Here is a 72,089-nt window from a genome sequence, read left to right on the forward strand (position 1 = left end):
TACCTTTAATTCAAAGAACTTTGCTGATGAGGAACACTTTGAGTCCAGGAATAATCTCAATGCTTACAGAAAAAAACTGCGTAGGAGAAACTTCATTTTCATACGGTTCTGTTTTTGGGGGGGTTTCTTTCTTTTCTTAGCTATCTAAGACCACCATTGTATTTATAACTGTCAGGTTGTCAGTGGAAACGTTGCCCAAAGTCGGCTAATTACAATGCACTGTGCTCTGATATGATAGGAACTAAAAGTTCATGCTTTAATTCTATTCTTCCGAATTCTCCCCTGATGGAGCACGTCTTAGTCAGCCTGTCTCTTGTGCTCGATTAATTGGTGTAATTTGATTGTCAAATTGTTCTTTTTATATCACGGTGCTGCTGAGTTCTGGATCCTGATTGCGTAGATCTAAGATGTTGATTTTTTTTCTTTTAACAGCAGCTCTGAGAGTAGTGCAGGTTTATATTAAATATGCTATCTCTTCTAACGTTCATTTACAGGGGACGCTTTACATAAACACCAGTGACAGTTGAACTTTTTATCAGAAGGCTGTGAGTTCAAATCCCAGAAGTGTTGCACAAATGTAATAAATGTCATTTGCAGTTGATTAATATATGCTGTAAATTCATTAAAAAAACAAAACTAATCATTCATATGGTCAGATTCTCGTAGGGTCATTTGTTAAGTTTGATATTTTATGAATGATGGCATGGTTGTGTAGTACACCCACAGGGTCGATTCCCACCTCAGGTTTGTGTAGGTGAAGTTCTCATGCTCTTCACATGCTTGGTGGGTTTCCTTTGGGTACACCAGTTTTCTGACATCTTCAGGACAGGCTATTGAGCTCTTTATGGCTACTATAACATAGGTGAGAACTTGTTGTGTGGATGCCCCTCGAAATGTACCATCAAAGTTAAATCTATCATTCATGAACACTCTCGGATATACCGTGATGAAAAAATTTTCAGCTTAACAGTAACTCAGCTTCATCACACCACCTGTTGTTGATTATTTTCCTTTAACTGCATGACACTGTGTTCTTATATGGTTTTGACCTGAAATTAAATGACATAGCGAAAATATTATTAGGACACATGTTTCTTATAGTGTCTTATTCCATGTGTTTGTGTGTGTGTGTGTGTGTGTGTGTGGGTGCTGGCCTGGAGTCTAAATGATTCGGATTTGGCGCACAACACCGGACACCAGATGGCTCTAATTCAGAGGATGAAACAGAAGCAATTGTTTGTTTGTGCATGTGTGTGTGCTATGAGATTGAGAAAGTGAGTGTGAGTGCGTGTGAGATTCTGATTTATGACTTACTCATCTTTGAGTATTTGTGCAATGACAAAACATTTGTTCAACAGCTGATAGGAGAACAAATGGGGCTTTGCATGCGTTGTATACATTTTGCTCATATAGTAACCGTATCCATTGTGTGTGTAGTAGATGTGATTTAACATTTAGCGGGTTAAATGAAGTAGTACTGTTCCTCCACCTAACTACTTGATTTATTGTATATTAAAAAACATGCACACAATAGTTTGATGTATCTGGTATATGTTTGTTTTAGAAGGTGAGATCAATAAAAGAGTGTGCAGTATGAAGCAGGTAATATTTACCTTTATATATATGATGTTATGGTTAGGTTAGAAAATTTCTACTGTACATCTGCAGATGGAACACCTCACCAGTGGATGGGAGATGGCACAGTGATATGGTTAGGACAATCATCTCCATCTCAGGATGGGCGCAACGTCTTTTAATGTTCTTTATTTAGCACTGGGTTCTTTAAATTGTGTCCATGCTATGTGTAAAAAAGTATTTACACACTTACTGATACTGTACTGTATATGATTCTTTCTTAAACGTTTTGCTGCAAAGTTGTGTAGAATGCCTGTCTACGATGTCGTTATAATTTCTCTTCAATGTGACCATTTGGAAATTGTTCGCTAGGATGGAATTTGTTGGATTTGAGTTGAGATTGGAAGCAGACTCTTGGATTTTGATGTAACAGCAGGGTGCTGTCATGACATTCTGTGCAAGAATATCACATGGACAGCACATTTTATATAGATCAGACATAACTTTAAAACCATTAACATTATGATATTGTGGGTTTTAGGTTCCTCTTGTGCTGCTGAGGGACGTCTGGCCCCTTGGGGCATGACTCTATAATACCTCTGGAGTAGTGCTGTGGTATCTGGTCCTTTAGTAGTAGCAGGCCCTTTGTGTGCTTTGGGCCGCAGTGTTTATCCTCTGTGTATTGGGCTTGTTTTGTCCGAGGCATCCCATGGGTGCTTGATTAAATTGAGATCTGGGGAATTCGGAGGCTGGGTCAACAACCTTGGTCTGCGAGTCCCATGTGTGCAGCAGGATGTGGTGCGTTGGAAGTTCTGGTGCCTTTCTATCATAGCTAGCACAGCATTTTTTGTGCTGCATTGGCTTTTCTGTGGGATCAGGCCGGCAAGGTGTTCATTGGTCCCTGAGTCCTGGGAACCCATAAACCTGTCACTAGTTTACTGGTATATAATGAATAATCAATGTTAATTAATTTAACTGGCTGTTGTGTTAGTTTTATGGCCTATCAGTGTATGTCATCGAATTTAACTACAATTGTACTGGGAGCTTTTTTGTACATTTTCTTCTTCCTTGAATCCTGCAATCTGCCCAGCTCTCAGCACTTCTGTCCATGCACACACAGATTTATTTAAAAAGGCTCGACAGCATCCTGGCTTTAAAAAAGGTTTTGTACGGCCCCTTCTGTGAATGTAGGCAGCTCTTTGGGCATGTTTATTGACAAAGCACTCCATAGGCTCAAACAAATTCAAAGGTCTGGTTAGAAAGACTAGACGGGGTCACGTTTTAAGAGAAAGTTCTGAATTATACTGCAACAGGGAGCCAGGATTTGGAAGAAGACAGAGAGAAAAAAAAAACTCACACAAACCCACACACAGAGTACAACAATGGATGTAGGTTTGGAGAAATAGAGAGCCAGACAGAAATACAGCAAGTTAGGGAAAGAGTGATGAACAAACCTCCAGAAGAAGGTGCACAAATGAGTAGAGGGATGGAATGACAAAGAGACCAAAAAAACTACAATGAATGTTATAGCATCGTGTAACAATGGATGGAAGAGAAAAACTGCATTTAAAAAAATAAAAAAAAGATGATCATGCATGACATAAATTTTTTTGTCCATCATCTTTATCATTGCTGCAGGTTCATGGTCAGAGAATTTACAGCAAACATGATCTTTAACACAACATCTGTAGATATTTTTACAAGGACAGTATTTCCTCAAGCCAACTGAAATCATTCCAACTCAGCTGTTTACATGGATGCTGATCTGATATGTTGTATGTTTACATGCTCAAAGGATTTCATCAGAATAATTTTTTTCGCATGTGTAAAGCTCATAGTTCTTCAGTTTTTAGGTTAGGTTAGGTTAGGTTAGGTTAGGTTAGGTTAGGTTAGACTAGGCTTCCCATCCTTTACAATAAATCCCGTCTTCTGCTTTATGACTGGTTACTAAAATTCAGTCTCTCGACTATGATTGGTTAATTGCTTTACTTTGTGTGAAATATGGGCCAATCAATGCTCCTTCCTCAGCCAGAGACCCTGTTGATGTCAGTTTAAAGAGAACATAGGTGGGAGAGGGTTGTTTTGCTCTCATGAAGTTTACAGTAAGTAAGCAAATTGATGTAATTCTTTCGGGCTGCTCCTCTCAAGGGACAACAACTTGGTGCTGATTTTATGTCGGATGACCTTCCTAACATAACCCAACCATTTTAATCTGGGCCTGGCACCACATCCAGTGGCTGGGGTTTGGGGATTGGTTGGGAATTGAACTCTGGCCTTCCATATGGCAGACAAGAAGCCTACTACTGATCCACCAATGCACTTTACTTACCCTACAGTAAGTAGGCAAGTAAATCTTTATTTGTGATTGTCAGAGAAGCAACTCCTAACACATATAGCATGCATAAAAATAAATAAAAATACATTGAAACCTTGGATTGGGAGTATTCCGCAAGATGAGCAAAGATTTTTAATAAAATTTGACTTGCTAAATGAACAAGTCTTGGTTTACGAGTACCAAGTAACATGCATCAAGCATGCGTTTTTTGTTTTGATGCCAAGCATCACATGATCACAACTGAGACAACGTTTTTTCTCTCTCTTGCGCTGCGGAATTGTGGGTAATCGTCTCCCCTGCTATCTCTTACTGGTATAATCAACAGTCTCTTTTGTGTACTGTTGACTATAACACTATGACCACATCACATTTTATTTTGTGTGTGTGGAGTCCTTCGGGTGTTTTTTAATGTGTCTTGCACTGTATGCGTGTGTGTACAGCGTGCATGTAAAGCAAAAGCAAGTCTCATTTGAGAGGTTAAAAATCAATTTTCTCTTTCTGCTCAAGGCTCAGCCTGCTGTTTGTGTCTGTGTACATGCGCGTCATTGGACACCGTGCCACACACACACAGACCACTTCTACTTTCGCCTTCATAAGACACAGACACACACACTTACTCTTTCTCTCTGCTCTACACAAAAACACTGCTCTGTCACAATTCTTTTTAAAGGTAAAGTGCAGGTTAATTTGTTTTATTTTTACTTTAGCAGTGATTCTGTTAGTGTGTCGCTCAATCAAGTGTCAGAGAGATTTCGTTTATTTTCCCAATAAAACAGTGTTTTCGTTCTGTACGCGCGTGTCTGTGAAAAGAGTGGAGGAAGGGTAACAGTAAGACAAAAAGGGGGAAAGGGGAGCTTATCTGTCGGGATTGACTTTTTTTTAAGAAAAAGTTCAGGTTAGTTTGTTTTATTTTTACTAAATATTTTGTGTTATTTATTTTTATGTATTTATTTTTTGGGCTGTGAAACGATTAATTTGAGTTTCTATTATTTCTTATGGCATAATTCGATCTGGTTAACGAGTGTTTTGAAATACGAGCCCACTTCCAGAATGAATTATGCTCGTAATCCAAGGCTCCACTGTATAGTAATAATGACTAGAATAGGAATGGAATAGGAATAGAAGCGGCTAAATATGGATTACGAAGTGAAAATACAGTGTGTACGGAAAGTCACCTCACATTTTTCACTCTGTTATATTGCAGCCATTTGCCAAAATCAAGTTCATTTTTTTCCCTCATTAATGTACACACAGCACCCCATATCAACAAGAAAAACACAGAATTGTTGACATTTTTGGAGATTTTTAAAAAAGAAAAACTGAAATATCACATGGGCCTAAGTATTCAGAACCTTTGCTCAGTATTTAGTAGAAGCGCCCTTTTGATCGAATACAGCCATGGATCCCCAAATCCAAGTTTTTCACACTTGGATTTGGGGATCCTCTGCCATTCCTCCTTGCAGATCCTCCCCAGTTCTGTCAGGTTGGATGATAAACCTGACAGAACTGGTGGATGCTCAATTGAGTTTAAGTCAGGGCTCTGGCTGGGCCATTTAAGAACAGTCACAGAGTTGTTGTGAAGCCACTCCTTCATTATTTTGGCTGTGTGCTTAGGGTCATTGTCTTGTTGGTTTTCCTCAATTGCAACCAGTCATCCTGGCCCTGCAGCTGAAAAACAACCCCCACAGCATGATGCGCCACCACCATGCTTCACTGTTGGGACTGTATTGGACAGGTGATAAGCAGTGCCTGGTTTTCTCCACACATACCGCTTAGAATTAAGGCCAAAAAGTTCTATCTTGGTCTCATCAGACCAGAGAATATTATTTCTTACCATCTTGGAGTCCTTCAGGTGTTTTTTAATGTGTCTTGCACTGAGGAAAGCCTTCCGTCAGCCCACTCTACCATAAAGCCCCGACTGGTGGAGGGCTGCAGTGATGGTTGACTTTCTACTACTTTCTCCCATCTTCCGACTGCATCTCTGGAGCTCAGCCTCAGTGATGTTTGGGTTCTTCTTTACCTCTCTTACCAAGGTTTCTCTCCCCCGATAGCTCAGTTTGGCCGACGGCCAGCTTTAGGAAGGGTTCTGGTCGTCCCAAATGTCTTCCACTTAAGGATTATGGAGGCCACTGTGCTCTTAGGAGCCTTAAGTGCAGCAGAATTTTTCTTGTAACCTTGGCCAGATCTGTGAATTCTCTCTGAGCTCTTTAGGCAGTTCCTTTGACCTCATGATTCTCATTTGCTCTGCCATGCATTGTGAACTGTAAGGTCTTATATAGACAGGTGTGGCTTTCCTAATCAAGTCCAATCAGTATAATCAAACACAGCTGGACTCAAATAAAGTTGTAAAACCATATCAAGGATGATTAGAAAAAATGGACAGCACATTAAATATATGAGTGTCACAGCAAAGGGTCTGAATACTTGTAACCATGTAATATTTTAATATAACCAAATATATACTTTCCGTAGACCTGTGTAAATCTGACACAGAAAGAATATTTTTATTCCAATCAGAACCAGTGGGTACATGGCAAATATTTAGGTGCAGGTGTGGAACATACCCATTACTAGTAGAACATGAGTCCATGTAAATGCACCTAGAACCTACCATAATATTTGCTAGCTAGCAAACAGTTAAGCTACGTTAATAGTTAAGATTCCGGCGAACATGAAATGTTTGAGATTTAGCAGCCAGGATTAGATTTGTTTTTAAAAAGAAATAAATATCACCAAAGTATTAAACTAAAACATTAGATTTCTGTATCAGGATGATTTAGTACAGGCTTAATTCAATATGCTGTAGAAATATCAGTTCCACAAAGAGGAATGTGGCTTTTCATTGACCTGCCACCAATTATGCAATGAATTCAAAACCCTGCCATATTTTACTCGATAAACCTAATGACATTCTTGTAAAAAAGTGGCTTAATTCTAAAACAACATAACCATATGAAGACTAAGACTCATTCCCTAATTGTATTCTCTAATTGGTTGTCGCCCAACTTCCTTGTTAGCGCAATATGCAGATCAGGATTTTTCGCTCCCTGAAGGTTATCTCTCAATTTGCATTCAGATGAGCTGGACGTTCAGGGCCTGCCTGCTTATTATGCGAGCGGTTCGCTATTCCGCACCGACCAAGTGAATCACAACGTCTATAAAGCAATTCACTGGTTCCTACACGGATGACACAATGGTGGTCATTTGCCTGTGCACTGACCATGCAAGACCACTGTTTACATTAGATAAGGTATTAAAGCAGTTCTGGTAGGTGACTCGGAGGCGGTTTGTTGATTGCTGATAAAAAAGGAGGCTTTGTGAAAGAGAGATCAGACAAAGGACATCCTCGTATACTTCTTACACTTCAGCAGTCGCACAATCTTCAGTGAAGGGGCACAGATGTTAGGCAAAGTTGTTTTTTAGTGATTTTTGTTGACGTTCCATTAAAAGGGGGCATGCCATTAAATACCTGCTGCCTCAGAATCACTTTTGTGTCCCAATCAAAACCAGTTCAACGCACACCACGTAGTAACCACCATCTCTGAACCTGTGCAACAAGACACAAACTCTCTGAGAAAGTGTGTGGATGTGTGTGACTGACAGGACGTGGGAGGATAGTAAGCTATTAAAAGGCATATTAAATTAATCCTGTCTATGACCTTTAAGTAGTTGCAAATGAACACAGTGTGTGTGTGAATTTCTTGTACAGTATATAGGACATTTCATATTTTGATGGGTGTTATGTTGAGATATGCATTGGGATGGGATAAAATGGAGTTTCCGCTCATCAGGCCGATGAACTGTGTGCATGTGCGTATGTGTGTGAGATGGAAGAACTGACGGCCACCTGGGGTGCTGGAAAAGGACATATACTCAGGGGTCCTGAGAGAGGAGTACCGACTGTACTAAACATCTCACCTCACAGAGAGAGACAGAGAGAGATAAATATACTGATATGGACACCTGCATATGAAAATGGCCGAAACCCAACAAACCCAACAAAAACCTCCATCAGTTTGCCAAAATATATCAGCTCTAATGTCCAAATAGTGGAATAATGTCCTAGCCTAATGCACATAACCCAAGTAGCTGGATTAGGTGTTGAAAAATGCCTAATGTGTATTTTAATGACTGAAAAATCGAAACCAGCATAAATAATAGTTAATGTTGACAATGTAGATTAGCAACATTAATTACACGACTTTTGTCAGATACACTACATTGCCAAAAGTATTCGCTCGCCTGCCTTCACATGCATATGAACTCAAGTAACATCCAATTTCTAATCCATACTGTTTAATATGATGTTGGCCCACCCTTTGCAGCAATAACAGCATCAACTTTCTTTCAGAACGCATTTATGAGGTCAGACACTGATGTTGCACAAGAAGGAATGGCTCGTAGTCTCCACAATTCATCCCAAAGTTGTTCTATGGGGTTGAGGTCAGGCCTCTGTGCAGGCCAGTCAAGTTCTTCCACACCAAACTTGTCTTTATGACCCTTGCTTTGTTTTGAGCCAACCCCTAACTGTTCCCACAAGTTTGGGATAATAAAAATGTCCTAAATGTTTCGGTATGCTGAAACATTAAAAGTTTCTTTCACTGGAAACAATCACCAGATCCAACATGACTACACAATAGGGCACAAAGCATTAGGCTTGTCCTAAATCGATAGCTCCACAGAATTTAAGAACACTTTTGCAGTACTTGGTATACTTGCTCGAAGTTTAATCTGCAACATAAGTAAAACCAAAATGTGAATTTACATTCAATTAAAATTTAATTGTAAAAAATGTATTGGATAGTTTTAATAATACAGTGGAACCTTAGATTGCAAGCATAATTAGTTCCCGGGAAGCATGCTTCTGTATCAAAACTCTTGTATATCAAAACCATTTTCTCCCATAAGAAATAATGGAAACTGTGGATGATTCGTTCCACAACCCAAAAAAATCAATATAAAAATAGTTAACAAAAAATATAAAGTAAAAATAAAACAAATTAACCCTTAATTAACACTTTACCTTTGAAAAGAATGGTGGCGGCAGTAATTGAGACCAGAGAAAGGAGGAAGGTGGAGAAGGGGGCTGCTGTGTAGGACGACTTTCACACACAACAGTTTACCAATAGATTCTCACTCAACCAAGCATGCGCGCACACACACACAAACACACCCACTAGCTTGCATACAAGAGTACACACACACGTTTACTGAATAGAGACTCACCCCCGCGCTTGTGAGGGTGAGTCTCTATTGGGTAAATTGGTGTATTTCCCACACAAACACAAAATAAAAGATGCTTTACACACACACACACACACACACACACGCGGTCACAGAGTTATAGTAAACAGTACACACGCGCACGGATGTTAGTGGGGACGGTTACCTCCAAGAGAGAATGACCGTTGGCGCAGTTGTGATCACGTGAGGCCCAACGTCAAAACAAAAAGCGCATGCGTGCCACATAATACTCTGTACTCCCATATCAATACTCGCTCGTTTTACTTTCAATCCGAGGTTCCAGTGTACTTAAAATCCTGTGAGAAATCATATCAGGTTAGTCCATATTAGTCCATTTATTGTATAATAGTAAGCTAGCCTTAGCAAATAACATTATAAATACTTATAAAGAACACCATAAAAATCCTGTCAGAGATCCTATTACAGTAGGTCATGATGTCAACATACTGTATCCCTTTCTCTGTGTTAGCCATGGATGCTAGCTAATAATAATTATGAAGAGTAAGTAAAGTTGTTTTAAATTTATTTATTTATTTATTTATTTATTATCTCATTATTAATATCCTAAATTTCTGACAGGTTAGCACATACTAGCTAGCTGACTGGTTTTGCTGGTATTTGAACCAGCTTTAATTAATAAATGTTAGCTTGCTAGCTTGGGTAAGGAACATTATGAAAAGTCAAATATCTAGCAGCAAAACCTAAAACTCCTGTCAGAATTTTAACAGGATTAAAAAGCTGCTAAGTTAGCTCATATGGTGAATATTGTAAAACTTTAGTCAATGTGGTTTTAAAGATCCTGTTAGAAATTCTGTGAGGTTACTGTATATTAGCTTCCTAGCTAGCATTGCATGAAAAACATTTGCAAAGTCATTTAATATGACCTAAAAAAAATTGTCAGGTTAAAGCATGTTAACCAACTGATGTTAGCTTTAATTATAAAGATTATTATTTTTTCAGTTATATTGTTTGTTTAATATATAAGAAAACGAAATGGCTTAAGGAATAATTATTTGCTTGCTAGCTTTAGCTGTGGAGTTTTTGAATATATTCATAATAATAGTATATAAGAATATAACTGAGTGTGCAGGTTGTGTGACATATTTAATTAAATATTAAATATGAATATCCAGTCACATAATCATGGAGTTAGCAATTCATTAACTTTAGCATCTTGGCTGATTATTTCCTGGAATTTTTTTTTTTCATTAATTTTTCAGTTGCGTTAAGCATCCAAGAAACAGACTACAGGCTATAAATAAACCTTAATAATCAAGCCACGTTGTGAAACATTTATGGTCTGTAATTTCTATTTAATTTTGGGAGACGTCATGTTCGTACTTCCTGTTCTGTCTCACAACACGGCACATGGTTTATTAGAACAGAATGAACCCCTGACCTTAACGTTTATAGCTGGGTAGAAATGTATTGCCTGAATGGTTATGAAGACGTGACACACACACACACACCAATAAGAGCTACTTTTTTTATTAGTTTGTGTAATACCAGAACGGACGTCTCAGATCAAACAGCGTCCACTGCGCGTAGGATTTTACTGGATTGAAAAGGAAATCAAACCGCAATGCCTTCTGGGTTAAAGTCTGTTCCCAGTCACACAAAGCTGTTACCTCAATCCTACAGACTTTCCATGATTCATCTGTTAAAGGCTAAATAAAGCTTAGTAAATCTAAATAGAGCTAACGAATGGATTAGGCAAGTCGTTAATAACGAAACAGTGACTGAACCAGGGGAACCGGAGACAGGAAGTTGGTGAAGACATGAGAGTGAGAAAACTCGATCTGTGGTATTTACATCCTGAAAAAAACATCATACAGTGACCTAGACTAACTGTGTGAGAAAGTTTGTGTGTGTGTGTTTCGGGAAGGGGGGGGGGCACAGTGTGACCTCCGTTCCCCATCTTTATAGACTGACGGAGATTCTTTGTACTGCTTATACAAGCTAGCTTTCTATAGAGTCACTATTTGTGTGTTACTGTGTGTGTGTGGGAACATGGGTTTGTTTTTAAGAAAGACAGGAAGTGGAAGATTGTTTTTTCCCCATTAAGAGGCCTATTAGCAAACTCGTGTCTTTGCCCTTAAAGTAACCACATAAACAAGGTGTGTGTGTGGGTGTGTGTGTGTGTGTTTGTGTGTTGATGGATACCCATGGTGCAGAAAAGACCACACGCCCAGGGGTCCTGGAGATATCTCACCTGTTTCACGCTCACAGAGAGAGAGAGAGAGAGACTTCACACACTGATGATCTTATGATGTTTATGGTTTATTTCTGTGTTGCATGTGTTTCGTCTATGTTGGTGGAGGAGAAGGAAATAAGTAATTGAGAGGGGGTGTGAGGTTTGAAAATTTTGTAAAAAAAAAATTGTGCATTGCTTTAAAAAAAAAAAATCTTAAACCACTGCTTGGTCCTCATGATGGTGTGTGTAACTAGGCAGTAACTTAAAGTTTTTCTGTTGAGGTCATGTGACACCTGAGCTGAAGCTTCCTTTGTTTCACTCCTCCACCCAAACACACTGTTTCAGTGTCTACTGTATGTAAATGAGCTGCTGCCGAGCCACATCCCTACAGAGAATAGGCTGGGGGCGGGCTCTTTTTATATGATGTCACATTAGGGGGGGAATTTAATTGGCTTTTATATTGTTAAAAACGATCAAAGCAAGAAAAGCAGGTTATGTTTTTTTTTTTTTGTCTCAGAATTTTTTTAAACACACACACACACACACACACACACACACACACATACACACTGGTAACCGATATAAATGTCTAAAACATGACAAAAAATTATGTTTTTGTGATCTTTAATTATGTGACTTCTAACAATTACCAAATATAACAGGACTTATTTAAGAGTTTCACAGTGACAAATCAATTTTCCTTTTTTTTTCTGGATTTAAATAATTTAACAACCTATTGATTCTTTTTTTCTAGGATTATTATTAGTATTATTATTTTTACATTTTCTCCTAATTCATGGCATGTAGTCTCGATAAACATCTTGTTATTAATTGAATATGAGAATCCCAAATCAAGAAGAAAGGTTGAGAACTCACAAAATCATGTGATGCACCATTTTATTTAAACAAAAAAGAAATTATACATATGTATACAAATATACACACAACGTAAATATGTTCAGTCATTTAACAAGAAGTCTGTGTTTGCAGATATACAGTGTGTAATACAGGCACATACTGTAGCGAGCAGATATTAAGAATATTTTCTCAGGCCAGCTGTGATTAAAAGCCCAACTGTTTTTATCTACAGCACCGCAACAGCAACATGTGCAGAATATTTGTATCTGTATTTTATTATTATTATTATTATTATTATTATTACTGATCAAATCTATGGTCATGTAATTTGAAGTCCTACCCAGCCTGCTATACATGAGGTTATAATGAGCAAGAAAACTGTACTGAAAAGTAACATTCAAAATGAAACCTTAACGTTTATAAAGGCTCGGCTTTAGGAGCGCCAGAGTGGTTCCAAATGGGTTATAACGGTACTCCAGCTCAGTGGTTCCTCTGCGCATTTTAGTGTTTTCTCAGCTCCCAGTACACCTGATTTAGCTCATTTAAAGCCTTTACGTAATAGGAGTGAGTGTGGTACACACAGGCGGTCCTTCAGGGCCAGGGTTGAGAGCAACAGCAATGGATTGTCCTGTTCCTAATGGTTCCTGATGGCGTTTAATAAGGAGAAGAGGTCCTGTTAGAACAGCATTAAGCCGTTCCGATTGAGGTCACTTTGTTGGAATCTGCTCAAGGCTTTTGTAAAGGATGATACTTTCTTTATCATCACGAAGAGGAGGCACTACCCGCTAACTGCTAAAAGAAAAGTCATTTCGGTGTATCATGTGATCACACGACCTCGTCTCGCTACGCTAAGTTTGCTAGAACACAGTGTTTGTGTCAAGTCGCTACCGTTATCAGAAATGCCTGATGTTCTTGAGGCGAGCACAAACTAGAAATGATCTGGAGCACTCAGGACTGGGACGGAGCCAAACGGTGCCAGGCCCAGGCTGTATTACACTCTTCACACACTCTTACACTCGACTGGCATGATAACTGATGACGCTCATTTCACAGTGTTCAAGGTTATCTTGATATGATTTCACAGAGACACTTTTTTTGAAGGAATTATACAATCCTTGCGACGGCGCTTTCAAATCCGTGAAAAAAAAAAAAAAACCTAGCAAAAACAGATTATCATCCAGAACGAAGGACAGGCAGCAGGAAGAGATCCAGAACCGTGATCGCTGGAATCATGGGCAGATTTATTTTGGCTAACAGAACCTTTAACTGTGCTTATTATTGTTTCCATAGCAACAGATTATTCACAGGGACTTGTACTGAAGAAACACAATGTTTGTGCACAAATATATGGTAGGAGTCTCCAGTGTCAGAGATAAACCTGGACTTCCTCAGGACAACAGAGTTTAAGCTTTCCCTGTTTGTTCTATTTATTTTAACAGGGAGGAACAAATTTGGCTGGGGGAACGACTTCACTCAGTCACTAATTCTCTATTGCGCTTCTCCCTGCGCAGGGTCACAGGAAGCCTGAAGCCTGTCCCGGGAGAGACTCTGGGCGGGAAGCGGGGAACACCCTGGATGGATCCATCACAGGATACACACATACCGTCGCATACGACAGTGAATTTGGGGATCCCAGTTAGCCTAATCTGCTTGTACTCTTTAGACTGTGTGAGTAAACCGGAGTGATTAAGCACACAGATGCCAAGGAGGGAAGCGATTTCTCAACCATGGAGGTACGAGCCCACAGTGCTACCAAGGGAACAACCTGTCTACTTAATTCCTTAAGCATAACTATAAACGGATAAAAAGGGGCATATATATTTTTTTCCGTTTGTTAGTTTTTTCTCCCAAATGTGGCAATTAATCACAGCTGGGCGTTTTATTATATTCAGCCGTTCACAATGTGTATTTGTTCGCAATAGCTTGATGGTCATCTGTCATTTTTTCTACATGTGAGACATAAAACATAAAACATCGCACAAAAAAGAGTTTCACAAATAATAGAGGTACCTTTCTGATATATACAGCAACAAAAACTTTTAACACACACACAAAAATACAAAATATTCTGCCATTTTTGACAATCTGACATGTTCTGTTCATTTGGTTGGATGACGGTGTGTGTGTGTGTGTGTGTGTGTGTGTGTGTGACAGGTATGAACATCACTGCAGGCTTTAGGTTTATATACACAGATACAAAACATATGTATACACTTGACAAAAATCATAATGCAGTGAAAAAATGCTCAGAGGACAATCAGGCCGACATTTGATTACAATCCCGAATTAATATCCGGAAACATTTATTTATTTATACAGAGGAATTCAACACAACAAATAGAGAACCAGTAATTGTATGAGACAATAAAAAAAAAAGTTTAAAAAAAAAAAAAATGTTTTTTCACATTTAAAAAAAAAAAGAAAAGAAAATTAAGATAAAATCCATATCAGAGCATCTGTGTGTCTATACATCGAGCGCTGTGACTCCACGTCTTCCCTTTAAGACGGGAAAGGCACTTCATTACGTTTAAACTATATACACTGTAACCTCTCTCTCATGACGGCTCCTTTACATCGCATGGGCGTTCACATCTTCAAGCCCAAAGGGGCGTGGTCTCATGGAGTGTGTTACCCCCCCCCCAAGTGAAGTAGGGGGGCATGGCCTATGTGAATGTGTCAGTCTCTGTGAAGGGGGCGTGGCCTATGTGAGTCTCAGAGGAAGGGGCATGGGCTATGTGAATGTGTCAGTCTCTGTAAAGGAGGCGTGGCCTATGTGAGTGAAGGGGGCATGGCCTATGTAAATGTAGCAGTCTCTGTGAAGGGGGCGTGGCCTATGTGAGTCTCAGTAGGGGGGCATGGCCTATGTGAATGTGTTAGTCTCTGTAAAGGGGGCGTGGCCTATGTGCATCTCAGTGGAGGGGGCATGGCCTATGTGAATGTGTCAGTCTCTGTGAAGGGGCGTGGCCTAGGTGAGTGTACGTCAGTCCCAGTGAAGGGGGCGTGGCCCCAGGGTCTGTCAGTGTTAATTAGGAAGATGTGACTTGTAGCTGTTAGCCTCAGTAAAGGGGGCGTGATCTTTGTAGGCATTTGTCAGTTTTAGTGAAGCGGGTGTGGCGTCAGGGTCTGTTAATGAGAAGGATGTGGCTCTTGAGTGTTTTACATCTCAGTGAAGGGGCGTGGCCTATGTGAACCTCAGTGAAGGGGCGTCAATAAGGAAGATGTCAATAGGAAAGCTTATAAGTGGTTTATGCCTCGGTGAAGGGACGGGGTATTTGTAAGCATGTGTCAGTCCCAGGTCTGTCAGTGTTAATAATAAAGATGTAGCTTATATGTGGTTTACGTCTCAGTGAAGGGGGCGTGGTCAATGTAACCATGTGTCAGATTCAGTGAAGGGGTGTAGCCTCCATGCTCTGTGATTAAAGCTTACATTTTCTCTTCAATAGGCAGGAAACAACAAGTGCATTATAGCATGATACATCACAGTCTGTTTAAACGAGTCTCATAGTAACTCAGCGTCCCTAAATTCACATTTCAGTAAAAAAAAATTATAATAAAATGGAGGGATCACAGAGTCATGGCTTCCGAAAGGCTCTCGGGGCCGAGCGTTCCTCTGGCTACGCCTCAAATCACACACCTTTGTTTTGAACAGTACGTCCAAACAGCAGGCCGAGAGTCAGACTTTGGACAATCCAGCGGCCTGGCAGCTGCACAAATCACTTCAGCTACATTCTGCTAAGCACAGACATAACTATTTATTTTTATTCAGTTTTTTTTTTTTAAGTCTGTTGTTTTCATTCAGTTCAAAAGAGGTTGTTGTGTTGAAAGCATGCAGGGATGATGATGAGGAACACACCATCGATCATTTGGCATAGATCCACAAACCTGTGGTCCAGATCAAGCACGGTGCTGAAAAACAACTAGGTGTTGAAACATTTCCAATATGTCCTGCAGGGGGAAGCGGAGTGCGAGACGAGATGGAGCAGGTGATAGCGGAGAACGGGTATCGGATTTGGAGGCTACTAATTCGGTTGTAGCAGCTGTGTGTGTGTGTGTGTGTGTGAGAGAGAGAGAAAGAAATTGATAAGTTATAGGTTTGTCAGAATTCTGCATCTCTGTTTAATCAGGAGCAGCAGCCCACGTGTCAGATCGCTACGCTGCAGCCTCCCGCCGAGGAACTATTGATTTCCTTGATGAACTTCATAGAAGTTTGTAAAGTCTCACTCTCGCCTCCTACAGAGCGTAAAGACAGCACTGCGCCTACACCTTCCTCCGTGCTCCAGTCAGGACCACATACCCAGAATCCTCTCCTCCTCAGAGGTCACGGCCACAGTCATGCGAAGGACAGGGCGGAGTCTCAGGGGGTGGAGTCGGTGTCTGAGGCCACACCTTCAACAGGAAGTGACGACAGACCGATTTATGGGTGGATGGAAAGACAGAGAGAGACAAAGAGAAAGAGGATAAGAGGAATAATAATAATAATGATAGCAGTGAGACAGATAAAAGCAGAGAAAGGACAGGAGGCGGGGTTTAAAGCGAGGACTGGCCAATCACTTTGGTTTTCACTGGTTGCAGTTTCGAGGGTTGACCCGAGCGTGGCTCCAGTTCCATGTCCTGCGGAGACACAGAGAACACACTCAGTGACAGGACAAGTGGACGCTTTATAGCTTCACCTACATTTAGATGTACAATTATGTGTTTTGCATAAATTATTGCCCCCCCAAAACCATAATCAAGATTTCAACCTTCCTCAGTTCAGCGAGCCAACTTTTAATATCTTAAATTTGTATTCTCCATTCAGATTTTAATTCATTACCTAAAACAGCAGCTCTGACACTTGAGAATCACACAAGCAATGTTACTAATGCAAGGGTTTTAGCATGTTTTTAAACATTGTTTCCATGGTAACATTTTGGACGTGGAAAATAACCCAGAAAATCATGTGCAATCATCATCAAAGTCATGTGGTCCTATAAAAGCAATACGACTTCAGAATGGTAAAAGCAAGTCTGCTTTATCACACCACAACACGGTAGTTGATCATTTTCCCGTGGTTTATTCCCTACATCAGTTACATGTGCACTATTTGGAAATGTGTTAAACATATTATATGGTCTACTTTTACAAGACAATGTTGAATGTGCAGAGATGAGTTTACACTCATAGGACACAGGGACACACACACACACACACACACACACACTAGGCCTGCAGCGGTGTAGCAGGGCAAGAGCAACTCCATTAATGATAATGAGAACAGCTTGGCCTTGTTATTACTGTAAATCTAATTACATGGTCGTACACACACACACACACACACACGTATATAAGGAAAAGCAGAAACCAGACATTTCACCTATGATAGTGCGCACCAGCGAGCAGCAGTTTCACACATCAGCGATAAAATTCCAAATAATTTGCTGTAATAGATTCAGAAATTGGACCCGGCTGGAGATCATTTTCAAGCATTCAGGAAAAATAAGCCGAAATGACTTTATATGGCCTTTAGCAAGATGATCCCTATGATAAACAACTCCATCAACAGCTATTTTGCACGAGTGATCCCTAATGCCCCAAATACCACAAAACCAGAACTTCCAGTTCTCCCCATATGTAAACTATGCTAATTCATCGTATGTCTCCTCACTACCCTGAGCGTCCTCCTGCTGAGAATGACGTGGCAGATTATGCTGATTTATTACTGCTGAGAAGTGTCTTCTGTGTGATTTGACAGATTTCGACTTTGAGAATCTCATAGTTCACCCTAAAGCAAGATTTACTGAAGCAGCTTGAGTTGCGGAAAGGGTTTCACCTAGCAGACTCAACCAGTGTATGAAAAAAAACACTGTAACACAGCCTGTAAAGAAAAATGTCTCTGGTTTTCTAAACATGAACCTCTTTTGAGACTCCAATCACACACTTTTATGTACAGTAGAGGATTTAGCTCTGAAGATTTTATCGAACCAGGTCCTAGCCTTAGGGCTGGAGATGTTTGCTTAGATATACAGTATGAACCAAAAGCCTGCATCCATAGCTTTATTTCCAAATATACGAAATGAATCAAACCAAAGGCCACTCCACTTGGGCTGATCTGTCTGTAGTCTGCATGAAACATCAGTAACATTTAAAAAAATGTTTAGTGTTCTAATATCCAGCGTATTTACACAAGTGATAGTAGTCAATCTGAGCATTTGCCGTAATTTATACTTTAACGCAATTTTCACTTACTGACCCAGACTTTTGGGGGAAACTGTATTAGATTGGCTAGCAAACTGGACTTGTTTATATATATATATAGATATACAAGATATATATATATCTTGTTTTGTCTTTTGAGCACCCTCATAATTGATTTTAATAATGAATCTCTAATCCTTTAATGTTCTTCTTTACTTTTCGGTAGAGCACCAAATCTTAAAATGTATTGTAATGAAAATAATGAAAAACGTTTTGGACATAACCTGAGTAAGCCATCTCTACCATTTGGTTGAGGGTAAAAACATCCAATGTTAACAAAAAACACTTGACGGCACTGTGTCTTTAAATTGTATACCTCATAGCACACCACAAGAAATAAAGTAGATCTATTGCCCCAAAGCCATTTGCTCTGTTGGGCCTCCATACAAAAAGTGGTGAAAACAATTATTACTTGTAAATATATGGATACCTACCATGAAGCGACATCTCAACCATTTGGAAGAGGCCTACAGTATACTGGGGTGCGGTATTGCTAGGCTTTCCCATTTAAATGGGATCTTAATTAACAACCCACCACTGGTAGTTTTAATATTTTGGTGCAAGTCGATTAAATACTATCCAATTTCTAACTGACCTGTTAGTGTTTATCTTGTCAGAGAACGTGGAGACAGTCGCTACACTATGGACAAAGGGAACCTGGGGCTGAAGCAGCATGGGGTTTAAACACAGGACTGTTCAATCATATAGATATTTCTTTACATTCTCTGATGAGGATGGACACAGGGTAGACCTGAGAATACACAGTCAGGTTGAGAAACATGTCATTTTTCCTATATTACTTTCTCTCACCTCACAAAGGTGTAAACTGACTTACACATGGCTCACTAAACACAGGACTTTTTAACTGGCTGTTTAACCTTTTTTTTTATTTGATTTTTTATTCTTATTTTTTTATAAAGTTCAATCCCCTCAAACACAGCGAGATATCTATATTTAAAGGCCAGCACTGCCCTGTCTCCACATTTCACTTTTATAAATCTAATCATGGGGAACCAAGATGCGACCTGTGTCTGACCGAGTCTTCGCATGCAACCTCAAGGGCATCCCAGGCATAAAATGAGGTCTCATATCACCCTGTGATGTCTGCCTGTTAGTAAAAACACAACAGTAAAATGAGTTTATGAAAAATCCAGGGATCGTTGGTTCATGTTACCGTGGTAACCAGACCGTTCATTATTTTTTTGTGCATCTTCAATAAGCTCTTAATTCTGTAAACACACATTTGGGCAAGTGTCTCTAATATTTCTGATTATGAGATTATAGCCAAGCAATTATAAGAATGTTTTTAAATTCTTTTCTAGAAAATGGGAGGGTAATTGGCTATTTCTAGAAAGAATCGCTTAAAGTTAGAAAAATCATCAATCATAGAATAAAACATTTTCATTATGACTGTCTAACAGGAGGTGAAAAAAAAAATCATTACAGCAAAATCAGAGAGACACCCCTCATTTGTTCATATTAAATTCAATTAAAGAAATGAAACCAAATTTTTACTGCGACAGGCTGCAAAGCGCCAATAGATACCATTCAAAAAAGGTTAATTATGTAACAACCTCATCTTCTTATAATAGGAAACCCTAGATAAAAGCACCCCACGTTTATAAAAAAAAAAAACACACACATGTATGAAATCCTATTTTCAACAATAACCATAAAACAAAGTGCAATGAAACAGCACCTTTGCAGGAACGAGAACCTGCAAGACAATTTATTCACACTCATCCGGCATTGCAGATGAGCTCCTTTGTGCCCCTGGCTGATTTGGACGGCTAGTTTATAATGAAGTGTTCATCTGAGCAGAGGACTGTAAATTGACTCTGGGTCAGAAGGTGTTTGATCTGTGATGCTGCAAAGCCTCGACTTTGTTGATTTCCCCATCGTACCCACTGCAGAAACGATCGATGGAAATAAAGAAAATCACTGCATATAAGGTGTCCTCAATAAATTATACATACAACTATATCATCACCCAAAAAAAAAAAAAAGTTTGACGTAAAGCTCTGGTCTGACGATCATCGGGTGGTCTGGGAGTCGGCATAATTGATTCTGTTGAATTTAATTCTGTGAGCACATGTGACATCTGCTTTAACAGAACCAAGATCAACCCTGAGCTTGTGCTAAGCACAGACCAACGTGACAGGAAACATGAATCATATTTCAAATTTCAGGGCAAAGTGAGAACCAACGAGACAGACTACAAGGTTAGTTTATAAGACGCTACGCAGACCTCAGGTACAGAAGTGTAACTCAGTGAGATTTAAGATTTTGACCCCTAATGTACTATATCATGACAATTTCAAATGCTTACTCATACAGAAAGTCTCTTACTTCATTTAATCACTATTTGGCTACTTTAAAAAACAGAATTAAACAATCAGCATCTTGCATTTCTCTGTTGGAACTAGATAGCAGATAGACTTAAAATGACATTTAATAATGTTTGCTGCCAAAGAGCACAAAAAAGTTTTGCTAGCAAAATTAGAGAATATTTTAGAAGTATTATCGACTGTAGTTCACCAGAACAATTCATCCTAGTAAGGTTTAACCTGCATGCATTAATTAATCCATCCATTTATTCATCTATCCAAAAAAAATCCATCTGTCCTTCAAATCATTTCCCAATCGCAGTTCTTACAAGAACAGTATTGTGTCAAGTTCATTTGCAAAAACCATCAAGCACCATGATGAAACTGTCTCTCATGAAGACCCTCCCAGGAAAGCAAGACCAAAACTTAGAAATTCATTTAGAGTTACCAGCTCCAAAAATCAAAAATTACCAAACAGCACCTCAGATTGGAGCCGTTATGAAGCTTTACTACGGTGGCCGTGAAGTGCAAAACAAATTAACAAAACTGAAAACAAAATAACAAAACCCAAAACAAAATAACAAATTTAAAACCAAATTAACAAAACAGAAAACACATTAAAAACCAAATAACAAAACCCAAACTTTTTTTGTTTTGTTGTTTTGTTTTTGGCTTTGTTAATTTGGTTTTGAATTTGTTAATTTGTTTTCCGTTTTGTTAATTTGTATTGCACTTCTCATCCAGTCCGATACAAACCGGAAAAGGTAGGTATAGTTAGCGAATGAAATGCTTACCGCTGATTGGACGAGACATCTGTCCCTCAAGATATACAGGAAGTACTGTAGTAGTACTGCTTCCATCTACTGTATCTATCAATCCATCCATCTTTTCTTCAATCCATTTATCCATTATTCCATTTATCAGTTTATCCATATGTCCATTATTCCATCCATCCATCTATCCATCCAGTAATTCATCTATTTATTTATCCATCTATTCACTCATTCATCAGTCCACCCATGTATCCCCCCCTGATCCATTCTTCCATCTATCTATTCCTCTTTTTATCCATTCTTACAGTATATCCATCCATCCAAGTTGGTCCTCTTTAAAGACCTTGACTCAACCTGAACAACCTTTTAGTTGCCTTTTCTGGAAGGCTGGTTACTTGTGCAGACCGGGCTGTCCCGAGGATGCCTCTGATCTGTCAGTACACCCAGGTACAGCGATAATAAAACAGCAGACAAGAATAATCAGGCTGGTGCCATGGTCCCAAGTCCATTTTTCTCCAGCTGTATGCGTTCCTCAATAACATCTGGATCTAAAGTTCACCATGGACCATGCACGATGAACGACCCGTCCTACACTGACAAACAGCATGCTCTGCTGTTTCTTCCAGATTCTTATAGATAAGGTATGCTCAGCTGTCTAGGTCAATATTTATGCTTTTGACCTTTTCTTTGCATTGATTTTTCCTGTAATGAACTCTAATTTTGAAACATTATTTATGCTTAACCATGAAGAAAGAAAAAACATTACCCTGTAAGTATTGACTGGATAAGGTTGGAGGTAGTGCCTGAGATCCAGGACATTTATTTACTTTTTATTCAAAACTACTTCATACTGTATAGAATTTCAGTGGCATAAAAATTCCTTATTTCCTTTCAACACAAGGCAGAGACCCTGCATAATTTAGAACCCTGCTAGGCTACAATGAATAATTCTAAGGGTTTTTACATATTGTGAAATTCAACAGCTACTTTTACACTTGAATCTTCGTTGTGAATTTTTTTTTTTACATTTCTAGAAGTGTAAATCCATACAAATCCTCCACTGAGTGTAATAGTGCACATGCTAGCACACGGATTAGCATGCTAGGAAACAAGGCTTAAACATGACTTGGCAATAAGTTAATCTGTGGTTAGAGCTGTTTGATTTAATAGGATAAATAAATAAATAAAAATGATGTCATGATTATTTTGCCAAACATTGCACAGGGCACTGGAGGCTCAGTGGTAGGTGTTTCTCCTGCCATGCGGTAGGCCCGGGTTCGATTCCCAGCCAGTGCCCAAACCCCAGCCACTGGATGCAGTGCCGGTCCCAAGCCCGGATAAAATTGGAGGGTTGCGTCAGTAACGGCATCTGACGTAAAAACCTGCGCCAAGCTTGTATGTGCGGACTTAATTAAATGACCCATTTTTTATTAAAAGCTAATTATCTAGGGTAACAACAAACAATCTCATAAAGAGGATGTTTCTATCCATAAACCTCTGTAGTCCAATTAGGGACTATGGAGGCCAATTGTGACCACCGTGGTAGGACCTTCAGTCAACATTCAAACACTACGGGCAATTTGGGAACACCTAATAGATTAGTCTAATTTGCATGTTTTTGGACTGTTGTTGGAAATCAGAGCACCCGGAGGAAATCCAGCAACCACAGGGAGAACATGCAAATTTCATAAATCGAACCCGGACCCTGGAGATCAAAGGCGACTGTGCTAACAACAAAGCCCCGGTGCTGCCAAAAGGATGTTTGCCAATATTTATTTAATTTCTTTGCTGCTGTTACATTCAATTATTTGGTAAAGCTAGATGTAGGACCATACAGTATATTGTCTATGTCTATGTGTGGGTGTATATGTCTTAATTTCTTTAAAAAAAAAAAAAAGATATCCTATGATGTCATGGTAACAAGCTCGCCCCGTCTTTCAGAGCCTAGAGAGCACGGATTGGCCAAGCTTTCTTGGTTGACGAAAACGATAGATGACATTCTAGCACTCTAGTTCTAATGACGGGTGGAAATGACTATGCCTAAAAAAAGTGAAAAAATCACAATATTTTAAATCTAGTTAAAAAAAATAGTGTGTGTGAGTGTGTGTGTATTGTATTTTTTTTATGATTTAATCTTCATTTCATTTCATTCAGCAGAAATGTGTGGTTTCCATTCACGCTTTTAACTATGATGAATAGACCTTGTGTCATGTTCTGCTTTACTCCTATCACAAATAAATCATCACCTTGAATAATCTGTTAAAAAATGACCCAGGTGTGTGTGTGTGTGTGTGTATGTGTGTTTGTGTGTGCGTGGTTAAGCACTCTCTTGCTCATGTATTTCTGTCATTACAAAGACTGAATGTTCTGCTAATGACAGGAATGCGTGACGTTAGTGACCTTGTATGGACGTTTGATGATTTCCGTCCCAGTCAGCAGAACGTGTTCGGGTCTAGGCCTAGGACAGTTTAAGCAGCTGTTATCTGGTGGACATGCTGTACAGGACTGACTGACGGAGGAAATCCGGTATAACACAAGCACACCTCTACCAGAAGTGAGCCAAACATGTGGCCCACATCAGCATACTACACAGGCTTCAACATACATTTAGAAATATTCACTTATATAGATACTCACATAGGGGCAGGAGAAACTATTATCACTAACCAGCATGTTTTTAGGGAGTATCAAAAGCTCCAGAACCCCAATCTTTTGAATAATAAGACAGCAAAACAGCCTGCTATTACACAAGTCCATTGAGTGTGTGTATGTGTGTGTGTGTGTACATGTGCATGTTTGCATGGGAGTGTGGCAATAAAGAGCTATGGAGTGTCTTCTGAGTGCTTGAACATTTATGCAGATTTGGCAGACTTGAGCTGTGAAGCCTCTGGATCTGTCTGCTCTGCTTCAGAAGCTCAAGCATTGCGAAACTGGATTCTGTCTAAAGCTGGTGTTACATTCCAAGACTTTCACCCTTTACCACTTTAAAAACTCCCTGGCTTTTTTTCTGGAGGCTTTTCTATCAGCTCGAGTCGATAGCGAGAACTGTAATTTATCAGTCTTCCATCATAGCTCCTAGATTCAGGCCAGGATGGCTAAAGTCATGGCTAAAAAAAAAACTGGATTTAATGAACAAATGTCGAATCTTTAGTTTAAAAAATAACAAAAATCACCCCTTTTCACTTACGTCATCATATATTTTTATAGTGTAGGTATTAAAAAGGTAGCACGGTGGCTTAGTGGTTAGCACTGTCGCTTTGCACCGCCAGGGTCCAGGTTCGATCTTGACTGTTGCAGTTTAGAAGTTCAACTGAGTTGTTAACGGTCAGGACAAGTGAAATACATAAAAAAGTTCTGGGTACAGACCTAGTCCACATGTACTTTGGATTACGAGTATTTGAGATCAGTTCCCAGGTGATGCTACAGCCATATCCTTTGCCAGAAGCCTAGAGAGCATATTGGTCCTGTTCTCTTGACATACTGGCATCAAGCACATGGGACAAAAACAGGTGGCGATATGAACGTAAATCACTCGCTGTCTAAGCAGTCCGAACCAATATAGGGAAATTTAACCCTTTAAAAAAACACTCTGCCAAAGCACGCCGAAACGCAATGTAAGCGAAAAGAAATCTACGCTCCCTGAGCATGCGATACCAATAGATGGCGATATAAACACAAAAACACAATGTCTATGCACGGTGAACCAACAGGTGGCGATATAACTGCAAAACAAACGCTATTACTAATTCTTTTTACAAATGGCTAAGCACAGCGAACCAACAGGTGGCGATTTAAATGAAAATAAAACAAACACGCCGCCTAAGCAAACAAAGACCTATTTGTCGGAGTGCAAGCCCTTGAGGTTCTACATAAAACCCTTCAACGCATGGTTTATCTTTTGGACTAAAAAACTTTTTTTTTTTAACATTTATAACAATGAAGTGAATTCGGATGTGAGTGACGTGTCGGGTGTTTGTATAATCTGGTGGGAATTTACCAATGATACGATGCATTCAAGGCTTTAACTGGCATACTGTACACATGACCATACACATGAACAACACATGACTAGATGCCCATGCTGGTGTGCATAGTGTAAGAATCCAGATGTGCACTTCTGGAAAGACAAAAAACAGAACAAAAGAAAGGAATGTGGCCAGTTCCTGAGGGAGTTATCATTATAATGGATTATGAAAATGCATGTGGATCAACAAGTATTGACAAATACCACATGTATTCACATCAACACACACACACACACACACACACACACACATGTACACAGAGCCAGCGTGTAAATCTGAAGCAGTCTGATGAAGTCATGTGCTGCATAACCCTCTGCATTCCACAAGTCGATCCACTGGGAAGGCTTTTACTCTTTCACACACACACACACACACACACATGGTAGAGAACAAAAACATCCCCCCAAAAAGCAAATCTTTCTATGTTTGCCTTTTTTCCTTTGGCAGGGACCCACTTCTGTCTCACGCCAATAAGAATGAGAAAGTTTCTCTTCCAGCATCATAAAAGTGAGCTGGAGAGGAAGAAGGAAAGGAAAAAGACACAAGGAAAGGAAAAGACGTGAAAGAAAATTAAACAAAAAAGTAACAAATAGGGGAGCGGAAATTGAAATTAAAGCGGACAGATGCAGGAAGAGCGGGTAAGACATGAGAGAAGCTAAGGATGTGCAGGGGTAGGGAAGGACGTGAGAGGAAAGGAAAGATGAGAGGAGAGACGGAAGACGTGAGAGGGAAGAAAAAGATGTAAGAGAAAAGGAGAGACTTGAAAGAAAGAAAAAGATGAAAGAAAATATAATGTAGGAGGGAGGGGGAAGTCTCAATCATAAGACATGAGGGACAAGACGTGAGAGGAGAGTGAGAATAAAACGTGAGAGAAGAGAGGGGATGAGACGTGAGAGGAGAGAGAGGGGATAAGACGTGAGCGGAGAGCGAGGATAAGATATGAGAGGGGGAAAGAAGAGGGGATAAGACGTGAGAGGAGGAAAAGAGAGAGGGGATAAGACCTGAAAAGAAATGAGAGAGAGGGGATAAAATGTGCGAGGAGGAGAAGGAGGATAAGACGTGAGAGGAACTTGGCGTGTGTTGCAACCCGTGAAGTGATGAATGTGTTTTGGACGAGGGTTCTGCTACATAATTGGGATTTGTTCGTTTGTTATTTATTTTCTGTTCTGGCTCGCAGGCTGGGATTTTATTTTCCCCGTTTCACAGCTCACTGTGAGATTTACTCGACGTGGCTGGTTTTTGGTTTCACTTTAAAAGCCTGCACTTTTGAACCTTATTCACACGAGGCACGCTCACACTCCAAGTCCATCATATGGGGGATGTGTACATGTATGTGCATGTGTGTGTGTGTATTGGGGGGGGATTATTACACAGACCCCACGGGGGGACATTAGGGAAAAGAACTATACCAAGGGGCCCGCTTGATGTAAATCTGCAGTGTGACGAATGCGTTTGGTGATTTACACTGGATCAACACGTGCACACCAAAGATCCATTTGTCTGAAAACTTTTACATACAGCTTTAGAAAAAATGGACGATGTTGTTATTTACTGTATAGCGAGCATTTGCAGTACATTCCCAGCATGCCTAACCGACACACCAGGAAGGTCACGCTGTAACGCAGTATTCGCGACCTTTTAAGGAACTGCGTTTCTCATGAAATATGAACATGACAGCTGTTGTTCATGGACGGTTACACATCTGCCTACATCATTAGCATTAGAGTCAACAAGACAACCCCGACAACCCTGTACAACACACACACAAACAAAACACGCTTATGCTCTCACAGTGATCATTTTTGACACACTTTCTGTTTAGTCACAAGCTTATATATATATATATATATACTACTATTACGTTTGAAGCCATGCTTTCATCAAAAACGACGCCAAACCCCCAACATAGAGCTATGTGGATCTTCTCATGTTCACCTTCATCATGGATACAGTATATACCAGAAAGCTGAGCCTATGTACACATGGTAACAGGTGAATAGATGTATGTGGTGGTTGAGCAGAGCAAATGAGGTTGGATGTATGAAATACTACGTATAAGATGACTAGAACATCCATGATGATTTCAGGATAATTAAGGACAGAGGTTATTATAAAGTAGTGTAGAAGTGTATTTGTTTGCATGATAAGTTACTGAGGTTAAACAGCTTAAAATTAGCTAGCGTGGCAGTTCCTAGCACTATGGCATACACCATGGTGGATATTTCACCATCAGTGACACCCAATTCAGTACCACGTCAAATCATTTTTGTGAATAAAAGCAAAAAATAAATATATTCATACCAGGTGTCTTGTGTACAACATGGCAAAAACCCAAAGCTTGGCTATTAAAAACTTAATTCCTACTGGCAGATGTCGGGTTATGATGGGTAGCACTGGGGCTTTTTACAGTACTGTAGGTTAGCAGAATTTACTTATAGTAGTTAATGTTCTGGAAACGTTATGGTTCATTTTTTTTGAGAATGTTCTGACAACATTATAGCTAATGTTTCAATTGATGTTCTGTAAATGTTTTGATTTATGTTTTAGAGAACATTTAGAGCAAGTTCTGGTTAACATTTTGGTTAATAGTCTGGGAATGCCATGTTAACCTTGTGGGGAATGTTCTGGGAATGTCTTGGTTAATGTTTTGGCAACGTCATGGTTTACGTACCTTGTGAGTTATGTTTTGGCAACATTTTAGTTAATGTTTTAAAGGGAATTTTGGGAAAAAAAATTTGGGGACATTTTGGAACAATTGTTTTTGTTAGAGAATGTTTTGGGAATATTTTGGTTAATGTTTTGCAGACTGCACTGAAAAGGCTTTGGTTAATGTTTACGAGAATGGTCTGGGAATTTTTGGCTAACGTTTCATTTAATGTTTTGGGGACTGTTTAGGGCTGTATTTGGTTAACCTTTTGGAGAATGTTCTGGGAATGTTTCGGTTAATGTAACGTTTGGAGAACAGTTTTGGGAATGTTCTAAAAAAAAAACATTCTGTGACCATTTTATTTTATTCATTATAATATTTTAACAAGGTTTGTGAAATGTTTTAAGAACTATATTTGTAGGTTCAGGAAACATTCTTAGGTAACAGTCTGGGAATATTTAAACAGAGTACCCAAGCAGATCTCGAGGAATGAGATCCCCCTTGACTGGACCTAAAATGGACTTAAGAACCATCTTGAAATTTTGGCATGAACAGATCAAAATGCTTATTTTTAAACAAAACAAATGGATTCCTATGTTTTAAAAAACACAATAGAGAATTACTCATAACTCATGTTTGAGTGAAGAGCTTATCTTCAATGAAGATAATGTTCTTCAAAATAATTTTTTATCTGGAATGTTACACTCACGTTCCAGTTTGGAGTGACACTGGTTAGAATTTTCTAGTGTGAGGTAAATTGTTGTAAGCTATTCCAGAATTTGTAGGAAAAAAAATTGTCAGCTATCGTAACCTACAATTATTAGGAAATTGATTTAACCCAGCACTGGACACATCTAAGACACCCAACACCGACCCTGCCTTCTAATCTCCCATCATGCTGAGTTCAGTGCAACCTAACACTCTTAAACACACAAAAAACCCTCATCCACCAGGTGTAAAGTATCATCTGAAGAAAAGCATTCACTTGCTGACGCAGGTGAGGCTGATTAAGGTTGAGATTAAACTTTCAACCCCAAAGAATCGTCAATTGTCAGCCAAATATGGTTGGGTTAATCACATATGCGTCGGCCAAATTTGGCCTGAATAGTTAGGGGCAATCTCTGGGACATGACTTGCAGAAAGAACGTTGTAGACAAAATGATTACTGTGGTGATTGTCAAGGTCGGATTTCTTTCCGCAATGTCGGTCTGACACGCTAAATAGCCAGCGGAGTAAGGTTATGTCACATGTTAGGAAAAATTATCACAGTTATTATTCTCAATTGATATGACGTATTATTCTCTAATAACTATTCCGTTTTGAAAAGTTAATTGTAAACCGTAATGCCTCCTGGGAAGGTTATGTTTCTCAGACCTGAAGTGACAAAGTTGTTTTGAACCAATAAAGTAATAGGACACTTTGGGTGAGACAAGGACATGTGTACAAGGTTACATTAAAAAGCAGACTGCAATGCAGATTTTATAGAGTGGTGTATCTCCAGGCGAGTTGGTGAGCGCTCGTCTATAACACTCGATCGTTTCATAGCACCCAATGGCGTTTACCCAACAGTAAAACCTCCCTAAAAAACAACTAGCTGGTGGATTGATGGGCTTGGACCATGGGAGGGAAACAAGTTTGTTGTTGTTGTTGTAGATATGTTATATGTTCTAGTTATGTTACCAAAATCACGTTAGATTTATCAGGTTTAGATCATTTAAGAACAATCCTGGAGTGTGGGAAAGCTCCCTGTGAAGACACACGGAAGAATCCCGGCAGGTCACAGACAGTGTGGAGGTGTGTTGGTGTCTGGGACTTATTTGATTTGTTCATTTGTTTATTTTTTTTTCTGCATATGGCCTCCGTGCTTCATGCTACAGTGCTCTTGTGGACTTTCAGTCTATGGCCTTTAGCAATGCAACACCTGCCGCTAAGTATTAACCTCACAGTCCCTCCATCTCGCTAACCTGGGTGAGATAACATCAGAACTGCGCTGCCATGCTTGAAGAATTGCCTTCAGCCTTGCAAATAAACAGAGTAAAGACATAAGGTCAAGTTTATCATTTAAAAATCAGAAGAAGCTAATTATAATCTTAGCTTATAAAACAAATTTATAAGCTAAGATTATAATTTAAGGACCTAACTGTACAGTTTACAGTCTAAACATTTAAGTGGGGATTTTAAATGTTTACAATACAATGGCTGGCGTGTAATTTACATTAGAGGTTTCAAATGTAAACAGTTTAACGCTTAAATAGCCTCAAAATGTTCAATTACTTTATGTTTTAATGTGTCAAGTCTAAATGTGAAAACCGCCACAGAAAGCTTCAGACGATTTACAGGCCTAAATATAAAGGTTACAACATAAACAGTAAACTCACAAAGGTAAATGTTTTAATGTTCAATTTACAAAGTTTTCATCTATCAATTGCATTATAATATTTTTTATAAGTTTTTTTTTTACAAGTTTAAATATGAACTTTCAACAATAAATGTACACTATAAATTTATAGTGTAAGGTTAATACATTATAGATTCACATGTAAACTTTAGATTTAAATAATATTGGGCATTAAAGATTAAAGAGCCATTTTACAGTTAATTTTTTTTTTACATTTACAACATATTTTAAATCAGCTGTTTTTAAATGTCCAGCTGACGCTATTATAAATTAACCTTATTTTTAGTAAGGCATTAAAAATTAAAACATTGTATTTGTACTAAAGGTTTTAATCCCAGTTTTATAGCAGGAAAAAAATCAGGGTTAGATTGTTAAAGTTTAAATGTAAAGTTCATACTGTGAAGGTTTTCGTTACTATTTAAATGATTAGGTTTTTTTTATAACAAAAGGAGTGAAATGTTATTTAAAATGTGGTTCACAGTGTAGAAGTTTATGTTTATGTACGATTTAATGTGAAGTTTATAACATAAGGACTTAAATGAAACTTTGCATAACTTGTTTAATTGTTTTAAAGTTTTTAGCTTAATGTTTGAATGTGTACTTTATGCTAATATTTTTAATGGTAATCTCAGTAATCTAACTGATACTAAACACAATTTAAAATAAAACAATTTAATTTTATACATCAGCTACCATGTGAAAATTAATTAATAACAAGCATTAAGAGTTTTAATTTATTATTTAATTTATTAACACTATAAATTTTACAAAACTAAATACAAATTTACAATGTTATGGTTAAATGTAAAGATGCTGTAAAGTAATAAAATGTTTTCTTTACACCTTATACTTTTCACTATAAAGATTCATATGTACAGATTTTCTTTAAATAAAAGTTTGCATTACAAAGGATTAATGATGTTTGGAGACCAAAACAGTTTTCATTGCAAACTTGACAGCAGGTGCCAACGTCACTGTTTTTTCTATCTAAGTTTGTAAGGAAGTGAAGGTGATAAATAACGTGCGTTCTTCCCTTCGTGTCCCTTTCAAGTTGCCGGGTCAACTGGCAGAAAATTTATGCTCAAGTGCCCTACAAGTCACACTAAACCATCAAAGTTAGAATGAGATTTACCATGCAGCACTGCATCAGATAAGGTGACGGGTCTAAATAAGGGCATGTCACCAGAGTGAGAGGAGAAACACACACACACACACACACACACACACATGCATACACATGCACACAATGGAAACCCCCCCGCCCCACCTTCTAAACCGAAGTACCACCATCTGAAATAACGTAGTGTGTACAGGATTATACTGACACTTTATGCATGCCATTCTAGAACAATGACTGAGAAATACAACTTGGAAAAACAACATGCACGCACACACACATACACACACACATTCTTTAAGTGTGTTGCCTATGTTAATTGGTTTGGTTGACCGTTTTTTGACATTGAGGTCTTTAAATGCTCCAGAATTGTTTTATGTACACAAACCTCACTTCTATTTTGTCCACAAACACACATTAGTATGTACAAACACCCACCCGTACAGCCAATGAACAGACATTGTGAATGAGTGAGGGTTCCTGGCTGCTCTGCACGCAACTACTTGTGCATATCTATATCGGCTAGAATTTCTAATATTGAGGATGTCCTCATTGTTCTACCAACACAGCTCTGATCCATCAAGGTACGGAATCCATGAGAGCTCTGAAGGTGTGCTGTGGTATCTGTGGCACCAAGCCATCATCAGCGGATCCTATAAGTCCTGTAAGTTGTGGGATGGGGCCTCCATGGATTTGACTGAGTCCAACACCCTGATTTCTTTGTTCATGTTCCTCAAAACGTTCCTGAATTCCTGTGGGCGTACGGACTGTCCGGCTAAAAGAGGTCACCGCTCAGATTCTTACGCTTGCCCATTTTTCCAGCTGCCAACACATCAACTTTAAGACCTGACTCACTCCATCCCATCCCTCTAAAACAGGTGCGACTGTAACAAAATGATCAATGTTATTTACTTCATCTGTCCATTGTTTTAAACTCATATACTTTATAAAGATGTCACACACACACACATACAGCTTAGATGCACAAAGTGATGTTTTGCACACACACGCTCGAGCTCGCTTGACGTCAAGCAAGTTAGTGTTCAATGGGCCATTCAGATAAGGCGACAGCTTTAAATAAGGGCATGTCATCCATTTAAAGGACACAAACACACACACACACACACACACACACACACACAGTGCATGTTCAGATATTGTGCCCACGCGTACATTCTGAATTTGCCTAGCTACAGGTGCCTTTCTATCCACACAGGCAGAGTTTCTGATAAGCCAGAGTTCACAAACTCGACACAATGGCTTAAAGTTAGCTAGGTTTCTAGTGAAGACTGGCAGCTGATGTGTTAAAAAATATATTTACCTAGCATTACGTTGCTTGACAGCAAACCTAGCGACTAATTTTGACTTATTAGGCTAACTTAAGTTAATATAAGACGACCTAACTTGCTTGCAAACTTGACTACTTGTTTACGTAACATTCCATAACATTAGCAGAGTAGCTTCCAAAGTAACTGGCAATTACTGTATATTACACAATAGCTCCTGGATTCTGGTCAAATGTCAAATATGTTGATAAAAATGATCATGTACTGTATGTCAAAGAAAAGCATTAACCTACGGCAATTATACAGTTTGTAACCTACCTAGCTTTTACACTCAGTCACCGCTTTGTAAAATTCTCAGAGCTTGTTTGAAAAACTTAATAGCTAGCTTGCTAATAGACACGTAGAGTTTAATTACACAATACAATAATTTAGCTAGCAAAAGTTGGATAGTTAGTTGGAAAACATTAGCCAGCTATTTAGCCGAATAAGATTAGCGAAGATTAGCGGCATAGCATTGTACATTACAGTAGCTTCTGTATCTCCTAGTGCTAAATGATGATGCTGTGTAAATAAAATGATTATTCATGTAATGTTAAGCAAAAAAGGTTAAATAAAAAACAAAGTTGTGATAGTAAAATTATCAACCAGGTGACTGGTGTGTGTGTGTGTGTGTTGTTGACAATTGACAAACCTGGTTCTTCTGCACATGCCCATTGACGTGGTCATTCCTCACTGGCAGGAAGCTATCGATTGCGCTCATCTTATCAGTGCGTGGTGCGCTCGGCTCCCCGTCCTCTACGCCATTCGCCCTGCGTACACACAACACCTTTCGGAAACTCTGCCTGAAGTTATCAGAGAGGAAGCCATAGAGAATCGGGTTGGCACAGCTGTTGGCGTATGTGAGGCTGACTGAGAAGAAGTAGACGCCCATCATCACGCTGTTCTCGGGTAGAATGGATATGAGATTGACGATGTTGACCACATAGAAGGGCAACCAGCAGAGCACGAACGCCACCACGATGACCACCACCATACGCGTCACCTTGCGCTCAGAGCGACGCCGCCTCCCAAATCCTGCCCGCGCTCCCGAAGCCTTTACCCGCACCACGATGAGCACGTAGCATGCACATATCACAAGCAACGGCGCAAAGAAGCCGAGCACAGATGTGTAGAGGATGAACGCCACTGGCCAAAAGTTGCGCGGCTCTGGCCAGCTCATGTTGCAGGAATTGAAATTGTCCTGAACGTCAGAGAAGATCACCACCGGCAGCACCACGATGAAGGATGTGGCCCACATTGCGGTGCTCACCACTTTGGCCACCCGGGGTCGACGCAGCCTGCTGGAACGCAGTGGATGAACAACGGCCAAATATCGGTCGATGCTCATCACAGTAAGGCAGAAGATGCTCGTGAACTGGTTGAGCGAATCTGTTGTCATGACTACGCGGCACAGGAAGGATCCAAATGGCCAGTACGAGAGGACGTTCTGTGTAGTCAGGAATGGCAGGCCCAGGATGTAGAGCTCGTCAGCCACAGCCAGGTTCAGGATGTAGATGTTGGTCACGGTCTTCATCTTGACATACCGCAGGACCACATAGATGGCCAGCGTGTTGCCTACGAGCCCGACGATGAACACGATCAAAGATATGGTCGCCGTTATCACCATGCTGCTGGCGAAAAACGGCAAGGTCTGGTTTGACATGCTGTACGACTGGTTATCCATCGTCCTCGACATTATTGGAGACGAAAGAATACCAGAGTTGAATTCCGATGCGTTAAAGCTCCCCATGAGGGGATCCTCCCCCTGGCTCCATAACCCACCCGGCTCCATGTTGAGAGCGAGACGGAGGAGGGAGGAATAAAGTGAGCAGAGAAACCAGGCGTGACAGTGGTCTCTGGCACTCGAGGGACGCTGTTAGAGGCACTGGCCGCCTTTAGTTCTGTGAAAAGAGAAGAGGAAGAGACATGAGCATGAGACTGAGGCAGAGAAGAATCAGGGAGGGTGACAAAGTGAGTGATGACTGAGTGATTGAGAGTGTGATGTCCAAAACACCCACGGCACAGATTTTACTTGCTTTCGATGCAGCGTTAGTCAGTGCTGTGATTCAGTCGAGGCGGTTCACCAGGCGATCTCTGAAGAGACCCCAGATTGCACTCAAGAACCCGCGCTAGCTATCGCCTCTCCTGGTTATCTCTTTTTAAAGTTGTACGTGAACCTAAGCAGAAAGCTATACATCCTAGATGCTTCTTCCCGCAGGACTGCTAATGTTTCTTTTTTAGTTTTGTGTAATATTTGCTTTGTGCTTAATACCCCGTAACAGCCAGCGATGATTACATTAGCATTGACTGACAAAAACCAGACCAACAACCTTTTTTAATTGTGTGAGCTTGTTTGGGTTTTGTCATAAGAACACATAAAACAGTGATGAGACGTAACCCCGGGAACAACCTTTCTAGCTCTTTTTTTTCTCCTAATTACAGCTTCCAAATTAAGTTCTTTTATTTATAAGGGTAATTTTGGACATACAGTAAAATTAGGCTACGTCCTAAACCCTAAACCAAACACGTCCACACCCTGACGGTCATTAAGCCTTTTATCTCCTCTTAAACTACCCATCAGTCTTTTGTTTGTTTGTTTGTTTTGTTTGTTTGTTTAAACAACTACTGTACTAAGGGTTTCTACGAAACAGACTCCTCCTTGCTTAAACCTACAGTAATTAGCCCTAAAGCTCTGGCCGAAAGCTGCAGCTGATAGTGAGGGTTATTCCAAAAATTCATAGCTTACATAATTCCGCTGAAGATCTGGTTTTACCGCACTAGCTGACAAAGCGCATGTGAGCGTGTTTGTGTGAGACTGTGTGTGTTGGGTGAATTGACACCGTGAGATTTACTCCACAGGAACTGCGGTCTTTGGGTGTGTGCGTGGAGGGGGGGGGGGGTATGCTGTGCTATACAATACATCTGGTCTATATAACACACAAAAATGTGCACAGGGTAACAGAGAGTGTTGTTTACAACCCAATGTGGCTGATCCCAGGACAGCAAACACACACACGCACAGTTAATGTAACACTTAAAATGATGACTTCACACATATTCTGCTGAGGCCAACTGGACACAGTTCAACACCACAGCTTTTAACACAACACCGTGCGAGTTATTTCCATGCTATTGGTGTTAATCACCATGATTTAAAACAAATAAATAAATAAACACTTCTACATTGTAGGTGTTTATTTTGGTCAAGGTTTACAATGTAGGGGTTAATGTGGCACGGTGAGAAAAACAGCATATGTCTACGTTTTAGGAGTTAATACACCACACTAAGATGATAATTGTACATTGCAGGCATTAACCCTTGTACGGTGTTCGTGTTTTTGTTACTCGTGTTGCTCTGCTTGGACACACAGCATTATTGGGTTTTAAAATCTCTACAGCCACATACTGTACAACAATGTAGTTAAACATATTCAACAGATGTTATTCAACAGATGTTTACTATATCTTAATTACGATAAATATTGATTTATCTTTGTTTTATCATATTTATCAATAAATTAATCAATTAATCGATTAATCAAAATAGATTATAATCCAAAGATTCAGGTGCAAAGAAAAGTATGTTTATCTTGACAAATATAAATGAAAAAGTTTATATATATATATATATATATGTTTATTTCTTTGAACTTATTTTGAAATTAAGCACGTCCATGCAAGTCGAGACCCTGCGAATAGATCCAATATTCCAGTATCCATACCAGTCTACACAACACATCGATCCAAGCCTGTTCGTGCCAACCTGTACAACAGACGAGAGTCAGAGGTTTACCAAGTGTGTATGTGTTTGTGTGTATAACCAGAAGGATATAGTATACATGCCTCAAGTGCAAAAAAACAAATGCAACACCGTCAAACCGAGCACACAATCCAGACTAGGATTGAGGAACGACGTGTCCCTGGATCAAACGCTCTTCTTCTTTTTCTGCTTATCATTGAAGCTGATCGTTGAATTTGTATTTCTTGCACTTGAGGCATGCATACTATGCTGTTCTGGCTGCTGACTGGTAGCACACACACACACACACATGCACATACGCACAACACCTACAATTTTAACACCTAAACCTCATTGACAATCTATTCATTTATATGTTCTTTACATAAACTGGCCCAAGACCAATGAGTCTGAGGTTAATAAAACAATCACTTTTTTTTTTCCTTTACAGTGAACAGGGTTAATGCAAAGCCATAATGACACCAGAGACACTTTTACACGCAAAGTTTTAATTCTACTGGACTTTTTACTGCAATCTTTAATCCAACCCTCTATCTACTGTAGGAATCTGGTAGTCCAGGAACCGGGGAGCCCAGTGGTGATTACTTATTTCTATTTGTACGATCTTTGGAGGTAGGACCTCATGCACTCATTCACACATTCTATGCCTGATCCGCACGGTTTTTGTTTGAGGATATCCACAAAGCACGGGGAGAAACATGCAAACTCCATGATGCACACAGACGGGAATCGAACCATCGACCCTGGAAGTGCGAGGCAACAGTGCTGACCACTAACCACCGTGCCACCTATTAGTGAGATGTTAGCGAGATGCCGTGACACAAACTTGTACAGCACATAAGGGCTTTAAGAGCTACTTGTAAAATACTAGGAGTTCAGTCCGGTCAATGAAACTGTAGTTAATTCTACAATGCAACACTGGGATACACTCACACATGATCTGACTGTGGAAAAAGATCTCTGTCTGGTGATGCATGGTGTTAGTGTTAATGCAGCTCCAGAATCTATTCCTTAAACCTTATTATTATTACTTTTATATTATTATGATTATTATTTTTGATATTATTATTGTTATTATTAATAATAATCATAATATTGTTGTTATTGTGGTGGTGTTTATTATAACAATTATTATTATTAATGTTGTTGTTTCCGTGCTTATTATAATTATTCTTATTATTATTATATATTATTCTCCTTATGAAATTTACGCGCGCACACACACAGAGAGAGAGAGAGAGTAAGAGAGTAAAATCTAAACGATTTACCCGCACGCTCTCGCGCTGTCTGCCCATTCCACGCGCGCCGCGTCCGCGGCGGATTCCGGTGCAGCGACTCATCCGGGCGCGAGCCAGCCAGCGCGCGCGCGCCGAAAGCGTCACACCGCGCGCATAATCCGAAGGAATCAAACACTCTGTACCGGGATTCTTCTACCCTGGTCTTCTTCCTCTCCTTTGATCTGCTGACCGTTGAAGTGGCTCGCGGTGTCCGGAGTGAGCGCGCGCGGGCTGTGGCATGTGTGCGCGCAGGAGATCGTGTTCAAGTTTACTGGCGGTGAGCGCGCGCGCGTGCGTATGTGTGTGTATGTATATGTGTGTGCGTGTGCGAAGAAAAAAAAGGGAGTGCACTAAACTCTGTACCGAGGTCCTTAATAGAGTGCGCACGCACCTACTCACACACACACACACACACACACACACAGAGAGAGGGTGAGGTGCGTGACGTTGATAAACTACCCGCATCAAGCATATGCTTTTTTACAGAGAGAAGCACACAGTGTGCCTAACTAGTTAAGGAAGAGGTAATGATGATACACTATACTGTACTGTCTAAAAGTTTGTGCAGAATCACACACTCGACCCCTGTACCCCATGTACAGGGTCGCACTGAGGCATGGACCCTGTCCTGGGGGGAGAAGACTAGGGTGCCATTGGACAGGGTTTTAGTCACACACACTTAAACAGGCTTACAGGGGGCTGCAATCCCAGGAGACTTAGGGCACAAGGCGGAGTTGTGTTTGGCAATGTGGTTGGCAATCCATTGCAGGGCACAAACACGCACACACTATGGGCAATTTGTGAACGTCAATTAGCCTTAACTGCATGTTTTTGGACTGTGGGAGGAAAACGGAGTACCCGGAGGAAAGCCACCCAATCATGCGGAGAATATGCAAACTCCATGCGTTCAGACTTGAAGGCCAGGACCACCTTCATGGTAAAGAGGAACTGTCCTTGGTCACCACATGCATACCAAGAAGACTATACTAGCAGGGGCACCAGGATGAGTCAGACAGGTCCAGAGGGCAGACAGGGTCTGGATCACTGCGACAGCTCAGTGCCACCTCTCCACTCTTCTGGCAGGGCTTTCAATGTGATTTTGAAGCGTGACGGGGATGTCGGGATTTTGAGGCGGCTCCAGTTCCAGTTCACCCCACAGGTGTTCAGAGGGGTTGAGCTCAGTCAGGGCTCTGTGCAGGACAATCAGCTTCTTAACACACCACATCTTCGTGGAGTTCTCTTTGTGCACTTTGTCATCCTGGAACAGGGTACAGTGAAATTAGTTCCTTAGGGTACTCCCCAAATTGCCCATGGTGTGTCCTGTGAGGGATTGACCAACATAGTACATTAGGTCTTTAAGTACAGAAACAACAGAAACAGTCAGTTGTTATTTTAAGACGTGAAGGTCAGCTGTTTGTTGAAGATATTTGCGAAATAATTCTTTTGGGGGATGAGTAAGATGTAAGATGAGTAATGGAACACATCAAGATGCTTTTTGGAATTTTTGTCCTGTCTGTCTGTCTGTTTGTTTGTGCATGCATCACTTAAAAACTACTGCACGAACTTTAATGGCGTTTTCACAGGTGCATTTGGCTGATCTTATATCTGTATATATTTTTATACACGCTTATGAGTGTGCACATATATAGTTAAAACTTTCTAACACAACACACAGTGACAAAAATCAGTATGGAATTGACTCTGGCACTTGTCCCGCTGCATATGGTCGTGGTCTGGATGAAAAGATTGTACAAGAAATTTGTACAATTGTACATTCTTGGGCTCAAGTTCAAGTTCAAGTTCAAGTAGGCTTTATTGTCATTACAACCATATACAGTTAGTACACAGTGAAACGAAACAACGTTCCTCCAGGACCAAGGTGCTACATGCAACATAAACTTACAACATAAATTAACAGAGACACTAAACTAGCTAACCAAGAGGCCTAGTTAACTGGCTAGCAGAGACAGGACAGAGAGATCTAACATAAATTACAACATAAATTAACAAAAACTAACTAGCTAAGTAACATTTTTTCAGACAACATAAAGTGCACGTGCAAATGTGCAAACAAGAGCAAATACATGGAGTGTATTTGCTCGTACATGGAGTTTGTTTTAACTCAGTCTTGCTTGCACCCCTAACCCTAACCCTTAAGATTTAGTCTTTTCTCAATACTCACACACATACCAACCATGCACCTGGCGTATTTGGTTCACCAAAGAACATCTTAAGTTGCAAAGCATGTGAACAATCTCCTCTAACACATAAATGATTCTAAACACAAAAGGACGTAGAAGAAGGACATCAGAGTAACAATAAGCAAACAAGGTGGAAGCAAAACAAATGGAGTAATTTTATGCGTGTTGAATATTCGTGTATGTTTGTGTGTGTTCAGTAGTCAAGCATACAGAGGAAGCCCAGACTTTCACCTCAGGCTAAAGGAATATAAAGAGCACATGTGGAAGCTGTCCAGCTGGTGTTTGGGATGTCGCAATTCTGCCCTAATTCTACACAAAGCTCGCAGAACATCTTGGTTTCATCTGGTCCATAAAGAGACACCGGGGCTAGTGATTGATTCCTCATGTGGCGATTCAGATCAGCTTGACACACACACACACACACACACACACACGCCACTGTCATGTGATTACACTAAACCCTGACATCCAAGAGTTATTTATTATTATCCATTTAACATTGTGTGCAATTACTTTAATGACAGTAATATATAGTATTTTAGCCCAAAAGATAAAAATTGCATCATGTTTATCCTTCCTTTGTCCCATCGGTGAATCAGCTTCAACCTGCTGATCCAAACTGCTTTGTGCTGCTTATGTGCCGCTGTCAATGTTCTTTTTTTTTTTTTCTACCGATTTTACATATTATGTTGTTTTTTTTCCAGCAGGGTCATGATGGGCATGCCCCCATTTCCAAAGTACCATTAACATCACCGTTTTACTCTGAAAATAGTCCGTAATTACTACCTGACGTTTTTTATTCTCCTAGTCATTTTCAAAATTGCACTACATTAAGGACCAAGATAAAAAATAAAAAAAACCACACATAAAGCTCTGGGGGTGTATATTACTCCTACGCCATGCTTTGCTTTATACATTGATGAAAAATATGATTTATAAACGATACCCCAAGGTCTACATTTTGCTCAATTTCATTTTGTTTAAGAAAAAAAAAAATCGTTTTATCATTTCTAAAGTAAGGGCTTACGCACAGCGGGTGAATTGTCTATTCCGAGCTTAACGTTAACATGAAGACGTGAAAACATCTGCGTCTTCATTTTCAGGATAAAAGATTTTCAGGATCCAGATTTATCAATAACTTGACAAGCTGCATTGCTTTGTCTTGTTAAACTGAAGAGGGAAAGTGGAAAAAAAAAGTGAGGCTGGAAACAGATGGCTCGTTTTACAATGATAAATGTTGAGGACGGATATAAAGTTTGACGCGTCGTTCTTTAATAAAAGGGCAAACAAACTAGCACACTTATGTGGCGTAAAAGGAATTAAGTACTTAGGGATGTGCTGTTTTGGGAAAACAATCAATCACCAGCTCGTAAATTTTCCTGTAACAGCGGGAATTCTGGAGGAGTTTCTCTCTTTTGCGCAAACACAATGCTTACGTTTACTAAATGCTTGAATACTTCTGGGAAACTAACACCTTTTTTAACGAAATATCCTTAAAAATAGTTCTGATTTAGTTTATATGATTTCTATTGGTTTCTCAGCTAGCCTTTAGACATTCATTCCCCTGACATAGGAAGAACATCATGAACTTTCTCCTGGCTGTTTTTACGATAATATTCTTTATGTATGGACAATTCTGGGACAAGCCTTTATTATTTTGCATGTAGTGATTAAACAACAGTTTGAAATGTGCGACTAGAATAAATACAAGCGAGATGACGTACCTTGGGTAATTACTCAATTTCCATGTGCTAACTCACTGTGCTTCTTTTTCCTCCCCTGAGGTGATTATTGCGAGGCTTTGGTGTGACATGCTGGTTATTATTTAATAAAGCGTGGCCCCTGAATTAAAATATCAAGGCCACGCATTTGTCTGTACTGCACATCCACAAAGCACAAAGCGACTAGAGGTAGATATTGTGCCTTAAGAGAAGTCATAAAAGAAGCTCAGCATGGAGATGAATTGTGAATCCAAACCTGACTCTGAAGCCTCTGTTATTCAGGTTGTGTGCACATGTGTTTCCACTTATTTCCTTTAAATAGTTCAGCCAGTCTAAACCCTGGAAACCCAGGTAGGACTGCAGGACTAGTGACCTAATTGGGACATCTTAAGGACTGGAGATATAATCCAAATGTCCTTAAGAATAGAATGCTTTAGGACTAAAGACTTGATAGGGGCATCTTTGGGACTAAAAACCCTAATGAGATATTCAGGGCTAGAGACTTTTTGGGGGGCTATTTTTCAGGACTAGAGATCTTATGGAGACATCTTCAGAACCAAAGACCTAATAGGGACATCTTTAGGACTGATGACCCAATTATGATCTTTTTGAAAATAGAATATCTTCAGGGCTAGAGACTTAATAGGAAAATCTCCAGGGTGGAAAACCTACTAGGGGGACACCTTTAAGACTTCAGACATAATGAGGATGGCTTGAAAATGGACTCTACTGGTGACTTAAGGGCTAGCTTGTATGCTCGCTGGGTGAATTTATTTTCCATCGCTGTAGACCTTTTTTCTGGAAGGTGGTTGATCTGAAGTTAAAGAGAAATGAAGTGGAATCGGGGATCATTCTCGTGGTAAGTAATGTGCGCAGCTCATACCTCAACACTCACTTCACCAGCCTTTGTTAGTTTAAAAGCTGCGATATAAGTGGAATTCTTGACATCATGCTGTTGAGTTAAATGCCAGGCCTACGCTGAAGGCAAAAGGCCAGTCCAGTCCTTGAAAGCACAATATTGCGGGGATCTTATTACCGCAATACTTTTTTCGCACCGTTTCTGTGTGAGTGGAGCTAATGTTGTTCAGATTGGATTCGTTGGAGGACGTTTGTGAGATGATGTAACATAAAATTCCAATATTTCAGAAGGTTTGTGCCTGACAGCTTTCCATAACCAGAATGGAGATGATTGATCAAAAATATTACACTTCAGCCCTAGAAAGAAGATGAAACAAAACAGCACTGGAGTCATGAAAATAGATATTTACCAACCAAACACCCGAACAGAAGCTTCTCGTTAAGCATGACAACATGCTAATTCAAGGGCTTGAGTTACACAATATGAGTGGCCACAATATTAAAACGTCCGTGAGATACTGAGGCTGTGCCAATAAGTGGTGTAACTTGAGTAGCACTGTATATTGTGGAAATATCATATTTAATAAGTGGGCTCCATTTAATTATTTGGTGGGGAAGGTTATTTGTTGGGAAACAGGGCGAACTGAATTAGTGCGGCAGCCACGATGTATGGATTTGAAGCAGTGTTTGTGTGTTATGAGCAACGTTAATATTATGAGAAATGCATCTAGGTAAGTATTTAAGGGAAACAGTAAAGGTGTGTACACTATCAACCACTGGAAAGTCAACCGTAATCATCCAAAACAAGCTACAGAGAAAAGTAGCCGCGTCATGCTTCAGCTGTAGCGTCAGCCCTTGATGTTGGTGGGGGCGGGGGTGGTTTTTTCGGACACTATGTTCTTGTGTATAGTACTGGTTATTTCGTACATGGTGGTGCTGGTGGTGTTTGTATTGTATTTTCTCATAAAATAAGCTGATATCCCAGGCTGCGTGTGTGTGTGTGTGTGTGTGTGTGTGTGTGTGTGCTCAGGTGGACTTGTTAACAAAGAACCTGAAATTGAAAGTTTAAGGACTGTGCAGAGGTTTTAGTCCTGGATAAAGATGATGTCTAAAGACGTCTGTTGGTGGTCTCTCCTTTTTTCCCGTTGTTTTGTTTTCCTCGAAATAAAACCCAATGTCTGGTTAGAATAAAATACTGTAGACCACACGGTGTATATTGTGTTGACGCCTGTTGCTGTGAAATCCTTAAATTATTTGTGGTGTAAACAGTCGCGAGTAGAAATGTCTGAACCAGATGGATGGACTCCAAGGGAGTAAGGGGTAACTGCAAGTGCTTGTTAGTTAAGCCTTTTATTATAAAAGACACCGTGAAAGAAGTCCACAATGTGAAGCGGAGATAACAACTGGTACTGTAGCACCATGGCTTGTTGGTCAGCACCTTTAACTTGCACATCCAGGGTTGAGGGTTCGAATCTTGATGCGTATTTTGTTCTGTTCTTTGTGGGTTTCCTCCAGGTACTGACATATGGCGTAGACTGATGGGATACTACCCGGTGAGCATTAGAGGTGTGGATAATGTCTGCGGCAGAAGGTTAACTAATAATAAAAAATAAAGGCAAAAACAAAATCCCATAAACAATTTCTTTATATATAATGTTGGACAAAAGAATTGAGATAAAAGTAAGATTTGTTGTTTTAATGTCATTCAGATTGTTTTACGATAATAAGAATAATTTGTTGTTTTATGCAGTGAAATTGCTGTACAAGAATCAGTATTTTGTACGAAGTTCTTTATTCTGCAAAACCTGCTGGATCCAGCTGGGCATAAAGTCGAAAAGACATCTAATGTCACTCGTTTAATCAATGCCTGCTTGATCGCTTTTTGAAGATGACAGTATAGAAATCTGCCACAGAAGTTCACAAGTGACTTGAGAGTTCCCTGACTTTAGGTCGACAGCCCGGCACAAGAAAGTAAAAGTCCTGCCACATGTTTGTTTCAACTATTAACTCAACCAGCTGTTAAAAACGAATTAGTTACGTTAATTATTGTGTTGTGTAATGTAATAATATTGCTTAAATACAGTACTTTAATACTATTGTGATATTGCTTAAATGAGTTTTTAACTAAATAATAAACTTGGGTAGAAGCAATAATGGCAATAAATCAATACATATTTCACTATAATGGACGTTCGCCATTGACGCAAATTTTGCATAAATATTCCGACGCTTTACCGTTTCTTTTAGCTGCTTGTCCACCTCCGAGTGACTTCACGTCTGACTCATTACTCTGAGTGTCCCATCAGATTTTCACACACACACGCACAAACTAGGATTGGGTGTTTCGATTTTTTTTTAGTTTGTTTGTTGCTTGTTTCATTTTTTTTGTAGTTTTCTCAGAATTGCATCACGATGAAACCAAATCCGTTTTGATTTCTCAGAGTCCGTCATTCCACCGACTTTCGGCACATCCCTGGTGTTGTGAGCTGGAACGCGTCCCAGAGCATAACAGAGACACCTCAGGGATTCCCTGAAAACCTGTTACACGGCTTTCTTGTGAACAGACAAATCGAAACATCTGGACTCTATTACACCTGCTTCCTTCGGGCTATCATGTGTGTCATGCCTTACAAACTTTTCAGGCGCAGAATTCATGAATCAAAAGGTAGTTTTGTTATTTTTCTCACTGTTTTAGGAGAAGCGGTTTCCAGATAAAAAAAGAATAAGGAAAGTCTTCGTTATCGGTATGACGGACATGATAACAGGAGCAAACTAAATGTTCCTCCGAAATGTTTAGACTGTTGACAGATAACATTCATGATACTTTATGTCACTCAGTAATACAGTATATGATTTGTAATCAGGTTTAGATAAAAATGTAGAAAACACATGTTTACACTCACTGGTTACTTTATTGAGTACACCTTGCTCGTATTGGGTTGGACCCCCAAATTGCCTTCAGAACCACCTTCATTCTTCATGGATAAGATTCAACAAGGTGCTGGAAACATTCCTTAGATATGTTGGTCCATATTGACATGATCTCATCAAGCAGTCAATGCAGGTTGGTTGGTTGCACATCCAATGACGCAACTCTCCCAATCCCCAGCATCCCAAAGGATCTTGTTTACTGGGTTGAGATCTGGTAACTGTGGTGGTACAGTGATCACATTGTCATGTCCAAGAAACTAGTTTAAGATAACTGTTACATGGAGCGTTAACTGCCGTAACTGGATCTTTTCTCTTTTCGGACCATTCCCTGTAAACTCGAAACACAGTGGTGTGTGAAAATCCCAGTAGGTCAGAAATACTCAAACCAGCCCGCCTGGCGCCAACAACCATGCCACGATCAAAGTCACTTTAATTACTTTTTTCTTTCCGGTTCTGATGCTCGGGTTGAACTTCAGCAGATCGTCTTGACTGTGTCGATTTGCCTAAAATAGAAATTTAGAAAAAACTAAATGGAATTAGTCGCTGTCTTCTGATTGGCTGATTAAATATTAGCGTTAACAAGCAGTTGAACAAGTGTGCCTAATGCAGTGGAAGTTCAAGACTTTAATTACGTTTTTTATGGTAAATATTGAATAATATTTTTTGCACTAACAATCTACAGTAAGACTCTGAAACAGATCACGTGGTTAACATTGTGGCCTCATACCTTCTAGGTGAAGAGACTAAATCTCCCCACTGTGGGGACTTTCATGTTCTCCCAGAGCTTGATGGGTTCCTCCGTGGTGCTCCAGCTTCCTCCCACAGATACACCACGAGTGTATTTGTGTGTGCTTGGGTTTGCAAGAGGTTTGGCTCCTCAATAAGGAATCTTCTCCTCACAGCAATGACCATTGGTGTGATGTCATTGAGAACAAACTTTGGATGCAATGGTGGTAAAGACAGAAGGAAGACTTGCCATGTTTTTTCTAACACCACTGACAGTTTAAACATCACTCCATAAAAATCAGATCTAGTTTGGCTAGAGTTCTCTCTCTCTCTCTCTCTCTCTCTCTCTCTCTCTCTCTTTCTCTCTCTCTTTCTCACCAAACAGCTCAGGACAGTCATCAGACACAGTTGTTTGTGTGTGTGCGTGTGTGTGTGTGTGTGTGTGTGTTAATTTCCAATAGCAACACAATTCAGCTATTGGATTGGATACAGTGTGCTGGAACTAATTATTAATAACTGGAATATTAATTCCCTGGTGGAACCAAATGCGTTTCCTCATGATTTTTTAGCACTGTTCTGGGAGGCATAAAATGTCTGACTTTTTTAATGGGCAAATGTTTTCCAGAGATTGTAAACACTAAAATGTAAGTGTTTTCTTGATAGTGTGTTCACCAAATGTTTGGAAATTTGGGTGGATTTAGAGTGCATAGTGTATATACAGTATATCGCACTTTTAATCCACCCAATTTCCAGGGTGTCCTCTTAACCCAACTTTGCCGAAGGTTATAGGATGATAGACTCTTCTGAGCATAAATCTTCTACACTGATTAACCTATACTGATTTGGAGGAGCCTATCCCAGAAAACTTTGGGCGAATGAGCAAAGGTACACCCTGGGACACCCTGGGACACCCTGGGACACCCTGGAAATTTGGATTAAAAGTGTACAGTATATTCCTGATGTTATTCATTTTCCCATAACCACACGTCCTGGAGCGTATAATTCCCCTTCAGCATTTACATTACACATGGCAGACAGCCTTATACAGAACTTATACATCTATCTCATTATACATCTGAGCAGTTGATGGTGAAGGCCCAACAGTGGCAACATGGTGGTTGAACCTGGGACCTTCTGAAGCATAGTCCAATGCCTTAACCACTGAGCTACCCCTGATCCCCCATAATACTCGTCATCAATCATTCAACTCTTTTATTGCTCAAATGAACTTACGAAGAAAATATTTGGAGATTTCTGGAACCTAAAACAAACAAAAAAATTTAAAGACAATTAAACATGAACGTTATGAGCAACGACAACTTTTTGGAGATGAGTAGCAGTTCTTCTGCCAGATAGAAGATAGAAGACAATCTCAGTGTGTGTGTGTGTGTGTGTGTGTGTGTGTGGTGGGTGGTGGTGGGGGGGGTTGTCCTGGCAGCCAGATTCATATAAAAGTCAGATCAGCGTAGATATGCAGAACACATAAAAGTGGTGAGTGAGAGTTGGCAGATTATCCCTACGTCCTGATTTTTCTTTTCTACTGCTTCGTGCATTTTTTTCCCCTTCCTCTTCCTTATAAATATGGGTTTGTGTCATGATATTGTAAAACAATCACCACATCATGACTGATCCTCGTTCTCCAGGCACAGACATCATTATTTTCACTGTGACAAGCCTGAGTTAATAGAGTGTGTCTGCACAAACACACACACACACACACACAAGCGCACACACACACAGTCTCACAGGAGGAGAGTCTGACAAGCAGAAGGACGTTAATCTCTGTTAGAGCGCTTTGTTTCTTGCAGGCTGGCATGAGAAGCGTTTCAGAACGCTCGGAGGAACCTGGCAGCCGTGATGGGACCGAGGAGACTCATGCAGCTTCGTCCGGATTTTGCATTTAAATTTTTTTTTTCAGTGGAGGGTTTAACAAGTGGAACTAAAACCGTTGTGCTTGTGCGTGTACCTGTAGTCGGTCGGTTTAGAATACACAGAAACATATTGAATTACTGTACACCCATACCTCTTCCCTTTCAAGACAATCACGTTAGAGGTCGGTAAAGCAGAAAGTTTTTGTCTCACTGATTTCTTCTTCTTCTTCTAAATAGAACCCCAATTTACGCGTCTAACAATTCCGATCTGATTTCGTTTAAACCTGCTGAAGTCTAATTAATGCTAATCACTGACCCTGGTGAACCGCTCTCAATACAAAACACTCAACACATGCTGGAGCGAGGGAGCGGACACTGCCCCAGCTACAGGCTCCTCCTGGTGGACAAACCTGGAGTTGGACTTGATTTACGAGCTTACAGACTAGTTATAGGGTTAAGTATAAAAAGAGAAACGCGTCACCGAGGAGAACATCGCTGTCAGGATCTGGGGTTATTATACAGCATCTTAGGATCGTGTTATTACAAGAGAACGATCATGTTATTATTTTTTGTCTTTGTTTAAAAAAGTCTTATTATTAACACATTTTGTTATTACAAGAAAGGAATTTAATTTCATTAGTCAACATCATTAAACTATAATAAAATGATCTTATTATTGTATTTATTATAATAAAAATGTCTTGTTATAATGAGAAAATTTTAGGAAACATTTTCATTTAAAGTATCTTGTTATTACAAGGAAAGTATCTCGTCATTATTATTAAGAAATATATTCATATTCTAAGCAAAGTGTCTTGTTATTACGAGAGAATTTTCTCATTTTTATAAGAAAAGTATTTTATTATTTTAAAAAAAATTGAGATGAAAAGTGTTTCATTATTATAGGAAAGTATCTCATGATGCTTAGAAAATATAATATTAAGCTGCTGTTACAACAAGATGAGTGGTGTTATTACATCTCGTTATGAAAGAAAATAGCAAATATCATCGAACTTTAAGAAAAGTATTTTATTGTTATTTATTTATTTTTTATTATTATTATTATTATTATTATTATTATTATTATTATTATTGTATTCCAAAAAAAAAGCAACTGGTAACAATGAAAAATTTAGATTTATATTATAAAAATATCTTGCTTTTTAGGGATTTCATTATTATAGCTAAAGTATCTCATTTTATCTCATTGTCATTAATATTGGGACAAATATTTCTAATTACAAGAAAAGCAACTGGTTATTATAAGAACAATATATTTTTATTACAAGAAAAGTATTTCATTATCATAAGAAAAGTATCTCATTATGATTAGAAAAATATCCTGTTTTTATAAGAAAAGAATCTCGTTATTTTTTACAAGAAAAGCAACTTGTTATTATTAGAAAAGTATACTGTATTTATATTATAAAAAAAGTGTCTCTTTTTTATTTACAAAAATATCTCATTATTATAAGAAAACATATTATTACAAGAAAAGCAACTTGTTAACTTGTTATTGTGAGATAATTATATCTGTATTATAGAAAAAATATCTCACAGTCTCACACGCTCACAATCATGCTCACACCTGGGTCTGATCACACACACACACACACACAGTAGAAGAGGAACCAGAATGAAATTGCCTTGGTACTGTAGTTTCGCAAATTGGTCATTTTCTGCCAGAAGTCATTTAAAACTCTAATTGTTTTTGATTACTGAGGTTTGGATTTAACTTGTTAATTTTAAGTGTTCAGTCAGACCGGTTAATTAAGTAATAAAGCAATATATATAATAACTTGTTGATTTGGAATTTTTGAAATTGCAGTTCTAATTTGAAGAAAAATAAACACATCCTTGGCTTTGTCTCGTGGACGACACTGTGACGACTGTGGGTCTAACAGACATGTTTTGTTCAGCTGTAGGGGTCTGGACCTGTGTGGAATTTAAATATATATATAGAGGAATGTCAAAAACAAATAAACAAAAAAAATAAAAAATAAATTAAAAAACAGAATATTTAAAAAAAAAACATGTCCAAAATATAAAAACATGCAAGTTTTTGAAATCTGTTGGACTTAACATTTAACAACAACTTGAAGAGAGAGAGAGAGAGAGAGTGTTAGTGAGAAAAAGAGAGAGAGTGAAAGAGAAAAAGAGAGAGAGAACGAGAGAGAGAACGAGAGTGAGAGAGAGATTTCCCTGTCTGTGTAGTTCATTCCTCTGCCGCATCATCATTAGTGCAAGAATGAGGAAAGGCAGGCAAGAGCAATCATTATCATCATCATTATCATCATCATCATCATCAGAGAAGGAGAACATTCAGTGCTGGAAATTCATGCGTGCTGAAAAGTGCTCCGCTCAAATGTCGTACTCATTGTATGCTAAAGTTATCTATGAAGAAACAAACGCATCTACAACATCATCCACATTCGCACGGTTTCTTCAAGCCCTCATGCCTTACTGTAGCTCCAGGGCTAACTCTGTACAGTATATCAGTTTATTTAAAGTAGTACATTAATATACTGTATGGAAGAAGGAAGCAGGGGCATGCCGTACTGTATCTCTACAACCTGAGCAGCTCATCCTCATCCCGCGGCGCTCCACACCATATCTAAAGAAACTTAAGGGTAGATACTGTAAGCTAGCATAAGAATTGGAGAACACTATAGCTGGTGTAATGTGAGCGTTGTGTTGGTTTAGATACCTGGATACGATCGTCACTGTTTTTCTAAAGGCAAGTCCACTAACAGAACGAAATTTCTTGTGCTGATGTTTAAGCTTGATGAAAATCATGGAGAACAGAGGTTTTTGCGTCAGATTAGCGAACAGCAGAGGGTGGTGTAGAGCTAATGTCAAAGTTGGTGGATGTTTGTCTGTTCATGTTAATGGGAATGTGGAGGGATGAGAAGCAGCGATAACATAAGAACAACAAGGCGAACAGCGATCATTTATACCCCAGCGCTGCCCCACCCACCCTTTACAAGTGTTTGACTGATGGTACTCCGTTAGTAACCTGGTAACCAGTGTACGAATCTTCCCAATAAAGTGGGTCCTTCTCTATAACTCCATGGTCTTTCCTGATTTTTATTTCTTTCTACACTGTAAAACAACGCTGAAAGCGTTTATTCAAAATTAAAAATATACAGTAATCTCCTTTGAATAGTTGATATTGAGATGTTTCTGCTACTTCTGATCTGTAAAGCTTCATAACGGCTCTAATCTGAGGTTCTGGTTGTTAATCGGTGATTTCTGAGGCTCTAAATGAACTTCTCCTCTACAGCAGAGGTAACGTTTTGGTCTCGCTTTCCTGTGAAGGTCTTCATGAGAGACAGTTTCATCACGGAGCTTGATGGGTTTTGCAAACACACTCGACACAACACTGTTCTTGTAAGTTCTTGTAATAACAACTGACTGGTATCATTATGACTCTTAATTATCTAATGCTGTAGATGTTATTTTATAGTTTTAAAAAATATATAATATCGTTCTACAGTAGAATGTAGAAAATAAATCACTAAAGAAAAAAACATTAAATAAGAAGGTGTGTCCAAACTTATATATTGATATGATGTGCTTTTCTGCATATAAAACACTAAAACATCTCAAACTTAATAATAATGATTTTTACACTGACCAGTGGCATTTCACCTTTTTCCGATCTATTCCTTATTTACCCTTTATGTCTTTATGGCGAAATAAACACATTTAATGTCAGAATTCATGTGAAGTTTTTAGTTTAAAATTATTATTATTATTATTATTGTTTGGCACATTATTTCGATTCGCACAAATACTACTGTTTGCACTGTTGTCACTTTGCCACATAAAGTTGTACATCAAGTGAGGAACGCAATAACCTTTATTTCTCTTATTTGTTCCATTAAACGAAAAAAGGAAATGTGGTTTTTATGCTTTATTAATTATATGCTTCTTAAATATCTTATAGTTTTTTGTTTTCAGCATTGCACTAGAAACTTGGTCAGTTCTCACGTGTCTCCTGACTACATGTGAGATATACAGTGTGCAATCGTGTGTGTGTGTGTGTGAGAGAGAGAGACAGAGGGAGGGAGGGAAAGAGAGAGAGAAAAAAGTGTGAAGTGTCTCCAGACACTCTGTACCAATCTAAACATCCACCATGATAGTCTTTTCATCATCATCACCATCATCACCATCGTCATTATTACCCACATAATCAGGACCCAGTGCAATAATACTAAAAAGTATTTTGCCTAATAGAAGTTCAATCGTTCCATTAAGCATGATGGACTTCAAATTGCTGGAGAAAAGCAAGTGTCCTCGCAAGTTGGAGCTGGCCGATAAGCATATCAAGGCACGGCAGACACTTCAGGCAATCCTTCACTCATTTTAAACCAAACCGTTTTAAACCTAACATTCTGCTGGCTCGGTCCGGTCATCATTTTACACTCCACATTAACAGTCCATTATTACAGATTAGAATGATTACAGTTAAGCGCAGCCTTTTAGTTTTAACCCCCAATCTGTAACTTTTGGTAATGAACAGGACAGGAACGTAACTGGGAAAATCTGCGGGCACACACACTCACACACATGCACACACACGCACACACACACACACAGGAGAGTGGGAGAGTGAGGAAGCATACCTTAGATGTCAATGACAGCTGACTTTATGATACTCCAGGGGTAGATTTATGAGAGTTTGTAGTGCGTGCGTGAGTGTGTGTGTGTTTGTGTGTGTGTGTGTGTGGTTTGGGGATATGAATGATTGACATCCAACCGGGTTAATTTTTTCTGTCTAAAGAAAAAAAAAATTTCTCTCTGTGTGTCCTTCATAGCCTTTGTTCTCTAGTTCTGCAAGCGTGAGTGAGAAAAACAGAAGAGCAGAAAGAGGGAGAAAAACAAAGGCACACAGATATACACCAGGAGGGAGAGTTGGACCTTTCAACATATATGTACCCATAAAGCACAAACGTGCATAAACATGATTTATATTAGAAAATGTATCCACAATGCATTGGATGGATGGATGGATGGATGGATGGATGGATAAATAGATTCATAGACTGATGGAATTAGGTGGATTAATACAAATATTTGAATGCCACGCTCAATTTTCCACTCATGCTGTCCATACAACACATGGATGGATAGATTCTTGCATGGACGTATAGATGGTTGGATGTTTGGACAGTTGTTTGGATGGTTATATGGTGATTGGATGGATGGATGGATGGATGGATGGAGTCTTTACTCCTCACTTATGCTCCCCAAATAGGATATGAAAATGATGGATAGATACAGTAGAAAAAGACTTGGATGCATTGATTGCTGGATGAATTATTAAATATTTGGATTAGAATAATGGATAGATGGATGGATGGATGGATGGATAATATGAATCTATTTTATATGGAAGGATAAATAAATTGCTGGAAGAAAGAATCAATTAATGGATGGATGTTAGATGTATAAATGGATGTATGGCTAATAACTAGATAAATGAATCAATGAATGGATGGATGGATGGATGGATGGATGGATCAAAGTGTGAATGAACATATAAAATGTATGAATGATTGGATGAAGGGAAGATACAACCATCCACTGACCAATACTAACATTCATTTATCCATCTATCCATTTATCAGTCCATCTAACTAAGCATCCATGCATCTGTTCGTTCTTCTAAACACCTAATCCATTTATCCATCCATCAAAACATCCAACAACCTTTTAAAGTAATTAGTCACTTATTCGTCAAAGTAGCATCCATCCATTAATCAATCCATCCAAACAAACATAAGTCAATTTCTTATTTCTTCTCATTGTCCACCATCTCTCCATCGATTCATTCATCCTTCCTTCCATTCATTTTTGGTTATTTCTACAATCAGTAGTCAATATAAATCATTTGCTTCCAAACTTAATTCCATATTTTACGTAGTCAATACAAGAGGAATGGATGGACAGATTCACAGATGAATACATAGTCTTTTTAAAACACATCTGTATTCTGACACAGCTCCTCTCAGCTCTCCTCTTCTCTTGGTAGCTCTGTGTGGTATTTGATCAGATTTCGTCTAATCTAGTTCCTGGATCAGAGCAAGCCTGGGGGGGGATTTTCCTCTCTCTCTCTCTCTCTCTCTCTCTTTGACGACTCTCTTTACAATGTTCTGTGCACCAGCGCCTGCTATTAACACATCACATCATACAAACCTGGCAGCTGAAATTACAGAAATCCATCATCAGCACAGATAGGTTTTTGAAGTGATTTCCAGCTGTGAGTGTGACGGGAAGTCACCCCAAAACCTGGTTTAAGACCAAGCCTGGAGTCATTTCCCCCTGAAATGAATGAATTTGGTCCAGCTGCTTGGCGCAGCATGTGTAACTCTCTCCAATTCTCTCTTTTTCTATCTTGAGTCACTTGTTCACCAGCACGGTAGAAGCAGCAGAGATTTGTAGTGGGAAATTCAGCGTGAATGATGAAGGCAGGACACCTGTGAGGTATTTTTACGATATAAATTCTCAGTCCGACAAGCAATAACATTACAACCACCGTGAGGTGACCTGAATAACACTGATCACCAATTACATGCACACATGGGGCTCAAACATGCATTTGGAGACGGAATTCAAGCCAACGCAGAAAAAAAAGTCAATGCTGGTTATGATAGAAAGGTACCAGAACACCCAGTGCAGAAGTTACAAGTAACATTTACTTTTAATATCACATTAACATCATCTTCAGGTAGAATAGGATTTACTATAAAAAATAAAAATGTCCATTATGAATGTATTTTTGAAAAAAGCGCCAACATCATTAATCACACCAGCATGTGGTGCCATTTTTGAAAATACCTGTACATTCTTAATGGAATTTATTTATTTATTGTACTGTCAATGCTGCGTGTGGGAAGCTGTTGACTGCACTACACTTGTTCTGAATTGGGATTTCTGAACTGAACTGAAACGTTATAACCTTATTGGACCACAGATGTGGGTGCAGTCAGACCGTGCATGCATACGGATGTTATAAGGTGCATTCCTTTATTACTATCCAACTGTCGTCAGGTACGGACGTGAAACTTAAACTGGCAGAGGAGGAGGCTGGTGATGCTATAAACCGAAGTCATGTATTGTTTATAATGTTTCTCATGAACTTCAACAATCTTTCTATTGAAAAGGTTTGCAGTGTAACTAAATGCAACACTTTTTTTTCCCTTGTTCTAATTAGCTGCCGCGACTTCTTGTTTGGCTCAATTAAAAATCGGTGAAAACGTGCATTTGCTATATTTTATATTAAATCTTAAGCAACATATACACTGCAATACTTAAATCACCACCAACACAGCTGAAGTCTGATTCATCTGTTGTCACACAGCTGTGTGGAGGTGGCGTTATAGTGTTTTTAAAAAAATCTGTTTTTAATTTATTGTTCGCTATTTTTGTTTTTTAACAACATTCAAACTTTTACTTTTATCCGTTTGCAATACTTTTTGCATCCTTTGGAAAAAACTCCAAAAACGGAGTTATCTCATTTTGCTGTCTAACTGTTTAGATCCTCCTGATGATGGATAGCTCAGGAAACTGGGGACTCATGCAGAAGTTGGGTGTGACAAACTTCAGGTCTATCACTTCTTCATGTTTTTTACATGAGTTTGCTTCAAAGGAAGTACTTTTTCTTCTTCAATCTACTTGTCTCCATAGTTTTTTAAAAGAATTTAAAAGAACAGCACCCATATTTTTACTTAATAACAGACTATCTGTGCTCTTTGCAGTCACGGTATTCCAGTATTACACCTTTCATACGTATTATTAATTTGCCTGTTCTCTCATCTTCTGTTCAGACGTTCGTTTTTTACACCCCCCCCCCCAACGCCCACCCTGCACCCCCCCACCGCCCTCCTCTTTCTCTGTTCTTTTATTCATAGCTTGCAATGAGATGTGAGATTTCAATAACTCCAAGTGAGATCTGTGGCCCTCGCTCTCGCACCTCCTGATTGGAACGAGAGCCTGATTGTTCGGCACCGGCATTCAGATTTCACCAGATATCGTGTGGCCTTTGAAACAGTGAGCCCTTAGACATGGTCACAGATTTATGCCCACATACCTGTATGAGCAACATTTTCCTTTTTAAATTATTCTCACATTCACACAATCAGACCAACACACTGGGCTTTTATTGGCCCGTAGGGAGCTTAGAAATCGACAAGGCCGAATAAATGAAAGAGCACAAAGAGAATAAAAAGCACCCCGAATCTCAGCAGACTGCACTGCAACAGACATGTGAGATTGTAAGAGCTCTAAAAACTTTTCAAAGCATTTAGTCTGACTCACCAGTTACCGCTAGTTTAATACTTAAGATCAATCCTAAAGAATCTTTTTAAATCCTATCTGACTCCCAACTAATCCTACTCACTCCTAAAGGAATTCAGAAAAATCTGTTTACTCTATTTAAAAAAAAAGTCTGGCTTTAAACCTAAAGAATTTTTGATCAATTTTACAAGAAATCAATAAATATGATCACTGATAAAGAAATGGAAAACTGATCGAGATGGTGATAATTAATGAAGAGAAAACTCACTCTCTCACATACAGGGCTGTAGGAGGCCTGGAGCCTCTCCAAGGGGACTGGGCGCACACCAAGGATGGGGTGCCAATCCATCACAGGCCACAAGCATACACAAACACATACACACTATTCTAAAGATTAGGCTACTCTGCATGATTTTGTATTATGGGAGGCATGTAGAGTACCCAAAGAACATGCAAACTCAACACACAGAGACCCACCAAGAGGAGAACTGATGATGATAACGTATAAGGAAGAAGAAACCAGCTGAAAATAAGAACTAATGAGAAAGAGGAAAACTGATGAAGATCATAAGACATGAAGGAGAGCACAACTCACGAAGAGGAAAAGTGATGAGAAATAACTGATGAGAAGGAGAAGTGAAGTGAAAGAGCAGAGATGAAGAGGAAGATGAGCTGATGAGTAAGAGGATAGGTTATGAGGAAGAGGAGGAGAGCTGGCGAAGAATAGAAGAAGAGTTGGTGTGGAAGAGGTGAAGAGCTGGTGAGGAAAAGGAGGAGGACTGGTAATGAGGAAGGGAAGGAGGAGAGCCGGTGCGGAATAAGTGGGGCGGGGTAATAAAGACCATAACTCATTTGATTAAAAAGAAGAGAGTTCGCCAAGTAAAGGAGGAGGTTCAAATCCCGTCACCACCACGTTGCCACTGTTGGGCTCTTAAGCAAGGCCCTTAACCTTCAACTGCGTACTGTAGATGCATAATGAGATAACATGTACGTCGCCAGGGGCGGACTGGAACCAAAAAGTGGCCCTGGACTTCCTGGCCCACAGCAGCCCACCACATCCCACATCATAATACATGTGGAGATTTATTTTTTAACACCACTTACAGTACTAGTATTAAAATATAACGCAATACAGAAATAAATGCTATTTAAACGTATTATTTGAATTAGGTCATATTTGTAAAACAAAGAAACAAAGGAAAACCAGGATCCAGCATGGCCGTCCTTAACCGTAAGGCTAGAGCTGTCAGGACTTCCGAAAGGCATCTACATCTGAAGCTTTTTCTCCTAAGATGATGATGATGATGATGATGATGAAGTGGAGATGTGGTGCAGTGTGCACATAGAGAAACATTTTTATTGATTTCACACCAACTTTCCTGCATGTGTGTGTGAAGTGGGAGAAGTTAGTGAGCTCCACTCTGCTCAACACCTCCTCTGATGGAGACTCCGGATACTACAGAGAAGGAGAAGAAGGAGGAGGAGGAGGAGGAGGGAGTTCTGGTGGAACTTTTTGGAGTTTGAAACGTGTGTGTGTGTGTGTGTGTCCGAAGTTGAGCAGTCAGTTCCGTTAACCGTGCAGCAGAGGGGGACGTCAGCAGCATCGCGCTCACTCGGGGAAGAAAAAGAAAAACAAGAATACAGAGGGAAAAGCAGGAGAAAGTTTTTTTTTTTTCGTTCTTCCAGAAGTTTTTCTTATGAGCACCGGGAACTTCCCGTCTGGCGCGCGCCGAGGAGCCCGTGCGCGATGTGACCGGAGCGATGCGGTGTAGGACCGATGGACGCACGCGCTCCAGGATCGAACATGGCGGCGTCTGGGTCTCCGAGCTCGCGCTCTGCGCCGCGCTGCTGCTCGCGGCGCTCTGCGCGCTCGTGGCGGCGGAGGAAGGCCGCGCGTGCGCGTCGTGTCCCGGGAACTGCTCGTGCGTGGCGCTGGCGGAGCAGGGGGCGCAGTGCGCGGTGAACTGCTCGGGCCGCGCGCTGGAGTGGAGCCCCGCCGCCGCAGAGCTGCCCCCCGACACAGTCATACTGTGAGTGGCCCCGGTGTGTGTGTGTGTGTGTGTGGAAACAAAGTTGCACTGCGTGATCCGGGAACTGTGCACGAGAGTTTGTGTAGTGGTCGGGATTCCTGTTCTGCAGCTCGAACCGTTACTTTTATTTCTCTACTTTTATCTCTCTCTCGCGCGCGCACTCCTTCATCTCGTCGCTTTAAAAAGTTCCACACGTCACGTGCAACATTGTTTATCCTTCATTCGCGAGCGTCGCTCGATATGATCAAAAACTTTATATCACGGTTCTACACAAACACGATATCCAGCTTTGATTAGGAACTCTTCTAGGAAAACTTGTAGAAACGAGAAACGAACATTGGTGATATTTAAAATAAATAAATAAATAAAAACTAAGGCGTCTGAGGGGTCCACATACTTTTAAAAAGTGCTTTTTCCCCCTAAACAAAAAAAAAGAAGATTTGCGTCTCTTAAAAAATAATTTGTAACATCAGCTCGTTTATTTAATCATCACCTCCTGATTTGAGGATTTATTTCAGCTGGACTTTAATCAGTATCATTAACCAGTAACTGTCGACTTGCCCCCAAGGCGATTTCCACGTTCTCCCTGTGCTTGGCGGGTTTTTCCTCTATGTTCTCCGGTTTCCTCCTTTAATCCAAACACATGCAGATCAGGCTGATTGGTGTTCTCTAATTGCCTCTAGTGCGTGAATGTGTGTGAGTGTTGACTGACAGTCCTGCAACGGTTGTAAAAAAAAAAAAGGGGAATAAATACAATGATCACCACTGACCTCCATGGTCCCTAGTTGGAACACAGAGGTTCATGGATGGATGGATGCAATGTTTGTGTATTAAATTAAATATTTATAGCTGTGACCAAAACTGGTAGTGAGTTGTAGAGATAGCAAAAGCAGTTCTACACATATACTGTATTTTGAGGAATGTGGCCTAGAGGTTAGCATGATTGTCTAGCACCTCCACCAATCAGGGTTTGATTCCTGCCTCGGGAATCTGTGTGCGTGAAGTTTGCATGTTCTGGGTTTCTCTTATATTGGCATTCGGAAATTGCCTAGAGTGTGTGAATGCATGTGTGATTGTTGACCGGAGGTCATACCACAGTTGTAAAATGGGAATAAATACAATGGTAATGACCATCGGCCTCTCCGGGCCCTAGTTGTACTGCAGAGATTCCTAGATGGATGATAGAGTGACTTTAGCTTCAATAATAACCTTTTGTGGTAATGGTAGCTGTAGTAATAACCTCGTATTCAAGTACCAACCTTCAAGTATCAAAAGTACAGTGGAACCTCTGGATGTGAATGGCCTCACTTACACATTTTAGCCTTAAAAACTGAAATTTTGCAAGCAATTTTCATAGGCGAATGGAAGAATGAATCAAATCAAATGCTGGGTAAAGTGTGTGTACACCTGGGAGACGTTCAAAAACTTGTTTGTCTCATTGGAAAGCCAAGCGAAGTGAGTTTATGAATTTTTTTGCTTTTTTTCTTTTTCTTTTTTATGCAAGATTTACTTAAGACATATTCTCAAGAAAATTAGCGAACACAATTTTTTCGTTAATAAAGTCAATTGAGGTGTATCCAAAGAATGATTATTTTCATTACTTTGGTCAATAACTGAGGTGATTGCTGATTTGTGTCAGGTTTCAGTTATTTTTGGTGGCCTGATGGTAACTAAAAAAGTAAACAAAAAACTAATCCTTTGTACGGAGTGATTTCATTCGCTAGAGCCTGCGAGTTTAACCCATCAAAAATACCTTTACATTTTATTAGCCTAAAACCACACAAGACTTCAGAAGACAAGAGAGCTGGTTATGTTGTGTTACTGCCATCTGTCCCTTAGTTCTTGTGGGAATGCATCACGGAGGTCGCACATAAATGAAAACAATGATTTTTTTTTCCACAAATTTCTGTGAAATACATAGGCACACATAAAAAATATCACTGAAGCACATTAGCGTTTAATGATACTTTGATGTTAGGAAAAAATAAGCAAAGAAGAGGCCCAAAGGAAAAATCTGTAAAAACAAACAATTACTTTGTGCGAAAAAGATATCAAAATATCACAGAAAGGCGTACTTTGGCATTATTATATACACTATCAGACAAAAAGTTTGGACACACCTTCTTATTCAGTGTTTTTTCTCTTTATTTTGTTGTTTTCAACATTGTATATTAATACGAAGACATCGAAATTATCACAGAACAAATATGGAATTATAGAGTCTACAAAAAAACATGTTAAATAGCCAGAATAAGTTTAATATTTTCACCTGGAATGGTTTTCCAACAATCGTTATAGAGTTCTCAGAGGTGTTGAAAACTTGTTGGCTTCTTTTCCTTTACTCTCCGGTTCAACTCATCCCAAACCATCTAATTTGGATTTGGATCAGGTGCTGGTCACCTGACGCGGCACTCCATCACTCTCCTTCTTGGACAAACAGCTCTTACATTGCCTAGAGGTGTGTTTGGGGTCATTGTCCAGTTGGAAAACAAACTATGGTCTCACTAATTGCAAAACCCTACACCATCTCACCTCCTCCTTCATGCTTCACAGTGGGAAACACACATTCAGGAACCGTCGTTTCCCCCTCTCTACATCTAACAAAGACACAGTGGTTAGTACCAAAAATCTCAAATTTAGACGGTTTTCCACTGACCTAACCTTCCATTCATCGTGTTACTTGGCCAGAGCAAGTCACTTCTGCTTGTTTTTCTTCGGAAGTAATGGTTTCTTTGCCTCAATTCAACCATCAATTCAGCCTGACTCATGCAGTCTCCTCTGAACAGTGGATTTTGAAATATGTCTGCTGCTTGAACTTCAAAAAGCTTTTATGTGGCCACAAATTCTGTAATTGGCGGTTTCTAAGGCTGGGCAATCTAATAAACTTATCCTCTGCAGCAGAGGTAGCACTTGGTCTTCCTTTCCTGGGACAGTCCTCATCATAGCGTTTGATGGTTTTGGTGACTGCAATTCAAAGTTCGTTAGATTCTTTTGGATTGAGAGTGTTTTCTCCTTATTTAACTGAATGCTTCTTTCCATAATATGGATTTGTACAGTAGTTGTGGTAACAAGAATAAGGCTATTGACTCTGTACCCACTCATCCTCTGCGCAAGACAACTGATGTTCTAAAGCACATGTAGAAGGAAAGAAATGTCAGAAGTCAACTCAAGGCAAGGCACAGATGAACACCTCATGAATTCGATAAGAGAACGCCATGAGTGTGCCGAGCTGTCGTTAAAGCTAAATGTAGATACTTTGCATAATCTAAAATATAAAACATAATCTGGGTTGTTTAACACTTTTTGTTTCCTACACAATTCCATAAGTGTTCATTCATAGTTTGGTTATTATTAATGTACAGTGAAAAAATATAAAAAACCACTGAAGGAGAAGGCGTATCCAAACTTTTGCATGGAACGGTGTGTCCTCACCCTGCCTAATTTTCCATTATTTTTCATTTGTTTATTTATTTTTCGTCTTATATTATTCATTTTGGAATCTGTTGGGTATGTATTTCTAAAAGCCTGCAATCGAAGAAGGTTTATAAATTCTTTAAAAGTTGTATTGAGTTGGTCTCGTTTCTGCAACCAAAACAGTAATGCACCGTGTGTTCTGATACATTTCTGCAAAAAACACTATGGATCAATGTGCAATGTGAGTTACAGTTACTCTTCTATTGGATCGGACTACACGGACCAGCCTTCACTCCCCTTGTGCATCAGTGAGCCTTAGCCACCTGTGACCCTGTCACCGGTCCACTGGTTTTCCTTCTTCGGATCACTGAGCACAAGAGCTGCAGTGTTTCAGTCGTCTCGACATCACAATTTGCCCGTAGTCACAGTAGCTAGAGGGATATATTCAGATCACAACCCAATGGAGCATCTTTGTGATGTGCTGGACAAACAAGTCTAAACCTTGGAACTTACAGAACCTACAGGATGTATTGATCCCAGATATCATACAGAGGTCTAGTGCAGTCCATGGCTTGACAGGTCAGGAATAATACAGTACCAGTCAAAAGTTTGGACACACATTCTAAGGAATTTCTTTGGTGATTTATTTTTCACATTTGGAATTAGTTGATTATGTAATTTTAACAGCAACAGTCAGGTGTTATTTTAAGACATGAAGGTCATCTGTTCTGGAACAGTCCAGTATTGTGTCAAGTGCATTGGCAAAACCCATCAAGCACCATGTGCTGTCTCTCATGAAGACCTTCCTAGGAACGCAAGACCAAAACTGAGCTCTGCTGCAGAGGAGAAGTTCATTTAGAGCCTCAGAAATCACAGATGAACAACCAGCACCTCAGATTAGAGCCGTTATGAAGCTTTACAGATCAGAAGTAGCAGAAACATCTCAATATCAACTGTTCAAAGGAGATTATTGCATATTGTGGATGTCGTCCAAAAATGAAATGTCCAAACTTTTGATTGGTAGTGTATGTATATATTACCGTTTGAACAAATACAAAGTTTTACAAAAGGAATTTATAAAATATTTTTGGGCAGAGGAGAGTAAAATACTTACTGTACATATGTCAGACTGAAATACTCTTAATCATCTATAGCATTAGAAATTATAAATTGAAAGATAATAATAATAATAATATATAGAGCTGTGTTCATTTGCTAACTATATTTTAAAGAAGCAAAAACAATAATAATAATAATATTAATAACAGTATGTAATTTAATTTACAATGCACTATAATTATCCCAAACAATTGATATGTACCTTATAGATTCATTGTTACAACAAGGGTAAAAACTACAATTTTATAAAGACAAAAAAAAAAAAGACTTACTCAAAATAATGTACTTACTTATTACTTCTGTTATTTATTATCAGTTACTATTAATTACCTAGCTCTTCTCCATCATGATGTCACACTTTCATATCAACCCTGATAGCATCACCTAGAAAGTGACTGGATTTAATATCTTTTGTCCCATAAAAGATGCGAATCAGGAAATGTTGGCTGCAGCTGATCGTGAGATGCAGCAAGTAAATTAGCCTGAATGAATGTGTTATAAAACCCCATCTGGACCAGTGAAGGGATGTGTGAGAGGCACGAGCCGGTTGTTTGGAGAGGTCAAGTCGCGGAGGCCACGCTCACATGCACCCACACACACTCAGACACACACACACACACACAGGCTCCCGCACGCTAGCCTGCACGGCTCTGAGAGAACATTGCGTTCCCGGGTGCGTGCTGCATGTGTTATCGATTTCCCCCTCCGACCGCCTCATTCCGCGCAAGGGAAGAACCGCTGGACTTTCCAGCTGTGCCGTAGAGTTGAGAGCAGCATCTTTACACACGGGCGTAGCTCTGAGCATCTGCATTGTTTTGATGCTCTTATCTGTACCTCATGTGGTGCGGCGATTTTCACTTCCAGGTCTGTGAGGGGTTTCAGACTTTCATTTTACAACCGAAATGTGTCTTGTCTTGTATTAAAATATGTATAAACGATTTAATTAGCTCAAGGACACACGCTGTGTAATACATGTTTTGGACCACAGAGGTTACTCAGGGTTGATGATGTTGCAGTCACTATGGAAACCGAGGACGCTAACTTTATCTTCATAACTATCATAGCTTTCCAAATGAGAACAGGAGAACGGAATGAGAAGACACTGGTGGGTGAATACGATTTCTGAAAAACCCTTTAGCTCTGATTGTTTCATTGTAGACCTGAAAATTGTGATTTTATTTAAATTTTATTTCCAGTCAAACAAAACTATTACTAATAATACCAATTTCTAACACTATAATCATATTTTTGCATATAAAAACAATCAGCATTAAGAAAAAAACATGAATGTGAATGTAATAAAATATGAAATAAATAGACTTTAAACATCACTTCACCTTAATATATGATTCCTCTTGGCACCGGCGGCTTTATAAACCAAACTGAAAGCGGCTCCGTTTTCCTTTTGCTACCGTCCTTGTTAATATTCTTGGAAACCATGGTGCTATGTCTTCACTAAATCTTCCGTAAAATGCAAAAAAAAAAAAAAAAAAACACACACACACACACACACAAAAAAAAAACCTTGTAAATTTGCTGCACTTGGCTTTCCACTGATGCAAACAAGTTTCGAACGGCTCCCAGACGTACGCGCAACTTAGCCAGCGTTCTAGTCGTCTCGGTTCGGTTGCTCGTATGTCAAAATGCATCGTGTGCAAATTTATAAAAAAAATTCTGCATTATCGCTGATAGATGAATTTTTTAAAGAATTTCACATTTTTATCTAAGTAGTTAAACAGAAAGCTAAGTTCAGTTTGTGTACTTATAAATATTTTACTTGGTAAGGTTGATATTTAAGAGACAGTGAGAATCTGAACACGTGAAGAGTTGCATACACACACACACACACACTTTCTCAGAGGAGGTCTTGATTATCCTGGAAATTCGGTTACTACTGGTTATTCAGTAAGCTCTTCCATTCAACCCAGTGTGTACGCACACACACACACACACACACACACACACACACACACACCTAGAGGAGCTTAGGTTTCAGCTGCGCCTCTCTATATCCTCCCATTCTGTACATCCAGTGTGCAGATTATATAATAACATATAACTGTGTCTCATGACTTCTTCCCTTTTTAATCTGAGTTATATTTCAGAGTTTCTGAGTATCTGACTCCGCACCCCGAGGCACGAGTGTGTCCTTATCACCGACAGCACAGTATATCACCACTAGCCCAGGGATCTGTTCAGTAACTCTGAGGGTTATTATTTGTGAAACTTTTGGAGAACTGATGCTGCAGGAGATAACGAATGGTGAAGGTCATGCAGTAGCGTGATCATGTATGTTTTAACCTCGTTATTAAAGTATGTATTGTGATTTATAGATATTTTAAAATACCTGAAATGTAAATATACAGTATGTTAACTAGACTTCGTGTTACATATGCATGGATGCTTCTAAAAAGGTTCTTACTCATGTTTAGCACAAGTTAGTTTTTTTATGTTCTAACCATGGCTTAGTATCATTACTCTGGATCAGACTTTAAGGCTTTCACTTATGATTAGTCCAAGTCTTTAAGGTTCGCCGGTTTGTTTTGTCCTAGCAGTTAATGATCTAGGATATTGCTTAGTTCTTGTTAGTTCTAGCCTTTAGAGATTTCTCACTCTTGGTTAGTCCCAATTTTACAGAATGTCTCACCCTTGGTTAGTCCCAGGCTTTAAAGATTTCTCACACTTGGTTAGTCCCAGTTGTTGGAGATGTGTCACTCTCAATTAGTCCAAGCCCTTAATCCCAGCCTTTAAAGATGTCTTACTCTCAGTTAGTCCCAGCCTTTAGAGATGTCTTACTCTCAGGTAGTCCCAGCCTGTAGAGATGTCTTACTCTCAGTTAGTCCCAGCCTTTAATCCCAGCCTTTAAGGGTGTCTTACTTTCAGTTAGTCCCAGCCTTTAGAGATGTCTTACTCTCAGGTAGTCCCAGCCTTTAGAGATGTCTTACTCTCAGTTAGTCCCAGCCTTTAGAGATGTCTTACTCTCAGTTAGTCCCAGCCTTTATAGATGTCTTACTCTCAGTTAGTCCCAGCCCTTAATCCCACCCTTTAAGGGTGTCTTACTCTCAGGTAGTCCCAGCCTTTAAGAGTGTCTTACTCTCAGGTAGTCCCAGCCTTTAGAGATGTCTTACTCTCAGGTAGTCCCAGCCTTTAGAGATGTCTTACTCTCAGGTAGTCCCAGCCTTTAAAGATGTCTTACTCTCAGTTAGTCCCAGCCTTTAGAGATGTCTTACTCTCAGGTAGTCCCAGCCTTTATAGATGTCTTACTCTCAGTTAGTCCCAGCCTTTAATCCCAGCCTTTAAGGGTGTCTTACTCTCAGTTAGTCCCAGCCTTTAGAGATGTCTTACTCTCAGGTAGTCCCAGCCTTTAGAGATGTCTTACTCTCAGGTAGTCCCAGCCTTTAGAGATGTCTTACTCTCAGTTAGTCCCAGCCTTTAGAGATGTCTTACTCTCAGGTAGTCCCAGCCTTTAGAGATGTCTTACTCTCAGTTAGTCCCAGCCTTTAATCCCAGCCTTTAAGAGTGTCTTACTCTCAGGTAGTCCCAGCCTTTAGAGATGTCTTACTCTCAGTTAGTCCAAGCCTTTAATCCCAGCTTTTGGAGATGTTTTACTATCAGTTAGTCCCAGCCTTTAGAAATGTCTTACTCTCAGTTAGTCCCAGCCTTTAGAGATGTCTTACTCTCAGTTAGTCCCAGCCTTTAGAGATGTCTTACTCTCAGTTAGTCCCAGCCTTTAGAGATGTCTTATCTTTAGAACTCTCACTCTTGGTTAGATCTCTCTCTCACAGTTAGTCACAGTTTTTAGTGATGTATTTTTTGGTTAGTCCCAGTCTTTAGAAATCTCACTCTTGGGTCGTCCCAGTCTTTAAGAAGCTTTCACTCACGGCTAGTTAAATCTTTAAAAGAATTCAACTTTTAACTTCATTAGTCCCACTGTTTAAGGCTGTCGCACTTGATTAGTTTTTATTTTTAGGGCTCTCACTCTTTTAGGTCCAGGTTATTAGGCTCTGGCTCATATTTAGTCTCAGTCTTTAAGGTTCTTAGGATAGTGCTAGTTAGTATCTGATCTAGAGAATCCTAATCCCCGGCTTTAATGTTCTCCTTCTTGGATAATTCCACTCTTTAAGGATCTCACTCTACCCTCTTTTTGTTAGTTAAAGATTTCTTGGCTCTCAGTCTTAATCAGGTTAGTCCTGATTGTAAATCTTCCATTTTTTCGGGTAGTTACAGTCCTCAAGCTTCTTCAGAGGTGTTTACTTTGATTCGTCCTAACTTTTAGGGCTTTCTTTTCTTTGCTCTTTGCTCCATCTTTCTCTCAGCAGTCACATCGATGCACTGCGTATTTTGCAGCACTCCATTTTTTTCACAGTTCTGGTTTGATCCAGTTGCTACTGCTCTGTGCTGGTGTTATTGGTTTTTCCCATCTCGGGCCTCTTGGCCTTCTGTTCAGGCTCCCAGAATCCACCGGGGACTTTCTATTACCCACAATCCTCGGGGGCTTGGCCACACCAGGCCATGAGAATGCTGTTTATGAAAGAGGAGAGAAAGAGTGAGAGAGAGAGAGATTGAAAGAGAGAGAAAAAGAGTAAGAGTGGAAAGTAGACGCAGTGTTAGTGTTGGAGCGTAAGTGTGTCTAAGTGTGTGTGTGTGTGTGCGCGCGTGCGTTTTACAAGCTGTTTTAGACCAAACTCACTGGCCATATGCGGAGGAGGTTTGTTTTGTTGCCATGGTGATCTCTTATGACATCACCCCTACCCGGATGAACGGACGTTCCAGAAAGTCATAAAGAGAGAAAGAGAGAGAGAGAGAGTTAACCTGACGCCAGATGCAGTCTTAAGGCCCGGAGAAGGATTGGAGCAGGATGTGGAGGCTTTATGCTCACACTGATACAAGTAATATCACCAAATAAAGTTTATTCATTAAAGGTTGCAGAAGCAAACTCCGACCCCTCAGCGTAGGATCAGCACCGGGATATCGTCACTGTTTAGCTGATTGTAGATCAGATTAGATTTAACGTTATTGCGTTTATGCAAAGCATGTCCAAAGCCAATGAACATGTACAGTTACCAGAAGAGCATAAGTGCAAAATTAGTGCAAAATAACAGCGTGGTAAATAGTGATGGGGGAGGGGGAGGGGGTGGGGGGATTCATAACGAGATTTAGTTATAATTCTGAGGGCTGATTCACATATCCTCACACTGACCAAAATCATATAAAAACAAACAACAACTATTAAACCGGGCGACCGGTCAGTGATCAGGATGGTCTGGTGTGGTGGGCTGATTAGTACCGACTCTAAACGACGCACGTCAGCACGTGAACGTCTCAGATCTGCCTTCTTCTCCAACACTCTGAGTGGATTCGTTTTAAATCCACCCATTACACCAGTCTCACACAGCGAGTGTGTGTGTGTGTGAAGTGCGAGTGCAAAGTGTGTGAAGTTTATGAGGCGTGTGTGTGTGAGGCGTGTGTGTGTGTGTGTGTGTGTGTGTGTGTGTCAGCAGGTGTGTGTATGATGTTAATGCTGAGTGTGAGGTGTGTGTGTATGGTGGTAATGGTGTGTGTGTGTGTGTGTATGGTGGGAATGGTGTGTGTGTGTGTATGGTGGTAATGGTGTGTGTGTGTGTGTGTGTATGGTGGGAATGGTGTGTGTGTGTGTGTATGGTGGTAATGGTGTGTGTGTGTGTGTGTGTATGGTGGGAATGGTGTGTGTGTGTGTGTATGGTGGTAATGGTGTGTGTGTGTATGGTGGTAATGGTGTGTGTGTGTGAGTGTGTGTAGTGTAATGGTGTTTGTGTGTGTGTGTGTGTGTGTGTCTGTAGTGTAATGGTGTGTGTGTGTGTGTGTGTCTGTAGTGTAATGGTGTGTGTGTGTGTGTGTGTGTGTGTGTAGTGTAATGGTGTGTGTGCGCGTGTGTGTGTGTGTGTGTAGTGTAATGGTGTGTGCGTGTGTGTGAGTGTGTGTGTAGTGTAATGGTGTGTGCATGTGTGTGTGCGTGTGTGTGTGCGTGTGTGTGTGTGTGTGTGTAGTGTAATGGTGTGTGCGTGTGTGTGTGTGTGTGTAGTGTAATGGTGTGTGTGTGTGTGTGTGTGTGTGTGTAGTGTAATGGTGTGTGTGTGTGTGTGTAGTGTAATGGTGTGTGTGTGTGTGTGTGTGTGTGTGTGTGTGTGTGTGTGTGTAGTGTAATGGTGTGTGTGTGTGTGTGTGTGTGTGTGTGTGTGTGTGTGTGTGTGTGTAGTGTAATGGTGTGTGCGTGTGTGTGTGTGTGTGTAGTGTAATGGTGTGTGCGTGTGTGTGTGTGCGTGTGTGTGTGTGTGTAGTGTAATGGTGTGTGCGTGTGTGTGTGTGCGTGTGTGTGTGTGTGTGTGTAGTGTAATGGTGTGTGCGTGTGTGTGTGTGCGTGTGTGCGTGTGTGTGTGTGTGTGTGTGTGTAGTGTAATGGTGTGTGCGTGTGTGTGTGTGCGTGTGTGTGTGTGTGTAGTGTAATGGTGTGTGCATGTGTGTGTGTGCGTGTGTGTGTGTGTGTAGTGTAATGGTGTGTGCGTGTGTGTGTGTGTGTAGTGTAATGGTGTGTGCGTGTGTGTGTGTGCGTGTGTGTGTGTGTGTAGTGTAATGGTGTGTGCGTGTGTGTGTGTGCGTGTGTGTGTGTGTGTGTAGTGTAATGGTGTGTGTGTGTGTGTGTGTGTGTAGTGTAATGGTGTGTGTGTGTAGTGTAATGTGTGTGTGTGTGTAGTGTAATGGTGTGTGTGTGCGTGTGTGTGTGTGTGTGTCTTCAACATTTTTTAGAAAAACAAACCTCCATGCTGCACAAGCCTACACACACACACACACACACACACACACACACACACACACATGCCGCACCCTGTACAAAGAAGCTTTTGTCACTCTGAGTGCTGGATAGGTTTCATAAAATAGAAAACGACTTGACAAAACAGACAGAGATGGAGACAGAGAGAGTGTGTGTGTGTGTGTGTGTGTGTGTGTGTGTGTGTGTGTAAAGAGTGTATGCAAGAGAGAAATTGTGTGTTACAGAGAGAGAGGGAAAGAAAGTGTGTGTGTACTCACACACTCACACACACTTACACATGCACCGAATCACACACTCAAACACGCACATCTGCTTACACACGCACTCACACAGACACACACACACACGCACTCACACACACACACACAAACGGTCGAGCCGACATCGGTCGGACACATTAAAAGAGATAAAAGCGAGTGTAGCTGTGAGATAAGAGCGTCGCTTCACACACTGAGACTTTTATACTCCATGTGTGTGTGTGTGGTGTGTGTGGTGTGTGTAAGCTGTGGAGGTCGAAAGAGAGTCTGAAGGGCACAAGGGAGATGAAAATGACGGGAGAGAGACAAAACGAAGGATGGGAATTAGTGGGGTATGATGAAGAAAAAGTAAGAGATGGAGGAAGATGGAACAAGAATGAGGAAGATGTGGAGATGAAGGGAGTATAGATGGAGGGAGATAGTGAGAGGTGTGGAGATGGAGGGAGATAGTGAGAGGTGTGGGGATGGTCGGAGATACAGGGAGATGTTGAGATAAATAGAGGAAAATGTGGAGATGGACATGTGAGAATGTTAGAGGGAGATGGAAAGATGAAGAGAGATGTGGAAATGGTAAAAGATGGGGAGATGAAGGAAGATGTGGAGATAGGGGAGATTTGGAGATAAGGGAGATGGAGCGAGATGTGTAGATAAGGGAGATAGATGGGAATGGAGCAAGATGTGTAGATAAGGGAGATGGAGGGGGATGGATGGAGATGTGGAGATACGGGAGATGGAGGGAGATGTGGAGAAAAGGGAGATGGAGGGGGATGGATGGAGTCGTTGAGATACGGGAGATGGAGGGAGATGAGGAGATAAGGGAGATGGAGGGAGATGTGGAGATACGGGAGATGAAGGGGGGTTGGGAGATACGAGAGTTGGAGGGAGATGTGGAGATAAAGGAGATGGAGAGGGATGGATGGAGTTGTGGAGATACGGGAGATGGAGGGAGATGAGATGTGAAGATGGATGGAGATGTGTAGATAAGGGAGATGGAGGGGGATGGATGGAGTTGTGGAGATACGGGAGATGGAGGGAGATGTGGAGATACGGGAGATGAAGGGGGGTTGCGAGATACGGGAGTTGGAGGGAGATGTGGAGATAAAGGAGATGGAGAGGGATGGATGGAGTTGTGGAGATACGGGAGATGGAGGGAGATGTGGAGATACGGGAGATGTGGAGATACGGAAGATGGAGGGAGATGAGGAGATAAGGGAGTTGGAGGAAGATGTGGAGATAAAGGAGATGGAGGAGGATGGATGGAGTTGTGGAGATACGGGAAATGGAGGGAGATGAGATGTGAAGATGGATGGAGATGTGGAGATAAGGGAGATGGAGGGGGATGGATGGAGTTGTGGAGATACGGGAGATGGAGGAAGATGTGGAGATAAAGGAGATGGAGGGAGATGAGATGTGAAGATGGATGGAGATGTTGAGCTGGCAAAAGTTGGAGGGTGATGTGGAGATGGAGTAACACACAAGGATTAAAAGATAACGGAATGGAAAGAGTTATGGAGATAAAGGAAGATGTGCAGATGGAAAGAGATAAAAACAGACATGGGGAGGTGGAGTGGGATGGAGGGAGAGAGAGAGGGATTGATTTTGATCTTGGTGTGAGTTCTTCAGCTGATTAATAAGGGCTGTGTTTTAAATGCTGTGAGAGAGCGTGTCATTACATCTGCTATTGTACACACACACACACAATTAAACACACACCTCGACTTCCATATTTGGGAGCATTTCCTGTACTAAATGACCACAGAGAC

At 40.0% G+C, this 72,089-nt stretch overlaps 2 protein-coding genes across 2 annotated transcripts in view; one reads left to right on the plus strand and one right to left on the minus strand.

Moving 5' to 3' along the window:
• Nucleotides 1-14,622: 14,622 nt before the first annotated feature.
• LOC128506921 (somatostatin receptor type 5) lies at nt 14,623-34,942 on the minus strand. The gene is made up of 3 exons (XM_053477541.1): nt 33,705-34,942; nt 16,758-16,817; nt 14,623-16,592 (listed from the first exon to the last, which is right to left on the minus strand). Exons 1-3 carry the CDS (start codon nt 34,842-34,844, stop codon nt 16,518-16,520), a joined length of 1,275 nt encoding a protein of 424 aa, XP_053333516.1. The 5' UTR covers nt 34,845-34,942; the 3' UTR covers nt 14,623-16,517.
• A 23,325-nt stretch (nt 34,943-58,267) lies between these two features.
• The window catches only part of pkd1a (polycystic kidney disease 1a), a 74,404-nt gene continuing 60,582 nt past the window's right edge, over nt 58,268-72,089 (plus strand). The window contains exon 1 of the mRNA XM_053476673.1: nt 58,268-58,728. Within this exon, the coding sequence (XP_053332648.1) occupies nt 58,460-58,728 (269 nt within the window). The 5' untranslated portion in view covers nt 58,268-58,459. The remainder of the gene's footprint in view (nt 58,729-72,089) is intronic.

Source organism: Clarias gariepinus, chromosome 18 (assembly GCF_024256425.1).
Source record: "Clarias gariepinus isolate MV-2021 ecotype Netherlands chromosome 18, CGAR_prim_01v2, whole genome shotgun sequence".
Lineage (NCBI taxonomy): Eukaryota > Metazoa > Chordata > Actinopteri > Siluriformes > Clariidae > Clarias > Clarias gariepinus.

Coding starts and splice junctions, on each gene's coding strand:
- LOC128506921 (XM_053477541.1), bottom strand. CDS start 34,844: ATGGAGCCGGGTGGGTTATGGAGCCAGGGGGAGGATCCCCTCATGGGG. Junction 16,818..33,704: donor GGCATGTGCAGAAGAACCAG/GTTTGTCAATTG, acceptor GTGTCTCCGCAG/GACATGGAACTGGAGCCACG. Junction 16,593..16,757: donor TGCAACCAGTGAAAACCAAA/GTGATTGGCCAG, acceptor TTCCTGTTGAAG/GTGTGGCCTCAGACACCGAC.